The sequence below is a fragment of the Cryptomeria japonica genome, chromosome 5, assembly GCF_030272615.1.
Source record: "Cryptomeria japonica chromosome 5, Sugi_1.0, whole genome shotgun sequence".
NCBI classification, from domain to species: domain Eukaryota; kingdom Viridiplantae; phylum Streptophyta; class Pinopsida; order Cupressales; family Cupressaceae; genus Cryptomeria; species Cryptomeria japonica.
The window spans coordinates 4,681,836-4,753,924 of record NC_081409.1 but is presented as its reverse complement, the minus strand read 5'-3'; the positions used below and the strand labels follow the sequence as shown (position 1 = coordinate 4,753,924).

The window sequence follows — 72,089 nt, the reverse complement described above, 5'->3', positions numbered from 1 at the left end:
TCGCTGAGTCTCACGCAATGGATTCTCAACATCGTATTAGCCGAATCCAAACGCTAATGGGGGCACAATATGGCAAGTGTCTTGGGAGAGTTGCTATCTCTCTTTCACAAAGATTATCAACCTTTCAGAGGTGAATCGGGTAGCTTCTCATTTTAATTGGATCTAGTAAGGGTTTCGTTCGGTGCGTCGAGGTATAAACTCAATTAAGAGGTCTCCCAGCCTTGAAAACCAAGGTTTAATATACCCGAAAGTACTGAGGAGAGCTATTCCCGAGCACTGTCGTTGACTTGATTTTCATCAAATCACGTTTATTTTATAGTGGGTTGGAGTACTTGGCATTTAGTCGTTCCCACTTAGGTCATTCCCCTCACACTGGTCGTAACGGATTTAAGAGTTTTTCAACCCCTCGAGAGGGCAGGCCTGCTAAAGATGTACAAATCTCAAACAAAGAAAAAGCCTCAAGGGTCTAGATTTCTGATTGTCTTAGAAAGACGAGCATACTCTCCTACCTCTCAGAATTTTCCAAAAAAACACAAAAGACAGATTTGTTCATTACCCAGATAGCAAGTTAGGTACCTAGAAAAATTAAAGAATACACGATGTTTGATTGATTTCTCTTTTAGGCAACTTGCAAAAACAACGTATCAGTAATCATGTTGTTTTTTTTTTTCTTTGACAGGCGTATGTTTGATTGATAAATTCTTTGGCAAATGTCCTACAAGAAACTGGTTAGGCTGTGAAAATATCAGGCAGACAGAAGACAATTCAAAGTTAGCGTCAGTATCATCAAAATTTAATTCAAGAAAAACCCTGAAAAGTAATCTATTTTTTATTTTTTTAATCTATCAGAAAACAGAATCGTATGACAAACCTCATAAAATGGAACAACATAACACATTTATCGTACGGGTTAGAAATCAATACAGAACGACTAGAAAATAGCATAAGCAGTGAAAGGAAATAAAAGAGCAAGGAAAGGAAAATTAATCCAAGAAAATTTATGATGAAGTAATTGTTACCAAGAGAAAAGCAATAACCTTGGAGCATCACCCAAATGTGAAGAAGGAGGCACAAGAACTTTTGAAAGGGGAAAAGCAAAGAAAAACCCCTTGTGATATTATGAATGAGGCAATGCCTAAAATGAGAGAGAGAGAGAGAGAGCGCAAGAAGCTCTTTACAATATTGTCATTAAGAAGAAATGAGAGAGGAGACATCTCTTAAATAGAGATGAGGAGAGGAGTTACAAAGTAACTCCCAAATCTATGAATGCCACCATTCATAAAATTTGTGTGTCATGTGTCCACATCCTCTTATGGAGGAAATCTAATATTCCTTAATAAAGGAAAATAAAAGAAATGACTTGTCCTCACACATGTACTAGAGGACAAATTACATGTAGGAATTCCAAAGGAATATCCTAAACTAAATACAAATAAACCTAAGCTAAGTAAAGATTAAATATTCTAACACCCCCCCTTAAGCTTTACTTGGGGAGCTTACATCAAACCCTTCAATGGGTTGTAATCCAAGATTTTTACAATGAAATTGGAATTTTTCTTTACAAAGTGGCTTGGTCAAAATATCTGCAACTTGGTCTTCCCCCTTGCAATAGAGGAATGAAACTTGCTTGTCTTCAATTTGTTCTCTAATAAAGTGGTGTTGGAGAGCAATGTGTTTTGTCCTTGCATGGAAAACTGGATTTTTAGCCAAGGCAATGGCACTTTGGTTGTCACAATACAATGGAGTTGGTTCGTGTTGAGGTAGACCCAAATCTTCTAGTAGTCTTCTAAGCCACAAGACTTCTTTGGAAGCATTAGTGCATCCTTTGTACTCAGCTTCAGTGGATCCAAGAGAGGTAGATTGTTGCTTTTTAATATTCCAAGAAATTGCTCCTGAACCAACAAAAAAACAATAACCACAAGTAGATTTCCCATCATTGGGATCTCCACCTAGATCGGAATCAGTAAAACCTTTTAAAGTAAAATCAGAATTTGTATCATAAAACAAACCTACATTAATAGTTCCTTTAATATATCTTAAAATTCTTTTAGCAACTTTAAAGTGTGTTTGTTGAGGTTTAGACATGAATCTGGAAACTAAACCAACACTATAAGCAATATCTGGCCTAGTAAGAGTTAAATAATTTAAACTTCCAACTAATTGTCTATACAAAGTAGGATCAACAAGAGGAGTTTGCATATCAAGCATTAACTTAGTGCCTAATTCAATAGGAATTGAAACATGATGAGCATCATTCATTTTAAACTTATCTATGAGATCTTGAGCATATTTACTTTGAGATAAGAAAATTCCTTTAGAGGTTTGCCAAATTTGCATTCCTAAGAAATAATGTAGAAGACCTAAATCAGTCATTTGAAATTTTTGATTAAGTTGAAACTTAATATCAGAAATCAAAGTATTGGAACTTGAAGTAAGAATCAAATCATCCACATACAAGATAATAATTATAATACCATCTTCACTATGTTTAATATACAAGTTAGGATCATTTTTACTTCTAATAAAGCCTTGAGAAAGAAAGAATTCATTAATCTTTGAATACCACTCCCTAGGAGATTGCTTTAATCCATAAATTGATTTCTTTAATTTACAAACTAAGTGTGCATTACCTTCTTTAATAAAACCAGGAGGTTGAGACATATAAATTTCCTCATGTAAATCACCATTAAGAAAAGCACTTTTAACATCCATTTGGTGAATAGGCCAATTCATTCTAGAAGCTAAAGCAAGCACAAGTTTAATTGTAGGCATTTTAGCAACAGGAGCAAAAGTTTCAGTATAATCTAAGCCTTCAATTTGAGAAAAACCTCTAGCAACTAATCTAGCTTTAAATTTACTAACTTGATTATTAGCATTCAATTTGGTTTTATAAAGCCATTTGCAAGAAACAAGATTTTTACCATGAGGCAAGGGAACTAAATCCCAAGTTTGGTTAGAAGTTAAAGTATCATATTCTTCCTTCATTGCTTTTTGCCAATGCGGTTGATTTTTAGCTTGATCAAATGTTTTAGGATCATTAGAATTCATAATAGTAGTCATTAAAGCATAATTACAATAATTAACTCTCCTAGATTGAAGTCTATCCATTCTAGCTAAGTATTCATCACTATCTTGAATTAAAGATTTAAACCATTTAGGTCTTCTTTTAGAAGTAATGGATTCATCACTAGAAGAAGAGTCATGAGGAGTAGAGTTATTATTATCATCATCACTATCACTAGAAGGAATAGAAAGAGATGCATTAGGAGTAGGGTTAAGAGAAAGAGGTTGGTCCTCCACAAGCACAACTTTGGTTTGACCAAGTTCATCATCCTCCACTTTAGAACAATCATGAATGCCTTTTTCTGCAATACAAACATCTCTTGCAACTTTTACCTTGTTAGTAATAGGATTGTAAACTCTATAACCTTTAGTATTTTCATCATAACCAACAAAAATAAAAGGAGAAGATTTAGCATCTAATTTTTTTCTTTTCTCCTTAGGTTTGTGAACATAAGCTATGGAACCAAAAATTCTTAAATTCTGCAAATTAGGCTTTCTACCAGACCAAGCTTCTTCAGGAGTTTTATCCTTTAAGGCTTTGGTAGGTGTTCTATTAATTAAATATGTTGCACAAGCCATAGCTTCAGCCCAAAACTTGTAATCCATATTTTTAGCATGCAATAAACATCTAGCCATTTCAACAATTGTCCTATGCTTCTGTTCTGCCACACCATTTTGTTGTGGTGTATAAGGAACGGTAAGCTCATGTTTAATTCCAAAAGATTTTAAATAAGCATTAAATGCATTATTGACATATTCTCTTCCATTGTCAGTACGAAGAATCTTAATTTTAGAACCAGATTGCCTTTCTACAAACATATGAAATTCAGTAAACACATCAAGCACTTGATCCTTACTATGAAGGAAATATATCCATGTTCTCCTTGAAAAATCATCAACAAAGGTAAGTGCATACCTTGAACCTTGGATGGAGGGATTCTCCATGGGACCCAAGAGATCACTATGAACGAGATGCAATTTAGTGTATGCCCTCCAAGATTGACCATGAGGAAAGGGTTCCCTATGCATCTTACCACTCATGCAACCATTGCAAACAATTTGAGAAGGAACAATACTAGGCAATCCATCAACCATATTTGCTTTTTGCATCAATGAAATATAATCAGAATTGAGATGGCCAAGTCTTTCATGCCATATAGTAAAATCAACAGTAGTAAGCAAAGAATACTTTGGAGGAGCAAATTCATAGAACTTGAATAAGTTATCACTATCCATTTTAGCAGTAGCAATAACATGATTAGTGTTTGGATCAATGATATAACATATGCCCCTATAAAAGTTAATCTTATAATCTTGACAAAGTTTAGGAACTGAAATCAAATTTGATTTTAATTCAGGAACATAAAGAACATCATCACCAATAGCTTCAACTTTACAACTATGATTATTAACTAATTGAACAGGAATATTAGAAGTATCGGGATGCAAAGATTCAAAACATTCTTTATGAGAAGTAACATGTTGAGATGCACCAGAATCAATAATCCACTCAAGTGGTTGAGAAACATTATAAGTACATGTAAATGCATGACGAGATGAATTACCATTATTATTACCTTTCTTATAATGAGGTTTATGTTGATTATTTTGATTATTTTGATTCATGGGCTTTTTACCATTTTGTTTCTTAAAACAATTATTAGTAATATGTCCATCTTTCCCACAATATGTGCAATGGGGTCTTGTTTGAGAATTATTCCTTTGATTATTGTACGTATTATTATGATTATTATTATGAGAATTGTTATGATAGGATTTAGAATGAGATTGATAATTAGAAGATTTGTGATTATTATTATGATTATTATTATGATTATGATTATGTTTATTATTATTGGATCTAAAATTATTATTATGATTTTGATTTTTAGACATAAAAGCATGTTCACTACTTTTAAGAGTACCAAATTGAATTAATTTAGCTTCCTCTTGACGCAATAAATTACGAAAAATATCATATGTTAATTGAGTAGCTAAGCTAGGAATAGCAAGTTGAGCATGAATATTCGTAATAAATTGTTGAAATTGACGAGGAAGACATTTTTTAAGAATAAGATGAATTAAACGTAAATCAGCAAGAGTAACTCCTAAACCAGTTAATTGACTATTAACAGAATCAAACTTTAATAAGAATTCATCCATAGTTTTAAAATCCGTATACCTTAGATCTTCAAGTTGATCTTGAAGTTGAATTTTTCGGGATTCATTTGAGCTATCATAAGTTGTTTTTAAAATTTCCCAAGCTTCATGCGCTTTTGTACAATTTCCAATTAAAACATACAAATCAGGAACCATTGAAATACCAATTAAACCAAGTGCTTCCTCATTTTGAGTCTTCCATCTATCTAGGTCGGCTTGAGGAGCAGATGTAGCGGGTTCAAAAGTTTTATCAGTCGCAACATCCAAGAGGTGTTTGAAACGAAAAATAAACGAGATATGTGTTTTCCAAGAATGATAATTGGAACTATTTAATTTAATTTCTGGAATTAATGTAGACATGATAGCAAAATAATAGTTTGTAAAAAAAAAAAATTACCCCTTTGATTAAAAAATAAAAAATAAAAAATTAACCTCCTTGATTTAAAAAATAAACCAGATTTGAGTAATAATTATAGCAAAATTTATATAAAAAAAAATGTTATATTCAAATCTTAAATAACAAATTTTTAAACAAAAAAAATATTTACCAAAGAAAAAAAATTATATTCAAACTTTAATAACAAATTGAAATTGATTTTTTTTTTTTAAATTTTATTTAAACAAATTGTAAATCTTAATAACTATTTTATATTAAAAGCTTTATTAGAAAAACTTTATTCAAAGACTTTAATTTATTTGAAATTTAAAAAAACTTTATAACTAAAATTTTTTTTAACGTTATTAACTATTTAAACTTTTTTTAAAAAGTTAATAAACTTTCTAAAATTTTTGTATATATTAAATGGCGTTACTATGCAGAGAATCTACAGACGTTCTGGAAAGACTTACAGGTAAGCAACGTTACAAACATGCATGGGCAGGCTTGACAGAGGCTAGAGGCGCTCTTAACGGCTTTAGGGTTTGGCAGCCTGGGTTCGAGTCCCACCAGCTCTTTCCCACTCGGCTGAGTTCGAACTTCTACAGTGTTGAACTTCTACAGTCTTTCGCACACAGATTTTGAAATTTGCAGGATTAATGGTGCTTAAGGCAGAGAAGAGGCCTATTACAGAGAAGAAGACGGCAGCCAAGGCCGAAAAGAAGGTTCCAAAGGAGACCGGAGATTAGAAGGGCAAGAAGAACGTTGAAACAGCACAATGAACAGAAAAAATAATGTGCGGTAAACCAAAATGCAAATGAACAGAAAAAATAATGTGCGGTAAATATTGTATCGTTTGTCTTATGGTAAGAGTTGACGTTAGTATGTTATAAGTTTTTCTGCACCATATAAGCTAATACAATGAGCCCCTTCAAACTATACCATAAAAAAAATGTAAGGAATCATACGATGAGCCCCTAAAATAAAAATTGTATCGTATTAAAGTAACTAACTTAAAAAAAGGTTTCTTTCAGAATACAAAACTTTGACAAATAGAACAAGGACTGTTTTTTTTTTTATAATAACTTTGCAGACAAGCATTCGAGTTGTCACAATAAATACATGCAAAAACAGAACTTGTGCAGGGGTAAACAATTTTTGGTGTTGATTATCAATACGTTGCAAATTCTAGCAGTGAATGCAAACTTAACCCACACAAGAATGTAAGCCAAGCTTATCCAGAATTGCAGACAGGACTTATAGATGCACTCAAGAGCTACTGAAAACGAAATGGTTTCTAGATACACAAAAAATGTAAGATTTATTATGTAAAGTAAACCAGGCTGAAATAAGCACAAACAAAGATTGAAATAGATCAATAGATATTAAAAAAAGAGTTAGTATTCTGAGAATGAGGTTAGAAACTGAGAAAATTTGATAACAAAATCCTGCAAGGAAGCTGAAATTTCTTGTTTTTAATCAAAAAAGCTTGCAAGTAAACAAAATGTGAGAACCTGCAATATGAATCAGAGAAACAACTTTATAATGAAACTGTTTTGGCGGCAAGCCTTCCAAAACAAATGAATAAGAAATCTAAAGTATGCAGGAAAAGAAGTTAGCACCGGAGTTTTGGCGGCAAGCCTTCCAAAACTTTAAAAAATAATTAAATTTAAACTAGAAAGAAGGAACTTTGGCGGCAAGCCTTCCAAAGCCCTTTTTTTAATAAAAACTAACTAGAATAAAAGATTAAACCTACAGGCAAACTTGTTAACAAGTTTGAAAAAAAAAAAAAAATTAAAATCTGAAACCAAAACCTGCACAATAGAAAATATTAGAAAAGAACTTCTTCTCCTCTCAATAATGCCTCCAACAAGGTGAACTCCACTGAATGGTAACCTTCATCAATGTCAACTTAAAACAAGGATTAGAAACCTGCTCTGATACCATGAAAGGAAATAAAAGAGCAAGGAAAGGAAAATTAATCCAAGAAAGTTTATGATGAAGTAATTGTTACCAAGAGAAAAGTAATAACCTTGGAGCATCACCCAAATGTGAAGAAGGAGGCACAAGAACTTTTGAAAGGGGAAAAGCAAAGAAAAACCCCTTGTGATATTATGAATGAGGCAATGCCTAAAATGAGAGAGAGAGAGAGAGAGAGAGAGAGAGAGAGAGCAAGAAGCTCTTTACAATATTGTCATTAAGAAGAAATGAGAGAGGAGACATCTCTTAAATAGAGATGAGGAGAGGAGTTACAAAGTAACTCCCAAATCTATGAATGCCACCATTCATAAAATGTGTGTGCCATGTGTCCACATCCTCTTATGGAGGAAATCTAATATTCCTTAATAAAGGAAAATAAAAGAAATGACTTGTCCTCACACATGTACTAGAGGACAAATTACATGTAGGAATTCCAAAGGAATATCCTAAACTAAATACAAATAAACCTAAGCTAAGTAAAGATTAAATATTCTAACAAGCAGTATGTCATACGAGTCATAAATCAATATAGAACGACAGAATATAACAGAATCAGTATGTCGTACGAGTCCATATTCTGATTCGTACGACAATTTGCAGAATATAATCTTGTGTCGTATGATAAACTGCAGGCTTCAATATAATGTCGTACAATGCAGTGAAACTGCTCGTACGATATTTTGCAGAGACTATACGGACGAAACCTACAGGATAAAAAGAATGATTTTGAGGCCGAAAAAGTTGTTTTCTGCCCCACGGTGGGTGCCAGAAATGTGTGTGAAAAGTGGACCTGTATCTGTATCTGAATACACAACACTTTAATTAAGTCATTAGATGCATGGTTAGTAAATCAATAATCAATGAACAATAAAACCATAACAAAGCGACCCATTGCCTTCTGGTAGATGCGAGTTTAGATTGCTCTCAGATTGCTAAGCTATCTAGTGACTAGACAACGCCTAAACAAAGGATTTTTATCTATATGAGCATAAATATGAGCTAAATGAATGCAAGATTAATCTAACATGATTTAAGAAATATATGAGATAAATGATCTAAATATGTATACAATATTCTCAATGAACCTAGACCAAAATCAGCATAATAACAATATATTCTCTAGGATTTTTGAATGAGAGATGAGAGCCTGAATTTATAGAAAATTCAGAAAGAAACCAATGGCTGAGATCAACTAATGATGAGCGGTCAAGATTTTTCAAGAGGAAGCACAATCCAGGTGAATTTGATGTGATTGGATGCTTTTCTCAGTTTTAAAGGAAATTGAACTAAAATTAAGATTAAATCAAGAAAAAACTGATTTATTTTCTATTTCATTCAATTTTAATATTTAATTGTTTTAATTGCTTTCTTTGAGATTATCTATCAATTTTTAATTTGTTTTTTCAAGATTATCTCCAATTGATTTCTTTTTCTCAATTTTTAATTCTTTCTTGGTCAATTAATTCCTTTTTTGATTTATTTCCTTTTTTGAAGATTTGTGCTCATAATTTCCAATTCCTCTTTCTTGATTTGTTTCCTTTTTTGAAGATTTATGGCAAATCGATTTATTTAATTAAATATGCAAAAGATATTTAATTAAAATAAATAAGATAATTATTTAAAATGATTTACTTGGAATGATTTATTAATTAAATAAATATTTAATTAATATTGGCTGATTAATTTGTCATGTGACATTTGATGATTTTAGAATTAATTGTGTGCTCAAGATTTATTTTAATTGTCTTTGGTTAGGACCTTGGTGATGTTGTCAAGATTAGGGGCTCATGGTTTAGATGACCATTTTTTGGGTATTACAATACCTTCTTCTGAGCAATTTCGTGTGAAGTTGGGATATCCTTGGCTCTCTTCCATGAAGGCTATTGCTTCCCTAATCCACAAGTGTCTGAAATTTCCTTACAATGGAGAAATCATAACCATGAACCATAGCTTATATCGTCCATTCAAAAGAAGCCCCGGTGTTCCTATTGATTTCTTTTGGCCTAAACAATTTAAATCTCTTCCATCAAGGAGCGATGCTCTTTTTCAATCTTATCAAAAATGGAAGAACGGTATGATATTATCCTTAAGTCAATCTAGATCTCCAAAACTTGACGTTCCTATTATTCTTCATGATGAGGTTCTTCCCCTCTCGGATAGAACTAATCTCCCTCCTAAGGAAGATCGTCCACCTATACCTATGGATGTGACTTCACCTTCTCTTAAGGAGAACAACAATATTCTTCCTAAGGTTAGACCTATACCGCCTCCTCATGATGGACCTGGTCTTCTTCCTACACCTAATATTCCTCCTTTCTATGGTGCAGTTCCACCTCCTTCCTCTTATCAAGAGAAGAGGCTTGCTTCTCCTATTGTTCAACCAAAAAGACTTCAACCTAAACCTTCTACTATCAAGGAGAGAAATATTACTACTTTTTCAAGTGTTCCTCCTCCTTCTCAGCCTTCCACTAAGACTCGACAGAATCGTTGTGCGAGAGAATGCCAACGAAGACGTCGTGTTCGAGCTCATGAAGCTATCCCTCAAAATATTCAATCTCCTTAGACTCCGACAATTGACATGATTCCCTTTTCTCCTAAGCAAGATGTTCAACCTAAATCTCCAAATCATAAGTTGCACAAAACATGTGATGGTTTTATTCCTATTCGTGTTCTTGCTCCTCTTTCTCTAGACTTTGATAAAGAAATAGGTGAAAATGTTATTCATAATGGAAATACAACTCCTACTACTTCTGATATTGAGTATGAATATGTTGACATAGACAAGCATTTATCGAATGAGTTTTCACAAACCCTAATCCTAGCTCCTAGAATCGAACAAAGTGACTTACAACATGAACATAGTTCTTGTTTAGATCTTGTGATAGCTCCATCTATTGTGCTCGATGTCGCTCCTCTGGCATGTTTCTCGCCTTCCCGAATTAGTGATCAGCAAGATCAGGAGATGGATGTCGTGCTAGATTAGTAATATTAGCACTGCAGATCTTTCTCTCTCCTTTCTTGCTCTTTTGTGACCATTCTTCTATTTGTATCCTTGTTCTTCTATTGTTCCCTTAATGTCTACTTGGGGACGATGCAAATCATTGAGATCTTTTCTTGGTCTCTTTCATGTTGACTCAAAAGACATCCTCTCTTCCCTTTCTTCTAAGGTAATGTCCTTCTTTGGGGAATGAAGATTATTTTATGCATATACATGCATGATATACATGAGTTATCATACATCATACTGACCTCAAGGAAAGTGACACTACCTCGTGTTTTGTGATTCATTATCCTTGGGTTTATTCTTTGATTGTGGGCTAAATCCTTGTGATAACGTGCTCCATCTTTCTCTCTCTTGGGTGTATCCTACCTTAAAGCAATCACTCCCGATAAGACGTGTGCGATCGCTTTAACGTGGGGGCATACACTCCGCTCATACTTTCCTTCTTGTGATACTGAGAATTACTTAGTGAACTTTGTTTTGCTTTGTAATCTTTTGTATCCTTGCTTTCATGACTCATAGTGAAGGGAAATTTGCTACTTGCAATCGGTTCTCCTCTTCTCGATCTTCCCTTTTACTTTGTCAATCGAAGTCGTAAGATCCTAAGTCCACTAGGGGCTTGGCGCATCTTGCCTCCTTGATGTGGTTAAAATCTTTCAATCTTGTTTCCTTGTACTTTACCGGCAGTATTGGCGTACGCTTATACTCCCGCTAAAGTGGGGGCTAAATGTAGTGTCATAAAATTGTGACCCTTGCAATTTTTTATTGTATTAGGGTCCTCATGCACGCGAGTTCGAATCCTCTAGCCTAATTGGAGACCAAAGATTGCTCAGCCTTCAGAAACAACTTCTTCATTGCCCTCTGCATCACCCCGTCTACACTCTTCCCTAGAGAAAGGGGTAGGACAGGGGCATGGCACCACTTTCCCCCCTTGGACAGGGGCATGGCACCACTTTCCCCCCTTGGACAGGGGCATGGCACCCCTGTCCCTACCCTATTTTGGGGCAGTACCCTTCCTAGGGTTGCATTGTTGGTTGTGCACCGGGCAGGAAACTCCCACGATGTCGGCCCGTGACGAAAGTCAGATCCGCTAACATGTAATTAAGGGGGAATTCGTCCTTTCATTTGCATAAGTTGGATAGTGGTGCAGAGGCACCTAAGCACACAAGCATACCAGGAGGTCAAAAGTTATAATATGAGCAATGTTATTGTATTTGAGTCATTCATAATGTATTAAGGTTATTTGAATCCATTGAATCATAATATGTAAGGCTAAATGAGCCATTTTGTCCAAAGATATCATATTTGGTCCATCTTGAAGTGTTAAAAGTGTCCATGTAAGGGTTAGAGTCATTTATGTCAAAAATTCAAAAATTGTAAAAGATGCAACATTGCCAAAAAGTGCAACAAAAGTGTAAGAATGAAATTCATTAGTCATGAGGTGGTTAGAGTAGTTAGGAAGTAGTTGGAAATGGTTTATAAAACCATGTTTGGTCAAAATCAAGGGGGTAGAGCAATTTGGAGGGGATTTGACAAAGATTATCCATCAAACCCTCAAACTGTCATAAGGTTTTAAGGAATTTGTGATTGTCATAGATCCATGGAGGATCACATTTGGTGTAATTTTTATATGTAGATTTTATTGAATGATAGATTAATGAAATATGTTTCAGATGAATCCTTTCTTATTCATTTTTGTGGAGTATTTGGCAAGATATGTTTGTTTTTTCAAAAAAATTGTCAAAACCTTGCCAAGGGTTACCCGTTTTGGAAAAATCCTCATAACTTTTGATTTAACTATTGGATCTAGCTATAAATTTGAGAGAAGTTTTTTAACTCAGTAATCTAAAGTCTGACTAGAGAGATTTTTTTTACAATATATATTTAAAAAGTTATTGATGACTGTTTTCTGCAGTTCATGGTGAAAAGCATATTGGTGAAGGCAGCAATAGTCCGGTTGCAGCGTTTAGTATGGTCACATAAAGAATCATAATGAAAAAAAGATATGTGTTGGAAAGGTCTCTGAATCCTCTTTCCAGTTCTTTTTGTCTGACTTAATTTGGTTAAGAATTGAATAATTTGTGATTATCTTGGCGAAAACAGTTTTTAAAGGATGAAACCCTGAACTAGGGTATTCAATAGCAATAAAGAATTTGTTCTCTCATGTTATGATGAATGTTATGATCTGAAATATTGAATGAAGGTCTGTAGGGATGAAATATAACCTTTGAAATTAGTTTAGAGTTGATAAGAGTGGTTGATCTTTTTATATGCCTCTTGATTCAAGTTTAAGGTCTTGTATTAATTTAGGGTCAATAATACCCTTGAATGAAGGTTTTATGGTTTGTGATAGATCCTCTGCATCAAATTGGTATCAGAGCCTAGCAAAAGATATGGGTTGAGAGATATGTTTGTGTTTTGTGTTAGGGATGAGTTTTGGTTGTAGGTGCTTGTCCATCTAGCTACAAGAGGAAGTTGGTGTTGTGTGTGGACAGACAAGGAAGGTTTGTCAAGGGCCAAAGGGATGGTCCATTGATTGCCAAAGGACTAGGGAGAGAGGCAAAGAGGAGAACTCCTAGGTGAGGCACAGAGGCTGTTGGTGAGGTGATGCAGCATCGAGAGGTGGACTTATGGTTGGTAAAAGCATTTGAGTGGCAGCTACTACAAACTCCATTGGTAGGAGTCACAAAGAGATTGTTTGAGAAGGAAGCAGCAGCATAAAGAGGCATAAAGAGGTAAAGATGAAGACAAAGGTGAAAATTTCACTCAAAAATTTTTCTTATAAGTCATTGTACCCACATTTCCAAGGGACTTGGAAACTTTTCAAAGTTGGGAGTATGGTGTAGAGGCACCTAAGCACACGAGCATACCGGGACGTCAAAAGTCATAATATGAGCAATTTTATTGTATTTGAGTCATTCATAATGTATTAAAGTTATTTGAGTCAATCAAAACATAATATGTAAGACTAAATGAGCCATTTTGTCCAAAGATATCATATTTGGTCCATCTTGAAGTGTTAAAAGTGTCCATGTAAGGGTTAGAGTTATTTATGTCAAAAATGCAAAAACATAAAAATTGCAAAGTTGCAACATTGCCAAAAAGTGCAACAAAAGTGTAAGAATAAAATCCATTGGTCATGAGGTGGTTAGAGTAGTTAGCAAGGAGTTGGAAATAGTTTATAAAATTATGTTTGGTCAAAATCAAGGGGGTAGAGCAGTTTGGAAAGGATTTGACAAAGATTATCCATCAAACCCTCAAACTGTCATAAAGTTTTAAGGAATTTGTGACTGTCATAGATCCATGGATTATCATGTTTGGTGTAATTTTTATATGTAAATGTTATTGAATGATAGATTAATGAAATATATTTCAGATGAATCCTTTCTTATGCATTTTTGTGGAGTATTTGGCAAAATATGTTTTTGTTTTCAAAAAAAAGTGTCAAAACCCTGCCAAGGGTTACTTGTTTTGGAAAAATCCTCATAACTTTTGATTTAACCGTTGGATCTAGCTATAAATTTGAGATAAGTTTTGTAACTAGGTAATATAAAGTCTGACCAGAGAGACTTTCTTTTATGATCTATATTTAAAAAGTTATTGATGACTGTTTGCTACAGTTCATGGTGAAAAGCAGATTGGTGAAGGCAGCAACAGTCCGGTTGCTGCATTTGGTATGGTCACATAAGGAATCATAATGAAGAAAGGCTATATGTGTTAGAAAGGTCTCTAAATCCTCTTTCTAGTTCTTTTTGTCTGACTTAATTTGGTTAAGAATTGAATAATTTGTGATTATTTTGGTGAAAACAGATTTTAAAGGATGAAACCCTGAACTAGGGTATTCAATGGCAATAAAAAATTTGTTCTCTCATGTTATGGTGAATGTTATGATCTGAAATATTGAATGAAGATCTGTAGGGATGGAATATAACCTTTGAAATTGGTTTGGAGTTGAGAAGAGTGGTTGATCTTTTTATATGCCTCTTGATTCAAGTTTAAGGTCTTGTATTAGTTTTGGGTCAGTAATATCCTTGAATGAAAGTTTTATGGTTTGTGATAGATCCTCTGTATCAGATAGGCCGAAGTTGAATAGATTCAAGTTGCATAAGCGATAAAGCATTCTTTTCCAACATTGAACATTATCAAGTCTCCCTTCAAGGCTAAGCGTTGCATTCAAGTCAAGGTTTCAACCATTGAAGAGAAGATTGAGTTCAACATTCAATTCCACACAAGCATTTCTATCAACATTTCTATCACAAACTCCCTTGAGGTAATTTACAGTTCAGACTTTCATTTACAGCTACTTGCAAGTATTTTCTTTCATTACTTGGTTAATTCCAAAACTGGGGTTTGACCTAAAGGCAAACCCCCAATCCCAACCCATTTTCCTCTCTTTTATGTGTATAGGTTGCAGGTGCACAATTGTACTTTCGGATTTGGACTCCATTTGCAAAAACAGAAAAACCCTTTTTCGTTTAACGGATTTTTCGGAGGACTGTGTACATTCTTGCCACAGTCTGGGCAAGTTTTCCTCAAATTCACAAGACGACTTCATTTCGACATATTACTGCTAGATCTAGGTGCACAGCTTCATCCCATATTCCGATCTCAGGTTATAATCAATTCTTTGTCACTTTTGCACTACATAATTCAATCAATTTCATTTCCATTTCAAATAAGGAAGAGGGGATCAACTTAACATTCCCAATTCATTCAGAATTCAATCTACCATCTTCATGAATTATCCTATCATCTTCCTAATGTAACATGGTGAAAAGTGTTTGAAGGGTAATCAATAGTGAAACTCTCATCTCTCTTTGTGGAAAAGGGTAGCTTTCCTCTTGGTCTATCATTCACCATTTTTCCACCATTACAAGTACTTGCATGATCAGTCGCCACATACCAACATGTATTGTACAGACTGCCATGCAGGCATGGAGGTATTTTTGACATGACGGTCATACAAGTGTCAAATTTAACATATTGCATTTTTGACATCAACTCTCTTTGAAAAAACTTTGACCCCTCTCCATTCAGCTTTTTTATTTTGCAATCCAACTTTAAAGGCTCAAAACTTGGTCATTTTGAGGCTTTTTTAGTTGCAATTTTTTTTATATGGGCTAATTTTTCATGCTTTCTGTAATGGTGTAGTTAGTTTTTAATTTTGGCAGACAGGTTTTTCAAAAATCTCAGTTTTTCATAACTATACATGTCCAAACCTCGTTTCTACAACTTCTTATGTTCCATTTAAGTTCATACGACCTCCTTTGCATGTGTCATTTTTTTTTTAAGTGCTTAATTTTTTGTCTACTTTCTTGTGGTGCTATCAATTTTTCACCATTTTGAGTAGAAATATCACTTTTAGGATTTGGTCCTTTTTAGCCTATTTGGCACATGTACATGCTTGGATCTCAATTAAGGTCTTATGCATTATTGTTTTGAGTCTTCTATAGCCTATTTGATGTAGTTGTAATCTTGAAATCAAAAGTCCACTTTGCCCTTATTTGCAAGTGGCCTATTGTACTCGCACTAAGTATAAAGTGTCAAATCATCATTTTTTATTTTTTTTTTGTGGGGGTTTCTTTGATTGAGTGAATTTGGGTGGGTTTCTTGTGTGCTTGTGCCTCTCTCTATCTTGTTCTCTTTCATTTTTAATTATGGGTTCTCCTAAATTTCCACTTCTAAGTCCACATGATTATGCATTATGAAAAATTAAAGCATGGAGCAAGTTAATGGAAAAACGATTAATCCATTACAACAATGGAACATTAATAGCACTAACGGATCCTTAAGCTAATACAAATGTTCAAATGGAATGGCTCACGAAAAATTCTATGGCTCTTGGAACATTGAGAAAGTATGTAACAGATGAGTTTATCTTTCACATTAAGAAAGGCGATACAGTTAAAGAGGCTTGGGACATATTTGACAAATTGTATGGCCAAGTTGATGGGATTATGAGCTACAAGCTTGACAATGAACTCACAATGTTGGATCCTAAGGATTTTGATACAATCCAAGACTATGTAACTAAGGCAACTAAGCTCAGAGCAAAACTCAAGGATTGTGGCATTGACAAGAATGATGCACATTTGGTTTACAATTTGTTGGACAAAGTTCCATTAGAGTATGTGGCCTTTGTTTCTAGTTTCCAAACCCATCAGTTGACTTCACGTGCTTCATTTACTACATCATCATTTGATGCATTTGCAAAAATGTTGATGCTTGAGCAAGCTAAGTTGATCAACATAAGGATTCTCAAGTCTTCAAAGTCCAAGGCTTTGGTGGCTAATCAAAGGAATCAAGGAAAATGCAAGAACCAAAAGCAGTCGAAGTCAAAGCCACAACAAGATAGAGCACAATCATCCTCTCCACAACAAGGCAATACTTCATCTTCTTTCAAAAAGGGAAATACACCTAAGAAGGAGAAGTCAACTTGTTCATATTGCAAAAAAGTTGGTCATGATGAGCATCATTGCCACTCAAAACAAATTGATGTGGTGGCAAACATCACTAAGAAGAACAACATCAATTTGCCATCTGCCTACAAGAAGAAGGATTCATCTCCTTCCACTTCCTCATAGTCAAAAGAAAAAGGACAAGCATTTGTGGCAACAATAGGTTCTTCACAACAATGGATACTTGACTTGGGTGCCTCTCATCACATGGGTTCTACAAGGGAGCAGTTTACCCCATTGGAGCCATCCAAGATACCTCACATTTTCATTGGTGATGATACACAAGTGGAAGTTGAAGGGAAAGGTTTAGTTGACATGGACGATGGAACATTTGAGAATGTTCTCTATGTTCCTAACTTGAGCACCAACCTTCTTTCAATCTACCAAATCATCCACTATGGAAATGGAAAGAAAGTTGAGTTTACAATTGATTTAGTTGTGGTAAAAGAACTTGAGAATGATGCCTTAGTAGCTACAGGACAAGCCAATCACAACACACGGCTTTATTCATTCTCCTACTTTGTGCCTCGTTCTCCTTCTCTTGCCTTCCTCACTCATTCAAATTCAGAAAATAAGCTATGGCATGAGCGGTTTGGACATCTCAATTACTACTATCTTCAATAGCTAAGCTACAAGGACATGGTCACATGTTTACCTCAAATCAGCTTCTCAAATGGTGTATGTTTAGGATGTTCCATGTTCAAGCATCCCAAAGAGAAGTTTGATAAAGGGAAGTCTTGGAGAGCTTTGGAAGTTCTTCATTTGGTTCACAGTGATGTAGCAGGTCCATTTCCAGTGCCATTAGTTAGCAAGGCTTGCTATGTCATTGTGCTTTCATTGATGACCACTCTCGCTTCGCTTGGGTCTACTTTCTTGTTCACAAGAGTGAAGTGTTTGACAGATTTCTAGCCTTCAAAGCTCATGTTAAGAAGCAATCAGGGAAGCCAATCAAGATTCTCCGCACAAACAATGGAAAGGAATATGTGAACAATAGACAATGGAAAAGAAAAATTGAAGAATTTTGTATTCTTGAGGGAATTGATCTTTAGCACTCAATTGCCTACGATCCACAGCAAAATGTTGTAGAAAAAAGAAAGAATAGAACCCTTAAGGAGATGGCTAGCTGCATGATTCATGGTCATTCACTTGGTCCGGCTTTTTGGGCAGAAGCTATCATTTGTGCCTCACATCCAAAATTGGGTTCCCCACAAACCTTTGAAGGGTATCACTCCTTTTGAGGCTTGGTGTGGTAGAAAACTGATTGCTAGACACTTCAAGGTCTTTGGGTGTCAAGCATGGGTTCGCATTCCTCCATCTCACTCACCTAAAATCGTATTTCATGAACACAATGGAAGCCTTGATTGTGCAGAATTTAAACATGGATTTTCGGGTTATTGAACTTGTAAGATGAAGCTCTAATGATTTTGTCATCCTGTTTGATTGAATTACTCAAAAAGATCTCACATATTTATTTATATGCAGCTATTTATCGAGACAGTATACAACAATGGCGATCTTGATGAATCCAGAGCCTGCTGTTAAAGAGGATTTTGATTACACAAAGCAGAGGCAAGTTTTTAAGGTTATTATTATATAACTATATTTTTACACATGATTGGAAGCGTACTTTAACGGATATGTTGAGTGTCGGGAACTAGAGAGTCGTGATAATGTTAATCTTGTGACATGATTACTATGTCCAATTAATTTATACTTAATTAATCCCTGTTAATATCACAAAAAGGTTAAGAAATGATCTGGCATTTCTCTTTTAATGAATTTTTATCCATTGTGAATGCCTTCAATATTTTCAATCCCATATATTTCCCTTACGTCTATTTAGTAATTCTTTCAGCGAACCTTTACCCTCCTATGCTATTAAGCTGAAGTTTGAAAGCACAAACCTAAATAAATTCAGCTTTTCTATACAACATGATGTTTACTAAATAAATATTATTTTGTTTGCAGCTACATTTCAATTGGAACATGACATTCATGCTGATACTGAAATCAGAAATTGTCATCAAAACTATTACCTCATCCACATTGCACTTTATTGCAAAAAATAAGTTGGCAGTGCATCCTTTTTCAAACAGATATACAAAACTAATTCAATCCTATTTTAATTTAACTTAATTGAAAGTGCGAAAAAGTCCTTTCGCCAAAGGCCATGTTTGATGGCCTACAGCTTTTGTTTTAACTTCTCTTTTATATGCATCCTTTCAAGTATACTGAGAATGAGAGGAAAAACAACTCAAATAGCCCTTTACTATAAGTGCCAACTTGCACAAGTATTGCAAAAAACCTCACCTGGGTTGTGCAAACAGTTAGCCAAAAGCACTAAAAGGGAATTATAGCAGACAAACTGCTGTGGACAGCTCGCCTTTGTCTCGTAAGCATTTACATAATTGGGAATACTAAAAGCCATGCAAAGAATTGCTGATAGTCATACTGAAACTGAAACATTTCCACAATGAGCATTCAAAAGATAATAAGAAAATCTGAATTCACATAACATAGAGCTCAAAGGCAACTCACTTAATAAGCATGCACAACATATGCACCTAACATTCTCATTATGGAATTTGCCATTTGCATCTAAATACAAAGGGACAATTATGTGATATGACATTCCTGATTCCATGCAATTCCATGCCGAAAAAGTTCGAACATATTAAAACTAGGTGACTTTCAGACTCCCAATCAGGGAAGGCCAACCTTCTTGCCATGTACACAAAGGTGAGACAATAGAGCCTTTATCATTCTAATTAGGCATAATTCCAGGGTCATTATGCCAGTCCCTTGTGATTTATGTGTATCCCCTGCTGGAGAGTCTTTGCAGCCAAGATTTGAACCGGGATTCGGCCTTGCTGGTATGCATGGATTAGCATTTCTCCTAAGCCTAACCATTTTGAAATCAAAAATGTTGCTATATTACACAGTTATTATTTTGTAGCAGCTTCCATCATCCAGAAAATATTATAGTCCTTTACCTTAAAGCTGAAACCTCATTTACCGTTATACTATATTTACATCCTAATCAAATTTCTAAACACCTTCTCTTAGTTGTTTTCAAAACTTTCTGCCACAACTTGCTGCCATTATTGAGGCTGTGATTAGATTGTGGAAGATATATTGAAAACTGGACCCCAGCCTCTGCACTATTATTTACACGTGCCTACAAGCTTCACACAAATTACTTTATTTTGGTGGAATGTGTAAACACTATTCTGCTCCAACTTTAGCAGCCACAACTCCAGAAGTACCACCAATGATATTTGGGGCACATGTATGATGTTTCTGCCGTCCTTGTAGTTTGACATTGCAAACCTAGAAAAAAATTATCATAATCAAAGACTGCTCCAATTATATGCATAAATGTTTCAGACATAAATAAGTTTGTTATTTCTATGAAGCATGTTAATATCAGAGCTCCAGCAAAATATCAGTTGAAATATGAATGAAATGGAGTTTCCAATCAAGACCCCATGAACACTCTCACCCAGAATGCATAAACACCCTCACCCGGTAAATCCATTTGCTTGGAGTTAAGTATGCAGGGGAATGAATATAAGCATATCACTAACTAAAACAGTAAAAAACTAACAAATAGCAAAGCAATCAGTTTTGTTCAAAATTAAATCTTAACATAAAACAAATAAATGATTAACCCAAGGAAGGCATGAAGTAACCTCTCAGCTAATGTGAGAAGGCTAAAATAATTATGGAAAGATTGTTCCCAGTTGATTTGGCTGTGAACTCAAAAACCAGAAAAAGAAATTTATAGCAGAAAAATTACCTTACAGAGCAATCGAATGGCTGTTGCATGTTCCTTTAGTAGTGGCACCACTTCAGGCTCCTCAATGTCTTCAGTTGACAATACAATCAGATAAGCTTCGAACTCAACAGTAGGTGAGGGTAGAATGTTTCCAAGAAACTGTAAGCACAAACTCATTCCTGTGATCTCCTGTCTTGCTTTATCATCCAAGACAGCAAGTAATGCCAGTATTTGGATAGCCTGCAAGTCATAATATAAGACAAAGGCTGGGTTTTATTTTCAGATCCAAGGAATATTAAACTACAGATAGTCAGAGAAAAGTGTACAGGTCAAGACTTCCGTTAGATTGGGAAACTCAGAATACAAACTTGGAGACTTCATCAAAGAGGAGAACATAAAGTGTTGTAGGATATTGCTAAAGATGTTCTTAACTTTATACAAAACAAATTGCAATGAAACAAGCAAACTCAACCTCAGGTTAACAGAGTAAGGAATGCTGCATAATGGTTTAAGGAAAGCTAGAAGCAAATAGGCAATAAATATAGTCAGTATTAACAGGGTTTAATATCGAGCACAATTTATACAGGTAAATAAGTTTATTTTTACACCTCAACATAGCTAGCCAATTTGCTTGGCAATAAAAAAAGGGTCTCTTAATTTCAAGCTAACAAATTGTCTAGAATTTGTATAACTCTTCAGATTTAAAATTTTAAATTTCATGACAAAACTATAGGAATATAAAATAGAATATAATATTCTACTAGAATTTAACATTGTATTATAATATAACATTGTCGCAGTATAATCTTTCATTATAATATAAGATTATAATATTTGATTATATTGTTGAATTATAATAAAATTTAGTATTAAGCTAAAAGTTTATGATGCAGAAAAAAGACTCATCTAGCTCAAGTAGCTGCCACTATTGGTAAGGTGGTCAAGCACTTTGGAGACGTAGTCTTGCTTGTTCATGTGGATTTTGACAATGGCAATGTCTTTGTTTTTCAATAGTCTCTTGGATGCAGCAAGCTTCGCTTTGGTAAAGTTACACTTTGGAGTTTGGCATGTCTTAAAGAAACCACACAATATTGCCTAACCTCATTAAATATATCATTTAGTAAAGATCTCGCAACATTTTTAATTTCAACAAGGCAGGCCAACCAAGGAATAGTAGACAGGGTGGTGGTAAAGCCAAGGCCCCTTTTAATTAAGTTAGGCTAGGGTTTCAACATGGAGGTGCCAGAGGTTTAAACCAATTTGACTTCCCAGTCATGAATACATGAAAAAGACAGAATTCATTCTTAGGGTATAAATGGTCTACTAGATGACATTTTTTTACACAAGGGGAAATCAAACTAATGGAAACCAGCAGGGGGGGTGGGGGAGAGGGCTTATAGAGGTCAGGTCTGGAAATATTAATGATTTAAGGCAGATTGGGCCTAGGTTATTAGGAAAAGGGAGACTCTTGATAGAAAGGTTAAAAATTATAGTAGTAGAGGGATGACCAAAATGGAGATTGAGAGGATCATGCGAGGTGTGAGAACTAAGAGAGGATAAAAAAACCATGTCATCGCCATAGTTACCAAGTTAGCAAGTGGCAACATGAGGGAGAGACAGGCCAGTCAGAATAATAAGAGTTCAACACACCATCACCATCAATGTAGACATTAAGGATGCAACATTAAGAAGAAATGGCTCAAGGGAGATTTGTGCCAAAAGAGAGAGATTTGTATCAATGTTCTTTTGCAAATGAGTTGAGTTGCTCATGATCCAAGGTGTTGGAAAAAAGGGCAGAGCTCTACAAGGTTTGGTAGGAAACCTACTAACAAAGGAAGCTTCTACTCTTGCAACACATGTAGAAGATGCACACAAGGTTGCTATCCATGTGTGTTGAACACTTGTGATGGTTCTAGGCACAAATGGTGGCAAGGAACCCTTGACAACGAAAGAAACATGGCTCCCAAAGGAAGAAGGGCTTGTAAGAGGGAATCAATCTCAAGAGTTGATTGAAGAGAATGAACATGATTCACATTTTTGCAAAACTAAGAGGCATCAAACAAAAAAGCCTAGCACAAGAGGGAATATCATTTGATAGCATACAAGACAAAGTAGCCCACTATCGTTTGGAGACCAAAGAAGCAATTTTTTTTCTTGTCTCTCCATGTAGTTGAGTTTTAAACTCTTGGCTCTCCCATAGAAAAAAGCATCTAGAAAAATCCAAAGGTCTACATGAAGAGAAAAAGCCAACTCCAAATGCAAGAAGATCCTAGAAGAGATTTGATTAATGGCTGCTCAAGAAGCTTGGATGACAAATCTCAAAGGAGAGAGGCAAGCATCGTGAAAAATATGATCAAAGTGATGGTCCAAAGACACCGAGAAATTTGAACAATAGATGAGAATCCCAACATCTTTTCAAGAAAGCAAGAACTGCAATGTTCTTTAACAATCTAATCCTTAGCTTCTCAACAAAAAGTTTGGCTTTGTAGCATATTCCCCTCCCATGAAGGGCATCAATAAGATACCTCAAATTTCCACAATGCATAATAGTGTTAGTGAGATCTTCTAGATATAGTTATGTAGTTTTTTTAAGAATCAAGATTTCCAATCAAACTCCATGATCCATCATAAAGATGAGGAGAAACATTATTGAGAGATTGCAGCATTTGTTCCAAGTTTATTTTTTCATGACTACTTTTATTGCACCATAAATTTTTAGCTTTATTCTTTTTTCTTTCTTTTTTTCTAGCTTTATTCTTATTTTAACATATCTAACAATATAATCATATATAATGCTAAATAGAACATTAAATTCTATTATTATATTCCTGTAAATTCTAGTGTTAAGAATTTGTTGTAACTCTTTCACCATCTAGCGTTCTAATCTAATCTCATACTATACTATAATATTATATAAAGACACCATTATAATATGAAACAATGTTACCTTCTAATATTAATATTATATTTCAATATTATAATATATTATTTCCCTTCCGTTCGCCAAGTTTTGTCATCTTCCTTATGTATTTCAATCTATTTCACAATCTAATATCATATATAGCATATACAATATAGTCCTATCTTGTTTACTAATTTTTGTAGCTTCTAATTGTTAATAGGATTTCCTTTTATCAAATGTTAATTTGTTATTTTAATAACTTTCAATCCTTTATATTAATCTCAACCTAGTATTAATTTTATAATTGATACATCTCCTTTTAATTAATAAGGTCAGTCATAGATTTCTTGCATTTAATTGTTTCTTGACTTCCCTCTTTCGTTCTTGTTGTTAATTGTTAACATGTCCTAGGTTCTCTCTTTTCTTTTGTTAATAAAGTTTTGTTATTTTTCTTCTTTCATGGTTCAACCATGTTGTGGCATTTTTTTTTTTTTTTCTATTCCTTTCCTGTTTTCCACTCTATCTCACTTACCTGTTCATCTTTATATGTAACTAGGCTGCAATCTGCCAATAATGCTTCTTCTCATTTTGATGATGGATCACAGAGAGTGATCCAAAAGGTTGATTGTAAAAAAATGACATGTTTATATCTAGAAGCACTCACTAACATGAGCAAAATTATTAAAAATGAGAAAAAAAAGAAGACAATAAGTTTTTTGAAAAATAAAGTTTATTTTTATTGTCTGTGCGTTACAATTTTAATTTCAACTTTCAACTAAACACTACAATCAAACAATGTAGAATACAGAAATTGAGTACAAGACAGTTCTGCCATCCTGAACCTGGCCATTTAACACAGAAGTACTTGTTTTATTCCTAAAAGCAAGTGTACCTCACAATAATAGCATATGCTTGGTATAGAAAAATAAATTCTATTGGTAACCAAGCACGGATGTACACCATCAGAACAGTGAGTGAGATATAAACAATTTTAATAAGCTCAAATGAATACTTCCATAGTAATTAACAACCAAAAAGCTTCAAAAGACGAAATGAATTCTACCAAATCTACTAGCTTATAAAATTGTCTCATATGGGATCCTCACTTCTCCCATGATAACAGTTTTAAAAATTTAATCGTGGAAACACCTACCTTATGCTTATTTTTTACAGAAAAAATACTGTATGCCCCCTATTAACTCAATTGGATGCATCTTAGGACTATCGTGGAACAACACTTGAAAGGCAAAAGTAGATGCTCTTGTTATATTTGCTATGAAGATTACCCCTGTTGTCAAACAAATGTATAAAGAACTACAACTGAATAAAATATACTGGACAACCTGATTATCAGGTGAAGCACACTGCTTATTCAAGCATCCCATGGAAACCAGGAACCGCAAATCCAAAATAAAATAATGCAACACATAGAACTTAATAGTTTAATATTCAAATTGGTTATTAAATTTATTTTGGAGCTCGAAACATAAAAAATATTATTTTTAAAATGGCATATAAACAGTGTTCCATGGAAAGGCAACCCCCCCCCCTCTCAAGCCCACGTTTCCAAGATGGGGACGTTTCCGGGACAGGGAAATGGGGACATGGTGCCTCTCGTCGTCCCACCACCGCCACCGGTGCTCTATCGGAGACGTCTTGACGTCTCCAAGAATCCTTGGGAGACACCCAAAAGTTTCTCAGGGGGCAGGGAGACGTCCAGAAGACTCCCGTCGCCCCAGGTAAAAAGGCATTAAAAAAAATTATTTTTTAAAATAATGAGCCATTTTTGGGGGTTGGAGGGTAATCCTAATTTGATGTGGGCCCCACTCCTTCCCCCAATGCAACACAAAACCACCAAATTTAGTGATTTCATTCACATTTCTAAGTCTGATTTTTTTTTTTCCAGCAAGCTGAAGAGAAGAAAAAAACTTGAAGAAGTCTGATTGAAGGAGTGAAAAGAGTGAGTGCAAGTGTGAGAGGAGTGAGAAGGAGCAAGGAAAAGGAGGAAGAGGATTCTACAACATTTTGGAGAGATTTTTCAAGCACATGGTAGGGTTTTTCTTGTTTTTTGTTTGTTTTATTTTCTAATTTTCAATTTTTTGGTTGTTTAAACTTGTTTTTTTTTTTATTCATTTCAAAATCAGATTTGATGTTGAATCTTGAGGGCAAAATGATGAAATTTATTATTTCAATTTGTTAAACTAGGCTGAATTTATTTTTATTTTTATTTTGTGAAATGCAGTGTCACCATCACAATGACCTCCCATGACATGAGTGAGTATGACATGGAAATCCATTCTCATAGTGGAAATGATTCAGATTATGAACCTGAGGCTGAGGGGGGTGACGATGGGGCTGATCCTAGAGCCCAATCTAGTTCCATGGCGAGTGCACCAGCTAGCATAGGTTGCCCTTCAGAGTTGTTGGCATAGTATGCTAGGGGTGCTTATGATCCTAAATCTCCTCTAAGACAGTTTGCTTCAAGAATACAAGGCACATCAAGTACATGAGGAGGAACAAGAAGTGGCAGTACAACATTTGTGGGGTTGCATGGTTTGGTAGCATCACTAGAGTGAATGCACACTTCCTTTTTTGGAGAGGAAAAGGTGTGGATCCATGTAAGGTTTTGGAAGAACCTAAAAATATAGAGTACAGAATTGAGATGAACACGCTTTGGGGCATTCCAGATGATAGAGAAGTTGCAGTCCCTACTACTTTGTCTGCTAGGCAGCCCTTCAGCAAAGCTAGCAAGTGCAACATACTTCTCCTCATACATCACAAACGAGAGGAATGATGTCTAGACCTTCATCCACTTCCACTTCTAGTGCCATGCCCCAATCATGAGAGGCTAGGGGACAGGGAAACGCAAGATGCAAAGTAACCCCATAGCTGATATGTTTAATGTGCACTTGAAGGATGAAATAGATGAATCCATTGGCAAGTTCTTCTTTGCCAATGGCATCCCATTTCATGTTACACGATCTCCTTATTATAGGGAGATGATATCTATGGTAGCAGAGGGAGGACCATCATATGTGCCACCAGGTGAGACGAAATTGAAGACCACAATCTTGGATAAGAGCTATTCCAAGATCAATATTTTGATGGAGAAGATGAAGGTATGTTGGGTGGCCTCTGGGTGCAGTATAGTTATGGATTGGTGGATGGACATTAGCCATTGTCCACTCATCAACATCATGGTCACATGTGCAGAGGGCCCATATTTCCTTAAGAGCAGTTGATTGTACAGGGCATCGCAAAGATGTTGAATTTCAGTTTGAAGTCCTCAAGGAGGCTATTGAGGAGGTTGGGCCACAAAAGACACAAAATGTGGTACAAGTAGTGACAGATGCAGCCCATGTGTGTAGAGAAGCAGGGAAACTTATTGAGGCAGCCTATAGACATATTTGGTGGACCCCATGTTGCGTGTATGCCATGAACAATGCACTCAAGGACATGGGAAAGATTGACTAGATTAGAGGAGTGGTCAGCGATGTGGGAGATGTGCAGATGTTTATCTACAACCACCAAACTCCACATGCACTCTTTAGGAACTTTGTGAAGGAGTTCTTGAAACCAGTTGAGACCAGATATGCATCCTATTTCATTCTCACCAAACTTCACATGCACTCTTTAGGAACTTTGTGAAGGAGTTCTTGAAACCAGTTGAGACCAGATATGCATCCTATTTCATTCTCTTGGAGAGAATGATTGAGTTGCAAGAGGCATTGCAACTCATGGTTATGACTACAAAGTGGAATAGGTGGGCCGAGGCCAAGACAAAGCAGGTGAGAAGGGTGAAGGAGATAGTGAAGAGTGATGTGTTTTGGATTGAAGCGAAATACATTGTCTCCATCATTTCTCCAGTATTCCAAGTCATCGGATATGGGGATGGGGATGCACCTAACCTTGGAGAGGTGTATGAGTGCATCGACTCTATGCTTGACCAGATAAGGGTTGTTATGCGAGTGAAGGACCCCACTCTAGCATTCTACAATGAGCACATTCAACCAATCATTCAATGCAGATGGGACAAGTTGAACACTCCTTTGCATATGGCTACCTATCCCTTGAATCCTAAGTGGTACAAGGCTAGACCGGGTAGAGTGACACCAATTCAAGATGATGAGGTGAAGGTGGGGTTCTTTAGGTGCATAGAGAAGATGCATGATTCCAGAGATGCCGACATAATTCGCACTGAGTGGACAAAATTTGCCACTCTTAAAGGTTATTCAGACGCAGCAAAGATAGATATAGAAAGTACGACACAGGAGGACCCACTTTTGTGGACTTGTCATGGTCAGAAATCTTTGACCACACCTCTAGCTATCCGTATGCTATCCCAGGTTTCTAGTTCTTCAGCTACTAAGAGGAACTAGACTACACATAGCTTCATCCACTCTCTTAAGAGGAACAATCTCAACCTCTAATAGAGCAGAGAAGCTTGTGGCTGTACATAGTGCTTTGCGTCTCATTGACCGCAAGACACTTGTGTACAAAGAGAGTCCAGTGGCACGATGGGATGTAGAGCCAGAGCAGCCATCACAGATTGATAAGGATGATCCTACCACTTCAGATGCAAGGCTGGTTGGTGTGAGCTTGAGGGATCTTTACCGTGGGAAGTCCAACAATTCTAGTGATGGAGTTTGCAGATGATTAGAGACCTCCCTTCACTACATTTTGAGTTTTAACATTTTGGCATTTTGTCTTTTGTAATGCTATTGCTATTTGCTACTCATTGTAATGATGTATCATGTAATCATCTATATAGACTTTGTGATATCAAATATTCATATTTTCGATATAATAGAAATCTCCAATTTGACAATTTCATTTGTCAAATTTTATTTAGCAATTAGAATTCAAAAACTCTTAATATTTAGATTTAGTATTTCAAATTTTTCTATTTAGTATTTTATAATTTTACTAATTTCCTATAGTTTCATTTGAAATGTAATTCTTATACTGTTATACATCTTTTCACAACTAGTTTTTCAAGTACTATAAGTATATGTATAACTATATCACCACCACCACCCCGCCATCGTCCCCCCACTGTCCCCATACTTAGGCCCTTTGTCCCCCCGTCCCCAACAGCCGTGGAACACTGCATATAAAAGCGAACTTATAAGGAAATGTGACTTTGACAGTACATACTTTTATTAATGAAAATATAATAAAAGTCAACATGTACAATATAACAATCCATATATAAACATAATATCATAAAATAATTGTCCATCCGTATAAACATCTCATATTTCTGATTTTTTTGACACCCAATTTATCAGATTTTGGCCCCTGTTACTTGAAAGTTCACCCATAGTTCCACCCAGCCACCCTGGGTACCCCTGTGCCCAGACAGAACCTTGGGTGAACCCCAGGCCAAGCCAGCCCTAAAACAGTACCCGAATGATATTTTTGCAGTTTGACACCTGTTTTCAAAGAACCTGATAACAACTAAAAGACTCAAAATGCCTCTCACAAAGTCCCTGGTTCTTGCATGAAAATTAAAAATGGTATGATTGCTAAATAGTAATATGTGATAATATCACCCAGCTACCTACGAACAACAGATCATTGTTATTTAACAGCTGTACATTCCAGTCCCTTTGTCCTGTTCTTGGTCATCCATGGACATTAATTAATTTCTATCTAGAAAAGCCTCTTACAGAGCCTCTGATGCTTGCATGAAAATTAAAAATTGCTAAATGGTAATTTGTAATAATATCACCAAACAACCCATGAACAAAAGATCCTCACTCCAGATCCTTCTTATAGTAACAGTTTTATTTTCCACTCCCTTTGACCTATTCTCGGTCATTCATGTATATTAATCTGATTTCTTTCTTTCTTTCTAGATATTGACAGAAGCTGTGGATAAGTCACAACTGTTTCCCTTATAAGACTGCCTTTGCAAACCTACATCCAATTCAATTAACCATGGTCCATTATTATTAATTAACACTCACAATCTTATCACTGAAAGCAACCAGCAACTCAGAGATTCTGAACATGTAGTCTGTCTCTCTTGTATCTTAGTATTCTCTTATATAGAGAGTAGATGGTATCACTATTACTATATTACATTGTTTTAATAATAGTCCATTTAATAATGGCAGCTGAACTCTCTTCCCTCTTACTGATCCTTCTTCTAATACCCTTCTATGGCACCTGAGCCCTGGCTTTCTCACCCTTAGCTCACATGATTCTGTCAATGCTCTTCCATTTCTAGCCTCTGGCCTAGCCCTGTCCCTACCAGGATTGGCCATCGATTATACCTGTCCTCACCCTGTGGCATCTATCATTGGACAGACTCCCTTGTCCATCTGGCCACCCTTGGCTCGAAAAGGGAAAGCTATGACTTAATGACATCCTCCTCTAGTAAGCCAACTCTTTTGTTAAGAGTACATGGGTATGGGGCTTACGCAGCCTGGCAGCTTTCCAGCACTGTGCATGGACCAAATCATGTCCTTCTCTATTGGAAAAAATAGGACAAGAATTTGCCCCACTTCTATCTAGATTTTTTATCTGCCGATTCACAGGCCTTTGGCCAAAAGAGAAAACTTTGTGGAGATGCACATGCAGATCATCAATACCTTCCCAACCTCTTGAGATCAACTATGGACCTAATTGTTATTTCAGAATTTCTGTATCTCCTTTGAGAACAAAGAAGAATGATTAAAAGTTTCTGATGCCAGCCAATATGGTTCATTAGGAACCAGGGTCATTTTATGAAAATTTGGGATAATTTATAATAACTTCAAAGATATAAAAGGAATTCCAAAGAATGTCTCAATTTTAGTCACCCTCCCTCTTTACTTCTGAAAATATTTTTTCCTAGAAGATATTGAAAATGTGATTGTAGTTTCATCTGGTTAGTTGACATACCAAAATGCCAGCTATACATCTCTTATCAAAGGATTTATCTTCTCAAGGATTTCCGCAAGCTTCTTCCAAAGAACATCGTTCTCAAAGCCAACTTAGGTGAACCGTGTTGACGTGTTTTTTATGACAGCGTCTAACACAGAATAAAGTCACCAACGGTCACCTTATCCTCTCTTGATCAAGATTAGTCCGTATGCTAGGATTTCTTAAAGTTCAAACGGCTAATTCCAAGGTTCCTTCAGTGCGTGGACGTGACTCAGATGTTTGATGGGTTTGCTGATAACCCAAGGGGCCTTACGCGTGTTCAATTGGAGAAGACTTATGTAAGCTCAAGGATTTTTGTACGGATGATTTGCAATGAAAGTTTTGGTTTTGGATCTTTTGGGTTTTTCGAAATATGCGGAAAGTAAATAGGAATAGGGTAGAGAAAATCTATGCTAAAACTAACTTAATCCTAAGAACAGGAGACAAGATTGCTTATGCAAAATCAAACCACTCTTCGTTTCACCAGCAAAGCACTACTACACGAAGGCGATGCAATCTTCAAAGGGTGCGTGGAGGCTTTTCAGATCATCAATACAGACCATTGGACCGAACAATCTCTACTAATGACTGAAGTTAAACGCATACACATCAATAGGCTCAGGCTAACTTTGCACGGCATACAAGAATCAGCTGCACACCAAAAGTATGAGCTCGAATTCTGCAACAAGTTCTATCAAATCCAATTCTTCTAACAACTCATAAGCAAATCTAATCTAATTGAAGAGAGCAATACCATGCAGATTGCCAAAATAGAACAAGAATACACCATCAAATTGAACAATGCATTAAGTTGGCTACTTCACAATCCTGATGCAACAATCTCAAACAATAATCTCTCCCCCCTTTTACAAATGAGGGGGTCACCCCCTTATATAGGCCTCAAGCCATGATTACATGCAAAACCCTAATTAGGGTTTGCCCTAAAGATTCCCCACTCAAGGTGCAACAAGGTGAGAATCGGCAATTAATAACCCATTATGCCCATGTACAATAAATTTAAAGAGCCTAAAATAGCGCCCACTAGCACATTAAATGTGCCCCATGATGTTGATTATGCTCAGAATATAACCGACACCATCATAAATGCCCATCATTCTCCTAGTGATGGCGACATGCACGGAGAATCTGTCATAAAACCATAAGGAGAAGGCGACATGCAAGAAGATTCCTTATCTAATGGTGACATGCATTGACTGGACCCACACCTAGTCAAAATTCCTTCAGCAATAAGTGCGCCACTACTATTCAGCCAAAAGACTTTCGTCCAAAAATGGACGACCATTATCCCGTTCATTTATGGTGTAGGCAATGAATCCGCCAACGACAGCCTCCAGTTCTCCGATGGAGACACTTGGCACATTTTCAATGTTAAACTCCATCAAGGCAATTTCTTCCTCGCTCTTGGAAGAGAAGCTTTCCCACTCCGCCATGACTTCCTGCGTCTTCTTCATTATACCGGAGAATTAAGAAACATTTGCAAAATGTTCTTTAAGGAATGAACCTACGAAAAATAAATCATGCAACTGAGATTTCAGGGAGTTCACCGTTATTCCTTCATCATTGAGTTTCTTTGCAAATAATGCTTCTATCGCACTAAGGATTTCCTCCTGTACCCCTCTGATAGACTCCTTCAAGGTGACAGAGTCAACGCTGAATTTGTCAAAGGTGTTCTTTCCTGAGCAGATGGCGTAGAACCATCGGGGAAAGACATAAGCTTCATTTTCTTGGAGCACTTTCCCGTCCACCAGAGTTTGCCTTGGAGTCTTCATCAGAACCCTGAGTCGCGGAATGGTTAAGTCTTGGTAAATGTCAACATCCTCCCATAATCCTTCTGCTGTCTCCAATCTATTTAGGAGGGCCACGAGCTTCAAATGAAGTTGAGCTAGATCCTCAATGAATTTTCCTACCTCAGCATAAACGTCCTCTACCCATTCCCGGGAATTTTGCGCCATTTCTCTAATGAGCTCTGCATCAACCACTTCCTTGGGAAGGGAGGGAGGAGGAGTGAATGAAGGACCTGCCTCCCTGAGGGGTCTTTTGAAACTCTTGACGTATTCGCATAGGACTCTATTTTCTTCCCTCAGCCGCTTACATTTTGCCTTTGATTTCAGCAACTTCTCCTTCATGGCTAAGGAAGATTCTTCAAAGTCTCCCACTACTTGACCTGTGGAAGCATGGCCAAGATCAACTTGTCTGATGACGTAATCCTCCTGCCTAATCTCACTACTATCTTTATCCACTGCATGTTCAGCAATGTGCAAGGTCCAGGATCCAGATTCTTCCCTGACCACCTTGGAAAACTTCCAAGGAGCCTTTCTTTCCGTTGGCCAATCCATCCTCTTCAATAATTCTTCCAACTCCTGAGCAGGATTGGTTCCTCCTTCTGCTTCATTCCCCAGCCTGCCTATCAACCAGTCTGGAGCGGGGATGGAGTGGCTATGATCTTCTACATGCTCCTGTTCTTGAGATTCTTCCTCCATTTCACCAAGGATAGCCTCCACGAAGCTATCCTGGTGCGAGGGACTTTCTTGCCTCTGACTTCTCGGTCGACGGTGTCCTTGTGAAGCATTGATGCTAAGTATATCGGATGATGGAACGCTCCCTGGAAGTGGACCTGTGGAATGTGGCAACATCTCTACTTCCCGCACGGTTGAGGAACTAACTGGTGAATGTTCCCTTTCTGTCCTTGCTCTCTTCTGTGGAGGTTCCTCTTGCTGAGCTTCCTGTTGAACTTCCTGTGGGATTTCCTGATGGGTATTTTTCTTCTTTGTTGTCCTTGGCCTCTTTGGGGCATTTTTCCCTTTGTCTGTCCTAGCTTCCCTTCCTGCCTAAACCTGTGAAGAGCTTTCAATTGCCTCACTGTGGGAATCCAGACTTCCCATTAGCTGGTATGTTAGATGGACATTTTCTTCCACCAACTTCCTTATCTGCCTTTCAATCCAGTGCTTAGTGAATTTCAGCACTAGTCTAGCCAAGATATTCAAATCATCCATCTCGGGCTCTGACCAATCTGGCAACTGAATAGGTTGATCCTTTACTTTCTCGAATTCAAGTTGTATCAAATCTGCATCTTCCTCCACCTGATCTGGCGCCTGATAAATTTCACTTATCCTGATGGTGTCGAGGGGCAATCTGGAATGCATTCTCTTTCGGACCTCAAGGTCATCCTCGGCACTTGCCCAATAATCCTCCAAGTGAAACTTGTGTATGAATTTGACGCCAGCAACCTTCCTAACTTGGCTGTAAGGATCATATTGAGACCTGGATGTATAAAATGGCAAGCGATAGAATGTCAATTCCCCTGTTGCGCTTTCAGCAGCTTCCAAGCCTGGGCATATTTCCATGAAGTCACCCAAGACAACTGGAAATTCAATTGATTGCTTCTTCTTCTTCTGTAGCTGATCATAGGCAGTTAACTATCTCATGAGCTCCAGCAATACAAGCTTGTCTGATGGATATCTGGGCAACTTGTATGACTGAAAGGAGAATCCTTGCGTCCTCATGTAGGTGAATTTAGGGAATTGTATGAACGCAGCTCCATACCTCCGGACCAAGGCACTTGCTTGTGGTGACATCCTTATGTGCAACTTCTTCTGCATGAGCCGCGTCAAGTACATGGTGATGGTGTCATTCGCCACCCTGTAAGAATTAATATTATGGAGATGCAACTGGGGATAACATTCATGTACTTTTAACTGAGCTGGTCCACAACCCATGATTCCTCTTGCTGGCAGCCCATCGAATCCTCCTCTTCGCGCAAGCATATAGAATAGGTAGGAGCTCATAAAAAAGGACTGGGATCTCTTCTCTTTTAAGCTCTTCAACTGCTCATGCAAGTAGTGACTGATCAATCTAGCCCAGTCGATCAACATATTTGAATTCATGATCTCGCCTATGTAGAAGAACATCCAAGCCTCAAAGTTCACAGAATGTGGGCATCCCATTACTCTGCTTAGCATTTTTATCAAGTCTACATACTCCTGCTTGAACTCGAAGATTGTGAGAGTTTTGGGCATCTTGGAAACGTGCACCCTAGGCTTCAGCAACCACTGTTTATTAATCAAATCAGCACACCTGGCAAGACCTACTTCATATTGGTGCAGGAGCACCTAGTTGAGTAAAACTCTCATTTTTGAGTATTTAATGCTTTTATGTTTGTAAAGTCTTGTGTTAGGTTGATTATGTTGTTTTAGGTTGTTTTGGGTCATGTTTAGTGGTTTTGATCTCATTTTGGGCTCTAGAGATCAAGTTTTGCCTTTTAGGCCTTGAGTTGACAATTTTTGGCAAAAATGTGAAAAATTGTCAAAAAGGTCTCCTAATGTCTTCAAGAGCATTGAAACATGTTTGTTTAGTGTTTTTATGCATGTCTAAGTTGTTTAGGCAAGTTGATAAGGCTAGGTTGTCAAACATGTCTTTTTGAGCAAGAAAAGTTGTCATTTGGCTTGAAAAGTTGTCAAAATTGTCATTTTCTTGCAAAATGAAGTTTTTGAAGCCTCGTGTCCGTACTAGGGCTTGAAAACCAACTGTAGAAACTATATAAGGCCTCCCTTTGCCTTGGAAAGGGTTGGTGATTGTACTTACAAGAGAATCTTAATTGAAATCATGGTTTTTTGGTTTTTGTGACTGTTTTTCCTTCCTTTTGAATAACAGTCCGTACTGTAGCTGTACAAATCCGTACAATACCTTCTTGGAAGTTGAAATGTTGATGTAATAAAGCTTCTCATGTAATTGTTTCATTGGTTTTTCATTTGCAAGGTGTTTGTACAAAAATATTTGTAAACTGTGTACCTGCTGCCCTGCCAGAGGTTTGGAGTTGTAAAATGCATCAACTTGGTTGATCCAGGTTTGGGATCCTTCCAAGTTGATACATGTGTATATAATGTACATATCTTTCATTTTGTGCCAGAGAGGTGTTTGGAATATGCAATTGAGTGAATACTAGGCAAGTGTTTGTCATTTGGCTAGTAGCTTGAACAAAACTCAAAGTTTGCACTCAAAAGTAATTTGGGCGAGCAAATGAATGTGACAAGGGCCTGGAAATTTGGCCAAGGGCATTGAGTATCTTCTTGGATGGCTAGTTTAGCTTGTTCTTACTTAAATCTTTCTCATTTTGTAATCAAACAGTGAGTTCACTGTTTTCATGAATTGTATATGGCAAAATGTCCATGGAATGCTTGAAGAGCATAATCCAAGCCTTGAATCTTGAAGGCAATGTAATAGGAGGTGTGTTACATGTTTGAAGACCTCATTGAGGTGTTTTCCCAATTCCAAACTCTTCATTCTTGCAGGTCCCAAAGTGCAAATGTTGCTAACTGGTAAAAGGCAGAAAAAGGACAGTAACAGGGCAATTTACTGTTTTCTCACGTGCTTGCCAAGTGTTTGGCATTTTGATTGCAAGGAAGAAACAGAGGAAGGTTCCTTGTGATGTGGCAGAGGTCCTAAGCCATTGTGGAGGCTTGAAGAGTGGAGTTAGAAGGACTTTCCAAAACTACTTGCTCCAAACCCTACCAAACCCTCCAAATATGCCACAAAAGGTGGACAGTCCTAAATTTGCACAAACAGTGGGTTAAACCTTGAAAATCCTTGAGCATAGACCTCCCTAACATCATTCAAAACAAGCTCCTAGGTGGAAATGCCCATCGTTGGGCTAGGTGAGGAAAAAAGGGCCAATTAGGCCTCCACGGGCTAGTAGCCCATTGTTGCATAGCACACAAAAAAAGACTGTTTTTGTCAAATGCATGAACCCAATGGAAAAATGAAACTTGGGGCTTATGAAACATAATGAGAACAATCCAAGCAGTCCAACAAGTGTTACTTGGGACCCTTAGACAGTGTGCAGCCTCATCTAGGTGTAGGTGAGCTTTGTTAGTGAATTTGAGCAAGCCAAGGGTTAAAGACCTCAAACAAAATTGTGAGCATTCAAAGGTGAGCAATACCATACTGCCCCTGCATTTCCATGTGGAAGATCCCTAGTTCACTCTGAAACCTAAGGTTGAAGGCCCCAAGAGCCAAGCATGAGAAAGTGTAGTTGGAAGGAATAAGCATTTTGAGTAGATCTGTGGATGGGCAAGAGTCATCACCAAAAAGGGAGTTTATTAGGCAAGTAAACCATGGAGTACTTGGCATTACAACAACAAGATAGATTGAGTAGTCATACACAACAGACTCTACAAGTCTTTGGCTAATAAATTGACCCTTATTGAACAAAATTAGCCTTGTGAGCACTTTCCTAGTAAGCTCCCTATCACATGTACTGCCTGAGCTCCGCTGCTAATCCTGTACATCATGGAATAATGTGAAGGAATTCTGAAACCCTCACCAATTGACTCCGGAGTCAATGTTGCCAACAGCTTGCCATCGCGTTGAGATTGTTTTTCGCTCCAGATTGTAATGTGTTGCACATTCCAAGACTAGGTCTGGGCATTGAATAGCAGGAGGAAAACCAGCTGCCGCAACAATTCCACTTTTCACAATTCTGACAGCTGTCGGGGATGGATTGTGCCTTGCTGTTCCAAACATTCGGATCTTGAATGCAGCCAGGTTGAATGTGCCTAGATTAGTATCGCTGATTTCATCCCATCTTGAATTCAACCGAGAATGGGAGAGAAAACTTTTCATTTCCGCCTTGATCAATGCCTGCCTGGAGACAGTGGCTGCCTTGCTTGATTCCGCCATCCTGGAAGCACCTTGGGAATGATAAAAACAGAGACTAAGTATGACTATTCTTCACTTCTCCACTTCTTCTTTCCTAAATCTTGCACATGAGAAATGAAATGCCTTTCCAAACTTATATAGAATTCTTAAGAGGCATTAATTTAGCAATTGCATTCATGATGCGTCATACTTTCCCCAATCACTACACCATGCAAAGGCAAATTCCCATGTGAATGAGTTCAAATTTAGAATTTTCCTTAAATGCTCCAAGTCATGCGTCATACTTGGAAGATTCTCTTCGCCAACTCGTTGATTTTCATTCTTTCTAATTTTGGAGGGAATTCGAAGGATCCTCTCAGGATTTGTTTGATTCCATTCTAACTTGTCGTCTCTTGCTTTCAAATTAATTTCCATGTCTCTTTTCAACATCCCTATTTTTTAGTGGTCCTCCTAAAATTTAGGAGTCAGGTTCATTGGATTCCGAATTTCACCCCGATTCTGAATCTATAAAATTTTCCACACTCCGTCGAGATTCGGTGTCTAAAAACAAATTTGCCCGAGGGGAATTTTGCTTTTTATTCCTCCTTGACTCCTTGGATTCCATGCCTTAGGCAAAATTTCAACTTTTAGCTTGGTCGTTGAATTCACTGTGCCTTGGAATTTTTTCATTTTTTACACCTTCCATGGGTATACCATTTTGGCACCCAACTGCATCCTAGGGCGGAATTTTCACTATGCCATGGATTCGTGGAATTTGTCCATCTATCCTTGCCTGACCCATTTTGGCGCCCAACTGCATCCTTGGGCGGAATTTTCACTATGCCATGGATTCATGGAATTTGTCCATCTATCCTTGCCTAACCCATTTTGGCGCCCAACTGCATCCTTGGGCGGAATTTTCACTATGTCATGGATTCGTGGAATTTGTCCATCTATCCTTCCCTGACCCATTTTGGCGCCCAACTGCATCCTTGGGCGGAATTTTCACTATGCCATGGATTCATGGAATTTTTTCCGCTTTGCAATTTTGGAATGACTTCCTAAACCCTAGTGAATTTCTGAGCTTTCCATTTTAGGCATAGGCTTCCAGCACTTGATCAATTTCTGGCTTTCTCTGTTTGTTGTCTGACTTTCCGGAATTAGAAATGTCTGCGAACGTCTGATCCTTGTCACCTTATCTGACTGACCCTGCCAGTACTGACTTTCCAAAAATAGAAACCTTCAAAGTGTCAACGTTAGACCCCTAGACAGGGTGCAGGAATGACTTACTATAAATAGAAACTTACTAAAAATAGAAATTACTAAAAATAGTAAGTTTGATTTTTGGCAAAATGACGACATTCCAGGACTCGGAAAAATCCCTAAAAAATAGGGACTTTCTAAAAATAGAAAGTTGCTCCGTTTGGGCTCAAATTTTACTAGGAGGTCCCTTGAAGGGTCTCCTGATTCCAATTGTATGTTCATTTTTCCCAAAACCCTAACAGAAACCCCTAAAATCTAGGACAGAAGGCGAAAACCCTAAAAAGGGACAAAACAGGCCCTAGACTTCATAGAATTCACTCGACAGAGAAGCAGATCACCTCTAACTGACCCCCGAACATCCGCAAAGCGGAGAGATTGAAGAGATTGCCACCAACACACACTAAAAACCAAGACCAAACGACCGAAAGGGCCTAAAAGCTAGGGGGGTCCCTATCTGGGATGGGGTGATGTGTAATTAGGTCACAACAAACCATGCATCCACGAGTTGGACTGTGAATGTACTCAATTCACTGTTGCATGCATCAACTCTTGTGGGCACCTCATCAAGAACTGCCTCGAGAAACTGATCAGGGCACCTCCACTATTATCCCAGAACTCATAAGTGGACAAGTACAGGTTTCAGATGGTCAATAAGAAAAGATGCAGAAATAGAGGTAGGTCTGGAAAAACTTGGGCAGGGATGAAAACAATATTTCTGTCCCCACAACCCATGGAGATAATCCCAGATCACTAGGACACTAAATACTGATGGAAAGGACAAACAAAAGGATGAAGTTGTGTAACAGTGTTGATCAACCGAAATCCTACCTCTCAATGAAAATCCTTTAGAAGTACAGAGTTAACAGGTTACAGAAGCCATTCCTTGCATTGAAAGATCATGTAAATCCAACCTGCCAATGTTTGAGAATGAATCTATACCCTCTAAATCATCCATGGATGAATGTATGAAGACAGACAAGAAGCAAATATGGAGGTGGAATATGAAAATCCTGTCCTAATCTTGGCAGAAATGGCAACATCAATCAAGTGAACAAGATTTAAGAAAGGAACATAAACATGGGGTCAAAATAAGTGCTAAAAATCATTCACTAAACAAGAGGGAACTATTCTAACCACTCAAGGAAACCAGCAGAAATTGGCAAAGCCATTATGAAGACTCAAGCAGGCCTTAGACTAGGATCTTGATAAATTTCTGAACCTAATCTTCTTGTTGGTTGAGTGTCTGGGGCCGTAGTCAATTACATAATTATAACGGGTTTTGACGAAAAAAATTAAGAACTAGGACCAAGATGTTTTATTCTTGTAAGAAACTAAGTGTCTGGAATCAACTCTGAGGTATTGACTAAACTGTTTTTAAAACGAATCTCTCAGACTAGCTTCAAATTCTTGACAGCAAAGAAGAGTAGTCATTGTGTAGAATCCCCTCAGGGTTGAGTACACCTCAGTGAATGTAATGTCCCCACTTTGAAATAAATTTTAATAATAAATGATAATAATAAAATTAAAATATTTAAAATTAAATTAAAATATAAAATAATATAAGTAAATATGATTAATTAAAAATTAATTAAGTTAATAAAAAGTCAAAAGACATGAAAGGAAAAGTTGCGACTCCCTCAACAATGAGATATAAAAGGGAGAAGAGAACCTCATTTGAGAGGGGGAATAATTTGAAAATGAGAGGTGCAGATCTGATTTAAATAATAAGTGCAGATCTGATTATGAGAGGTTGTGTCCCTTTCAAAGGGCAGAAATAATGAAGAGTTGCACTCTTTCAAAGGGTGCTAATGGTGAAAGGGTGTGTCTCTTGCCAAAGGGTATACATGATGAAGTGGTGTGACCTCTCCCTCACATTGAGAGATATAAAGGAAAGGAATCAAAGCATCCAATAACATCACCATGGATTGATAAGATCAGAACTGTTATTATGTTACAAGCAGTAACATCTTTGTTCTTAGTGGTATGCATGGGGATGAGCTGAGTTGTTCGTTCACATTTTGGCATAAAATGGTTATATATACTTATGGATGGAAAACCGGAAGAACACCACCATCATTGCCTAGTTGGGTGGTTCTATATGCACAAAGTCAGTAAACCAGATCGCATGAATACATGGACTGGTGTCAGGGATGACAGTATATACACAGCATAGTGACAAAGAACTACAACACAAACCACGGCAGTGGCATGGTCTGTAGAAGGTCAGACACACGTATGGGTATTATGGTTTGTAATATCTGCTTGATGATAGTTTTCTCTGGTTCCGACCGGACTGGTGTACCGGCAACTAGGTGCGAAGTCCTCTGCTCTCCAGCCATCGCCCGCTCGATATCCGCCCTTGCCTCCTAGAGCCTTTCTTTTTCTGTGGGAGGGTCAGGATACATGGCTTTCTTGTTTTCCAACCTTGTGATTGCCAGTACGTCTTCTCCTGATCCTTCTACGTCCAGCATGTTCACCCCTTTTTGCTTTGGACAATCTATGTCCTCGTGATTTCTTGGACCACACCATCTACACAGCAAACTTCCTGCATCACCTCTGTTTTGGCATTCTCGGGCAAAGTGACCCCATCCGTTGCACTTCCTACATTGAATCATGGGTCGCCCCTTCCCGTCGTATTGAATTCTGCTCCTTGGTGTGTTATTATTGGATCTATTGTTACCCCGTCAATTGTACCTTCCAGGGGAGGCGTCAGAGTTTTTTGTTGGCTTCGGAGGTGTCACTAGCGGTGTGGCTTGGTCGGGTTGGGCATAGAGCACTTGTGTGCTCCGTGCTTTCAAGTTGTACGGGCATTCCTTAGTGGAATGTCCCGTTACTTGGCAGATGTCACAAAAAACTTTACGGGGACAACTTCCTTTAGTGTGTCCTTCAGTCTTGCAGTCAGTACACCATAGTTCTTTTCCTTCCCTACCACTTTCCTTGTCACCTTTTAACTCCATCATCCTCATCATATCCTTCCAAAGTGCTTGCACGGTTTTGGATCCCCCGTCGTTGTCGTCGTCCGTGCTGTCACCATCGCTGGTCCGTTGCTTCCCCCGAGATGTCTTGTTTTCACTTTCAATATCCATGGCGCAGTTGTATGCTTCATCGTACGATGGCGGAGGGACCACTTTCATCGTCCTTCTCAAGGATGGTACCAATCCTTCCACGAACCACCGCTTCTTGAGGCCATCTGTCGGTTGGTTCTCCATTTTGTTAAGTAGTTCCCTCAGCTTTCTGTTATATGCGCGCACACTTTCATTTTTTCCTTGTTTGGTGTTGTAAATTTCTGCCACAATTTCGTTGTCATCCCATAGTAGTTTGAATTCTTCCTCGAAGGCCTTCCTCAAATTGGTCCAGGAAGTTTTATGCTGGGCATCGAGGTCTGTGTACCAGTCGATAGCTATTCCTCGCAGAGTGGCCAGAAATGCCTTCACCCAATAGTCCCGGTCGTCCTAGCCATTTGCTTCCCAAATGGTGACGCATGTCTTGCAATGTCGTACCGGGTCCTCTGACCCGTCGCCCATGAATTTTGGGAGTTTTTGCTTCTCTGAGGTGTGTGCCATCGTTCTATTCTGTATGAATTTATGCAGTGCCTAGAAGTGGCTATATGTCGGAAAGGTACTATGTGTCCGGGAGGTACCATACGCTCCTGGTCTGGTCGGCCCCCTGCCAACCGAGCTTTGGTCACCTTCGCTTCTATAGTCCCTCCTTCCCGGGGTTTTCGGATCTAATCTTCCTATTTTGATGCCCTCTGACAAGGACAAATTTTTAATGCCAGACAACGTTGCTTCAAAAATAGTGGCGATTTCCTCATGCAGGTCTCGTACCGCCTCCTCTCCTTGTTCGGAAAATTCCAATTGGGTGCTTTGTGATTCGGCTCTGGAGTCTTCTTCACTTGACGTTGAGTGTGGGGCCTGGTCGGCGAGATCTTCTTCCGCTACGTCTAGAAGTGGCAGGTTCCTGGTGACCTCGGCCAACTCCTTCCACGTACACAGTTTTTGCCTCTCCCGACTACGACTCCGACTTCTGTTGTGTTTATCCGGACTCCTCGAGTCAGCAACCTCCCTTAGTCATCGTCTATTGTCGGCCTGTTCTTTTATGCGGAGAGATCTTCGTACAGTTCCCTCGTTTACTCCTTTGGTAGCAGTGGTACGTCTATCTTTGTTCGGTCGTAGGGGCATCAAGTGCCAGAGGTATGGCGCCGACTAGCCTTCCTCTCCTCTTCCTCCCTACGACTCCGTTCCTCGTACCGTCAAAGAACTTGTTGTCGCCAAAGTTCCTTTGCCGTTTCCTCCCTTTGGTCTTGGAGTGCAATCAAATTTCTGGCAAGTAACCTTGGAATACTCCCTAGTAGGTCAAGGACGGGGGTGCTGACGGTGAGTTCACCACGTACCTTACCTTCCAAGACGGCTCTCTCCTGAGCCTCTCGCCGTACGTACTGCGTGATCGACACGTCCCACAACTCCACCAAGTTTGTCATCAACTGATCCTCTCATTCCTCTCCCGCGATACTCTCTTCGTGCGTGTCGCTGTCCACGACAATTGATTGTTGGTTAAATGGTCGGCCCATTAATTGCTTCGGCCTGCCGCCATGGTTATCTCCAGGTTTGTTCAAGCAACGACGCCAAAATGTTTAGTCCTAAAGGTATAGTTGGTGAATAATCAGATAACACAGTATCTCCTGCACGTACCAAGTATTCATGGAACAGAACAATTGTAAATCATAACATAAATGACAAATGATAATAATTAGACCAGAAAGTTATATCTTTATTCCAATGTCCAGAATTGTCCATACACCATCCCCCCTGCCGAGGTTCCAACCAAACAATATAAAGACCCGACGGTTGGTCAAGTTGCCAACCGTCACCAACTCCCAACTACCCGACGGGAACCTCTCAGCGACAAACATAAACATAACACAACATAACACACTTATAAATATTATTCTTACTAACATACGTTATTTACCCCTAACACTGATCAAGATAAGATCCATTATTCGAATTAATCTCAGAATTTTATAGTAAAATATATCTAATTCTGATAAAAATGTATTTATTAATATATTACTATTCTAATTTGTGGTTAGAATGGATGTCTTAGGTTTAAATTAAGGGAAATCCCAAGTGGGGACATTACAGTGAAAGTGGATATTGGCTCAGTGCCAAGATTACCAGCAACAAGGAGGATATTCAGTTCCTAAGGATTAATTGTTAATGTCTATGCTCTTTCTTGCATTTGAGGGAAGCGGGAGGGTCAAAATGGAATAACTATTCTTATATAGATGAATCCCAATGAAAATGTCATTGGTGGAAGTGATCTGCATCAACATATGCCAAAGGTATTTGTTGTTTTTCAGACTCTATTTATGTATACTAGTTATGAGTCTCCCTAAACATACATTTCAACATTAGACTTTGGATTGCTGTTAAGAGAAAATATCTAATGCATTATTCTAGTGAGCTTGATTAAGTATATTTTTAAATTAAGTTCTTGTTCCTCATATGGGGACAGGCATGGGTTTGGGGTTTAGGTACACCAGTATGACATTATTATTTTTCTGTGTATGGATACAGGTTCGTGTGTGTGTGTAAAATTTTATATATATTTAAATTATAGAAACAATGATACTTACAATTGCCAATAAACAAAATATTTAAATACCTCATAATTTGTTAAAAAAGAAGACTCATAAATTCAATATTCATTGACTTGGCAAATGTCAATATATAATGAGAATAACATTCAACGTTCAGTAATCTTCATATTGCCCTTCATCAAGAGCACAAAAGTCAACATTTGGTTCAGTTTCATCTGAACCATAATGAGTTATGGTGCCGCTTCCACTAGCCATGTCGTGTGTGGAAGCTTCCCCATTCAAAGAGACTTTTAGCAAGTTGTGCAACACTAACATATAAGTCAACGCGCTCAAGAGTTAAATCCCAATAATTAGTGGGGGATTGGGCAACCCTATCTCATGGGGATTTGGGGGCAACGCAAGGTTAAGGGGAACCCAAATTAAGGCCTTTAAAACCACACAAACCTTCAATGCAGATACCATCTTCATAATTTTATCACTTTAGGGCAAAATTAGGTATTTGGCAGTTTTTTGTTTATAAAAACCATTTTTTTTCTGTAACAATTTTCTAATGTCTATGTGCCTAATTAAATATATTCTCATTTTCTACAAAAACTAGAATGTGATGTTTAAACCTTACATGTATGTTCCTTCTTTGTGCCTATGTTTAAACAATAGAAGTGATGGAAATGTTGTCATTGATGTCAAAGATGATTAGTTAAGGAATTGGATAGTTGTGATTTAAATAAAAGAGCTTAATACACAATCCAAATGGAAATGCTATCGTCAAAGGTACAAAGACCATATTATCATTAATGTCATGTATTCGTCATTGATATCTACTTACCATGTTAAGAGTCATATTGATAATATGCAGAAGGCATTTAATGAGATAATAATAGTAAAGCATTATAAGAGTACAGTGGTTTAATTAAAGAGAAAGGATCAGCAATGGGAGTCTAAACTATATAAAGACACACAGGATCATCTACTGAACCTTGGAAGACAGCAGTGTAGCAATCGATGGAGAAAGATAAATATCAGTGTTGTGGTGACTCTGAAAAAGACATTAAGTGTGGGCACATCGTCCCAATTCTCTTGTTTGTGGTTGAAATCACTTATGAGATGAATTTCAGCGATTAGGAGTTATAAGACAAGCTACAAGTTGTTTACAAGGAAGAAAGTATAGACCATAGTTTTAAAACTCGTGGACTCGCCACGGACTTGCCACGGACTCGCGAGTCCATGGGAGCCACGAGTCGACTCGCCAAGGACTCGCGAGGCGAGTCCTGGCGAGTCCATATGAAAGACTCGCGAGTCTTTTGCAAGGACTCGTGCGAGTCTTTTGCATGGACTCGCGAGTCTTTCAGATGGACTCGCGCGACCCAGAAAAAATGTCATGCAAGCTTTAAAATTGAGTTTAACATGTGAAAAAATTTGGTCTCTCCGTCAAGATTCATATATGGGATATAACATTTAAGTATAAGTGCTTTAAGTTATATTCCATATATACTGTCAGGATGTTTGAGAGTGGTTTCGGACCTCCAGGAGTTATAATGCAAAATCTAGTTTTTGGAGGATTCTTCAATTTTCCAAACTTAGTCAAATTTCAGGATCCTTCGGCGATGCCCCTTGACCCCAACTTGGGGGCGTTGCCCCCAAACCCCCGTCGAAAAATATAGGGGGAAATTGCGCCGATGGAAGTAGGGAAAATTTAACCTCCGAGTCTGATTAGGCTCCATATAAAAGCATAATTAGCATTGAAGAAATCTTGGTATTATACATTTTAGAGTTGAAAGTCTAAAACTATGAGTAGGTGACATGTGTAATGTTTCAATTATGGCTCTTATGTTCTCTAAATGCATTAATTTCTTTTTTTTTTTGGTAAAACTACGGTTTTTTTTTTTGCTGAGTCCTTGCCGAGTCTTTCACGAGTCTTTCACGAGTCCGAGTCCGAGTCCAAATTTTTGGTTTGCCGAGTCCGTGGCGAGTCCGAGTTTTTCAACTATGGACTATAGACAAAGGAATTACATGCAATTATAATATGAAGCATGTACAGACAAAATTTTCAATGATCTCATTAAGAGACTCTCTTTACTTAAGGCAGCACTTTCATTGGTGCACCAGCCGGGAATAGAGGTTTGTTATCTCCGGGAGAAAGTATTCTTCAGCGATTAAGCAAATGACCATGAATAGAGATTGTTAAGAGAATTGCAGACTTCAGTATACAAAACATATGATCAGGCGGTCAAAGAACATTAAGGGAGCAAAGATTATTTAAAAAAAAAAGGAGAACAGACAACATATGGAAGATCATACTTCTGATTTTATTTCCTGGCAGATTATGGTTTCATTGCAAATAACAAAGCTGAGTCAATACGAAGGTCCACAGTATTACTGTAATACGTAGCAGATCATTAGCAAACCAAACCAACAATAATGAATGATTATCGTGGGTATATGAGATTTATTAAAAACCCGATCCTTGCTTTCATTGCTGATACGAATTATAAGGCGCAGCGCTCATTATCTTTGACAGACTCAAAAAATTATAATTAATTATCGATTCACTTAGCGGTTGTTCTGATCGATTCATAATTATCGATCATTATGTGGAAGAATCGATTATAATAAAAGACTTTTGAATCAATTTGAAGACAGCGATTCATGTTATATAATGCAGTGATCAGATTAAAAACACCGGAAAGGACTACGGGAGAAGAAATCGAAGAATTGGGCAAGAAGTGATAAGTAAAAGAAAAAGGAGACGGGGATTTGTACTGTCGGCAAATATAGTGCAATGAAGATTAGATAATAGAGAGTCGGTTTACTTGTGAAATGAATATGAACTAACCATGACATTGACAAACAGAATAATAATAAGTTTATATTTGCAGTGAACAAAATTACTATAATACAATATGTATCAAGAAAATAACACAATATGATGAATACGTATTAAAGGTGGAATCGTGATTATTCATGAAGTGATTATGATAGCAGCAGAAAGTCGACTTCATTACATGCCGAATTTATTGAGAATGAAGTATGAAAGAAGATGCGACTATGTTAGAAGATAGCGCACATATTCGACTCTCCAATAATAATGAAAGTCGAAGTGTTTTAGCCATGAGAGTGATTTTAATAGTAGTTGACTATGTGGATTTCATAAGAGAAACTACGATGGGATTAGAAGTTTTGAAAATCAATATTTATTTCAGATTCCCATGTTTGACGTCCAAGATAAAATCATTAAAAAGAAAGTTCCTAATGATATTAAAAATAGTTATTATAACTAAGAGAAACAACGGAAGCTTAAAGGGTGTGATTCATTTTGAACTAATATAATTTGTTATTATAACAAAAAGACAACTCCTTTCGAAAGAGTCATTCACTCCAAGAGAAGATATTAAATAGAGAACTTACTTATGAAAGGAGTAAGTGATTGTGTATAGTGTTGGGTGCTGCGGTTATTATTCTGAAAAGAAAAATACAGGTGTGAATTATATGAATAAGAAGAAGAGTACGTAGAGTTAATAAGTCTGAATTTATTTTCAGACTATGATGTGGATGTAGAAGAAAATAAAAAGACTGCACATACATAAGAAGCAAAAAGAAGATGTGAATTATGAAAATATAATTCTAAAGTCATAATTCTGAAAAAGGGTGTGTTGTGCCTACAGTAAGATAACCGTTCAATTAGAACAGATGTAAAGTAATATAAAGCAGAGGAAACGTATCACAACAGACATGAATAAATGAGGTTATCAAGAGAGTTGTGTGTAAGCCTTGAAGATTATCATCTACACCAAGAATAAAGTGCAGATTTGTGAAGGCCTATATGAACAGATTTATGAAGATCTGCATGAACAAATTTATGAAAAGTATAAAGAAGACTATCACAGGCTTATGAAGCATTTCTAAGAAATAGTTTTCACTAGTTTGTATACAGATTTAAAGGAAATGTATATGCAGATGTGAATTGAGGAGTAGATATACGCAGATTTGTGGAAGAGAGTATATACAGTAGTGAAAAGAAATATATATATATATATGTGTGTGAAAGAAAGTATATGTGCAGATTTGGAAAGATTGTAATGTCCATCATCCGTTGTTGAAGCAACATTAAAAGATGGAAAATCAGATTTATATCCAGTGGGTTGGTGCTCACTAATTCTGGATTGGGGAGTTGGTGCTTCCAATGGGTTGGTGCTCATGAAATCAGATTTAGGAGTTGGTGCTTCCAGTGGGTTGGTGCTCACAAACAGAGTTAGGGGTTGGTGCCTCTAGTAGGTTGGTGCCTACAAATATTGTAATAGAAGAATTATATAAAAGCATTATTTTGCCGTGGTTTTCTCCCATAAGGGTTTCCACGTGTATATCTTGTATTCTATTTTGTTATATTACATGTGAATGTTGATCACCAATGAATATGTTTATAAGACAAGTTATATACATGTAATGGAAGTTGAAAAAGTTTAAGTTGGTGAAATTTGTTGTTATACTGATTCACCCCCCCCCCCCGCTCTCAGTATAACCGTGTGCTCTTCAAGAAGGATATTTTGTCATTTTCTAATTTATTTTTTAATTTGATTGAATATTAGAAAATGCTTAAATGGCTTAAAGACGTTAAATCAGAAAATGCAGAAAGACCAACACGTTGTAGCAACAAACAGAAAACACCATCAATAGAAAAGAAAAAAGCATAGATCGAGAAAAAATATTCAAGCTAACAAATTGCAAACAAGCCTAGGGTGTAAACTGAAAAAATAATCATGCCACAACTACACCTTGTGAAGTCAACAAAAATCACACTGTGAAAAAACAACACGAAAAATGCAAGTACAGACCCTACAAATAAAACTATTATGCAGTTACATGAAATTTGGCATTTTGAACTCCAAAAAATTGATGGGAATCAAGAAAAACTAATCAAAATCGGCAATCAAAGTGCTTTCATAAAAATCACATTTTTTACAAGGAAAAAGTCTAGATGATCCACTCTAATAGACTGAAATGTTGGTGATAAGTGATGTATGGGACTGCAAAGTTGGTTGTAACATTGAAAGCTTATTAAAGGAATCTACAGAGAGACAACAATAGCACATTGCTGCTAGCTATTTCTCCTTTCATTTCAGATTCCACATTGTGCAGGCACTCTTCCAAATATAGCATAGTTTGTCATCTAAAGAAGAAGACATCATATCAGAAGTCCCACTTGATCCTCACTTCAAAACAATATCCCCTTTGTTAGGAATTTTCCCTAGTGTGCAAGGATTCTTGCCTTGATCTCTAGATTGTGGCCCTATAATTATGAGGCTTGACATTGCAAAATTTTATTTTTGTGAGCTTTTTGAAAATGTAAAGAAATCAAAAGAATTTGAATAATTTCAACCTATAGAGAAAATTTATGAAAAAACATAAAGTCCCAATAACACACTCAATATTGACCACAAAAAGCTGAAATTTGGATTGTAGCTTTCTTGAATGACTATCCAATTTCAAGTGAAAAAAAAAGGCTGAAATTTTCAAAACGGTATGCAATATAGAGGCAATTCTTCAAAACTATCGTTATGTCCAAATTGAAGCTCTAATACATTACTAACAAAATTACTTGCATATGAGATGAATGTAATAGGAAATAAGATGCAACTACTTGATAACAATAAGCCACTTAAGAGTGAGCAACCTCAAAAAGTCTTCAATGAGATCAAAATTTGCAATATGACAATCAAATACTAACCATTACTTCCCCATATATATCCTCCACATGCCATGAAAACTACCTAGGTTGAACTATTACCAACATGAAGCTATAAAAATGATATGATGACTTAATTTAAAGGTTATGCAAGTCATAAGTGGCTACATTTTTTTTTTGGAAGTTTCGGATTTTGGCTCTGCTAGGGTTTGAGGTTGCATGTTCCATTCTATGTGTTTCAAACCGCATTTACTGGCTGGAGTTGCTGCAACGAAACCACATGGCACCACCAAGCAAATGCCCCAGCAAGTTTGTCCCGAAAGTGTTTCACGAGGTATGTCCTCGCCCGATGTTGTACTTCCTGTTCAGGACTTTGACAATGCCTGTGACTGGCTTGAAAAATGTACTTTGATAGGATATTTTGTGGGTAGGATCCCTCCTAAAAGCATGCTTCGTGACTGGGTTGCCAAAGCCTGGTCTCCTCATGGAATTAGGCTTGATGGTGTCCAAAGTCTCACGAAAAGTTTTTTTTGTTTCGCTTTTCAAACCCTTCCCATGTCGAGGCTATTCTCTCTCATGGTCTATGGACTGTTAGGTCGTCCCTTCTGGTCTTGCAGCGCTGGTCTTGCGATTTTTCTGTTTCAGATGACAAAAAATTGCGAGTTCCAATCTGGGTTGAGTTCCCTGGTCTTCCTTTGCCTTGTTGGCCCTTCATGCAAACCATTGCTCAATCTGTTGGCAAAGTTGTCTGCCTCAAGCCAGACCGTTTTTTAATGCTTGGCCTCAAAAGAGGGTATGTGTTGAGGTCGACCTTTCTCGCGACCTAAAAGAAACTATTGATATTCAAGTGGGCAATAACACCTTCACCCAGAAGGTGCTTTATCTGAACCTACCCAACACTTGTTATCGATGCCAATCGGCGGATCACAAGATCAGGGATTGTCCCTTGGCAACTCCGAAATTAAAACCCCTTGTTAAGGAATCTGGCTCTCGACCAGTGGAGGGAGCCAAGAAGGATGAATGGACCACTGTGGTTTGTAAAGGAAAAACCCCTGCGGTTTCGGCCCAAAAGACTCTCGTTGGTTCTAGTTCTCAATCGACAACAAATCCTCCTGTGCAGTCTCCGTCCTCCCAGGCAGCCCCCACTCCGGTTTCAAACCCTGCTCAACAGGGGAATGCTTCTTCTGAGGGTGTTGCTCGCCCTCCTTGGGTGCACACTCCTCAGGCTGTGTCTGCGATTTCTGCTCCACACTCTCTACGTCGTTCTCGCAGCCCTTCAGGGCGTGCTGAGACTGTAGATGGTGGTTCAGAAAAACGGCAAGTCATCTCCAGTGGGGAACAGGATTTTTTACGCAATAGCTTCTCCTCTCTTGGGGACGAAAATGATATGTTGGTTTTGTCATGAATTACATCTCATGGAATGTTCGAGGTCTCACAGACCTCGCCAGAAAGTATTATGTTCAAGATGTTCGTCAATATATTGTAGGCTTGGATTTTCTTTGCCTCTAGGAAGTTAAAATTGCAGGTTTCATGCTTAATGCTACATGTCGTGTTATTTGGCCAGATAGCCTTGTTTTTTCGTCCCAGCATGAAGCTGGTCGAGGGGGAGTCGTCACTCTCCTTTCACCTCGGTGGTGCTCTGCAGTTATTTCTCATGGGGTTGATCCCATGCAACACGTCGTCTGGGTTTTGCTTTCTATTGATAATCATTCTGTTGGGATCGTTAATGTTTATGCTCCGAATGATTCGGTTGAAAGATCGTACCTCTGGCAATGGATCGCGGATAATCTTCCACCTGCCACTTGGGTCATGTGTGGGGACTTCAATATGGTTGAGGTGGCTTCTGATAAGGACGGTTTTTGCCTTTTTGCTAGACAGCTGGAGAGCGGGAAGCCTGGTACTATATGCGCAATAAATTGGGTCTTTTCGACCCCAACACCAACCGCCGCCGTCCTGGTGGGGTCTGGCACACTTGGTCTAATTTCAGAGCTAGCTCTGACAGAATTCTTAAAAGGCTTGATCGTGCTATGATATCTGCGCAATCTTTTTTCTCTTTTTCTGAAGATCTTGATCTGCCCGTCACTCCTCTTGTTGATGTGACGCTGTCAGACCACTTCCCCATAAAGTTTAGCATTGAATGGCAGACAGCTAGGCAGCGTCCTTCCAAAACGCAATTCTACCTCAACACGTCTCTTTTGCACCATCAGTCCACAATGGCCCACATTCAAAGAGTGTGAAATCTTGAGCCAAGGCCCTGTCATCACACTGGTTGGATTGAGTGGTGGCATGATGCCATTTCCCACTCTGCGAGGTTTCTGCGCATTTATGGTAGGCAACTTGCCATCTACCGCAGGCGGTCGTATGATGTGACCACCAAAGCTCTACGTGCCGCCATAGAAGCTTTGGCTTTGAATCCCTTTGATTCTACCCTGCAACTCCGTTTAACCCAGCTCCGACATCAGAAGCAAGTTGCTGATAGTCACTCTGCCAGAGGAGCTCAAATCAAAGCAATGTCCCGTCATCACACTGGTTGGATTGAGTGGTGGCATGACGCCATTTCCCGCTCTGCGAGGTTTCTGCGCATTTATGGTAGGCAACTTGCCATCTACCACAGGTGGTCGTATGATGTGACCACCAAAGCTCTATGTGCCGCCACAGAAGCTTTGGCTTTGAATCCCTTTGATTCTACCCTGCAACTCCGTTTAGCCTAGCTCCGACATCAGAAGCAAGTTGTTGATAGTCACTCTACCAGAGGAGCTCAAATCAAAGCCAGATTACACTGGCTAAAGGTAGGCGATAGGGCTTCTAAGGAATTCTTCCTGGCTCTACGTGCCTGTCAGACCTCTGTTGGGATTAAGAAAATAAAAGAGGGATAGGCTCTTCTCACCGAGTTGCATGACATATTGCAAGCCTTTGTCCGTCATTATGAGAAGGTGTTCACAGCGCAGGGAGATTCTCCAACCAAAACCCAAGCCTTACAAGATTGCTTAGCTGTTGTTCCCAAACGGCTCTCTGACTCGCAACAGGCCTTTTGTGATCTCTTACTAACCATTGATGATCTCAAAGAAGCCGCTTTTTCTATGGCAGATGACAAAGCCCCGAGTTGTGATGGCTTCCCCTGTGAATTCTACAAAGCTCTTTGGCCTTGTGTTGGTCCTGACCTTCATAAGGTCTATCTGGAAGCTTTTCATTCCCACTCCTTGGGAAAAATGATTAATCAAGGTAACATCAAGTTTATCCCTAAGGCTGGGGACCCAAAGGACATTTGCAATTGGCGGCCTATCACCTTGCTTAATGTCTCTTATAAGATCATTGCCAAAGCTTTGGCCCTTAAGATTCGGCATCTCCTACCGCTTATTGTCCGCCCGGAACAGACTAGATTTATTAAATCCAAGTTTATTCTGGACAATATTATTGTTGTTTGGGAAGGTATGGATTGGGCCAGACGCTCTCAACAAGGGGCAATCTTTCTTAAGATTGACTTTGCTAAAGCGTATGATCGCATTGAATGGCCTTTTATCTTGGCTATGCTCAAAGCCCTAGGCTTTGGTCCCCGGTTCATCTAGTCTATGCAGATGCTATTCGGGGATGCCTCGGCTTGCATTACCATTAATGGCCGGCAGTCTGAGGCTTTTGGCCTTTTTAGATCCATTCGCCAGGGGTGCCCTCTGGCTCCTTCTTTATATGTTCTTGCAGCAAAAGGGTTTGGTTACTTGCTAATGCTATCGTTGTTGGGCGTGTCCGTGGTATCTCCCTGCCTGAGTCACCTTCCTAGCTTGTCAATGGCCACTTTGCCGATGATTCCTTTCTCACTCTCATTGAGGATGAAGATAACGTGCAATCCGCTCTTCAGTGTCTTAACACTTTTTGCTTGGCTTCTAGTTCGGCCATTCAGTGGCACAAGACGCAATGTTACAGACAGTCCTTTCTTCCTGCTCTGCCTTGGATCCTTCAGTATGACTGGAAATGGCTTCAGCATGGCGAAATATTTCTCTTTCTGGGCATTCCTTTTGCCTTCCAAGCTTCGCCTTCGGATCTCTGGCAGGCAGTCTTAGACAGAATCGAGAAAAAGCTTGCCTACTGGATCACCAAGCCCCTCTCTTTGGCTGGTAAATTCCAAGTTTGTTCCAAAGTGTTGGCCGCCACCCATGTTTACTATTCTTCATGTTGGGCTCCTTCAAAGGCCTCTTACATGAAGTTGGAAAGACTTCTGCGAGCCTTTCTTTGGGCCTCTGAGTCTAACCATCATGGTTTTCACAGGGTTGCTTGGGAGTACTGATGTCTCCCCAAGGAATCCGGAGGACTTGGCCTTATTTCCACCCAGAACTAAGGGCTGGACTTATGTGCTAAATGGGTTATTAGAGCCTTATCTGGAGACGAGGCCTGGAAAATTCTTCTCCGACATTGCATTTCTTCAAGCTTTCCTTCTAAAAGGCCAGCCTGGAAGGGGATAGGCTTGCAAACCTTGCTCACCATGACAGACCCTATTCAGATACAAGGCACTTTTGTGGTCAAAAGTATCTGGCGTGCTTGGGAAGCTATCAAGCCTTGGCTGCGGTGGGCCGGCAATGGCTTTCAGGACGGCTTATCCATGAATCAACACAACCTCTAGTGGTCCCCTCTTTTTTAGGTGCAAGGGTTACCTTTGGCCAAAATTCAAGGTGTCAGTGCTCTGCACTTTCACAAGTGCGGCATTCGTACCCCTAAGGATCTTTTTTCCAGATCTACTATGAGCCTTCAGTCTTGGGAGGACCTCCAGGTCCAGTTTCGCCTATCTCAGCGAAATCGGCAGACTTATGACCTTCTGGTTTCGGCCCTTCCCTCAAATTTGCTTCATAAGCTCGATATTTGGTCTGTTAGACCTTGGTGGAAAGACTGGAAGTGGTATCCCTGGACTCCTTTTACCAACTACAAACCCAAAATGGGTTATCTCTGGTTGGTTCCTCACTTGCCTATGGCTCATACTCTCAACCAACGGTGGCACTTGCAGTCTTCCCAGACTGCCTGGAGATTCAGGTTTTTGGCTGTCTGGTCCGCCATCACCGAGCCTAAGATTGCTCACTTTGCTTGGTGTGTTCTCTTTCAAGGTCTGCCTTTGGGTTCCAGACTCAAGCATTTGGGAGTGCCTGACCCTTGATGCCCTTTTTGTGGTCACCCAGAAACTTTTATGCACATCGTTTGGTTCTGTAGAAGAGCTCAACAATATTGGAGTTCGATTCATGACTTTTTTCGGCCTTTTCGGCCTGAGCCATTTTCCTGGCACATGGCTCTTCTGGGTGAGTTGCCTAGAATCCCCTATAAGTTCTCCCAGATATGGCATGCTTTCAGAATGGAGATCCTTTTCACTCTTTGGAAGGATAGAAATGTTGTTATTTTTCTCACAGCTGCTTGGATATTAATGTTTCGCTTTATGCTAATGCTTGCCTTTGTAACAATGTATTAATGCAAATTCAGGTTCAAGCTGACAAGGTGGCCCTTGAGGGGGCCCACCTTCAGGAGCTCCTTCAACACTGGGGTAATGCCCCTTGTGCAATTGCCTAAGTACCGTCGAACTCTGTCTCTCTCGAATGTACTCCGCCCCGTGGCCGCCGACGCGGTCACAGCTCCTCTGCCCGCCGCTCTCAGACCCCGTGGTCCTAGCCTCCCCACCGCCCATCGGGCGGGAGAGATGTTGCTTGACGTCGCCGGTCGGCTTCCCCGCTGCGGCATGGCTCTAGCTCAGGGTGGCCCTCTGATGCTCCTGTGGCCTTTGCTCCTCCTGCTGTTGATTCTGGGTGGCCCTCTGCCACCACCTCCAAGTTTCCTCGCCTGGATTTGGCGATCTCGCCTCCCAAGCAAGAGGAAGGAGAAATTGAAAGAGATCCTAAAGATGGGTGGTCTGTGCCAGACCCAACTCCTAGCCTCGCTGATGTATGGGGCAAAAAAAGATGACCCTGATCCTGCTTTGGCTGCCTGAGGAAGTTTTTTGATGAATAGATTGTTGTTGTTTTTTGTTTCCGGCCACTGGCCGAGTGACTCTCGCGGGGTGATCTTGTATCCCCCGGCCTTTTTTTGTGAATATGTACTCTAATATTTCTTATTAATAGAGAAGGCCTATTCATCAAAAATAAGTTGGCTACAAATATCCTAATGCATACTATAGGTGAAGTGTATGGCATCTACTACCATTTGCAAATTATGTATTCTACTGATCTTATCACCCATCTATAAAATTCTTAGAAGGGATTACCACAAAGATACAAACCAACACTTTTTTTTGGATTTGTCTTGACTCTATTTGGTGCATAAGTTATCTTCTCAATTTACATGGGCCAAGATCTAGATGGGAAACTTGTAGTTCTATTCTAATTGGACTCGGCATGCTGCTACCCCTCTCCCACCCCTTTGAATTCCCCTGTAACTACTACAACAAAAAATGACAGAAACCCCAGCTCTAAGTTTTTGTTCATAACATATGGTGTATTTACAGCAACGTAATGCAAACAATAATGTTGTTAATTTAAAATTGAAACTGTATCATTAGCAATTCTCCCCTTAACAAGGTTGTGGTTAATGGGAGAAGTTGCACGCTCGACTGCCACTAGTCTCAACAAAGAAAGAAGAAAGGCGTCTAGTTATATCACTTTCCTGTGAGGGAAGTGATATTGCTACTGATAATGACACTTTAAAGAAAATGTGCGATTTGTCGTGACTCCCAACCTACATGGATTAAGATGTCTTGAAAAAGTTACATTGTAGAATCCTAAGACCTATGGCATGGTGTGGATAAAGTCTAAATTTGTATTGCCTGCTACAATTGTTTAAGAAAGCTAAGATTGTTTAAAGCACATAGAATGCATCCACCTGAACAAGCAAAACGACATTCTTGGACTCTATAATTTGCATCAGTGTCTTCACTCCTCCATCACATATAAAATCATTTCTTTGCATTCCACCATCCTCCTTGCAGCAAGCACTTTCCAGAGCCATAAGCGCAACCTGGTAGACAGGTAAAATTGTCTCAGATACAGATAAGGTTGTCAAATGTTTCCACAAAATAGAAAAATATTGAGTACACAAAACAAGAGGGAGAACCAATAGGAAGATCTTCACCAGACGAAGTTTGTTGCATGGACTGGTTCTTATAACAGAGAGTAAAGGTTGAACAACATGAAGTTGAAGCAATCTATTACGAGATTCTGCAGTCTTATCTAGTAAAACATTAATGGACTCAATAACCTGTAGAAAATAACAATTTAGAGCTGTAGAGGCCTTTGTATCATCAAAAGTAATAATTTGTATCAAATATGTGACTATATGAAAACATACAAGTTCTAAATAGCTTGACTTTATTTTGCTGAACATCTTAGCAAGTATCAACAAAAAATTATGAACAGGAAAAACAGTAATCAAGCTCACTTAAAGTATTTGCTGAAATTTGCACCTGTTTTATTAAGCTAAAGGAAAGGCCTACTTAACTGCACCAATATTCAATATTTTCAAAGCTTGCCTTTTTGCAGATCCTCTTGCTGGTTGTACAATGTACCCAGACAAGCGCTTGATTAATTAATCCATTGTGATGCAATTCATGAAACATTCCTGCTCCATGCAAGTGAAAATAAAATTCAAAGCCTATCCAAATAAATGTAAACAAAAATTATTGCAGATAATAAGAGGCGCTTTAAAAAATGCTTACCAGGTAAATCAGAGTCACAAAGACAGAGAAAAGTGTCCATGCACAGATTCTGCTGAGGTTCTTCTCGCTGAAAGACCATAACACTCAAAATTAGAAGTTATAGAACATCATGATTTCTTTCTGTATGAATAATGAATAGCATTGGATTTACTGACTGCTTCGTGGAAGATTAATGCCAACTTTCTCAGAGCCCCAAGTCGCAATGCTTCAGAATGTGTAGTTGGGCAATGGCGAAGTAAATTTCCCAAAGCCAACAATGCATTAAAGCGTACAGAAGAACTTTCATGAGAAAGAAGGGCAACTAATTTGTGAATTCCCCGAACATCTATGAGCTGCAACACAAATATTTCATCTTAATGTAAATATGTCTTTATTCAATAGAATCACCGCCAACATTAGAGCAACTCTTAACATATTCGTTAAAATAGCTATGCTTATGCTTATATTCAAACCTTGCCTTTAGCAAAGATTCTTTTGTTGGAAAAATTATTTGAATTGAGAATTATTGTGCATACCTTGTCTCTAAATTCTTCAGCATGTTTTGATCCCCCTGCAGTAGAAAGAGCAAGGAAATATGAAGCTCCAGCCAAAGCTCGACTACTGACTTCTTTTGATGTCAGGATATGAAGAACCCATGTGCAGATCCATTCATCATAAAGTGCTGAAAGCTCATTTTCACTGTTACAAGCTCCTGACTTGCCCTGTTAAAATTTTGTTTCCCCAACAAAATGTGAGAAAATAGAAGATCAATTGACTCTTCAACACTTTGTATTTTCGAAGTGGTAGATCTTTCATATCAAATATTTTTTTGAGATTATTTTTAAAAAATAAAGATTATGGAAGGAAGAGTAATACTAAATCTTCCAAATTAGTCAAAAAGCTATATGCTACAATTAACTTTTGAGTGTTCAGCGTGCCTGAAGGTAATCCTGACATCTTGATCATTCACAAATAAATAGATATGAATAAAATACATTTGCACTGTTGCTGTTCAAAAAAAAAATCCATAATTTATAAATAACAAATAACCGAGTTTGAGGATAGGGAAAAATTAAAGGTTTAATATTTTTAACAATGTTTAAAAAGATTAGTTTAAAAATTAAAAAAAAATCAAGCTAAAGTAATGATTAGTTTTGGTCACTTAATAAGAACTATCACTCACATGCCTCAAAAATCTAATAAAAAACTAAGCATGTCACTGGTCCACGAGATTTGAGATTAGAACAGCTTAAGGATTGTATGATATTTTCATACATTGATGCAGTACAAAAAATTTCAAGGTTAGAAGCGATAATATTAATTTACAAACAGATTTCAATCTCAAGCAATACTTACTTTCATCATTAAGGAAAGTTTATCATAACTCAGAAGATAGCAGTAAAATTAAAAGACGGCACATTTTAGTGGTGGGCAAGATTGAATGTAATGAACAACTGAGGCTTCTCTGACATACCAACTGGCAAGATAATTCAAGCTAAATTAAAAATTAGAATATGGCATTTAAGGAAAAAGATCAGAACCTATAGGATTCAAATTCTCAATAAAAAGTAGATTATTTTTAATTTTATAGGTGAAGTTAGATGGTAAAGGCTTCTGCAAAATTTTTGCCACCGATACAAAAATAGTATTTTACAAGTATCATTAATTAAAGCTAGAGTAATGAATGATTGTGTACTTTACATGCCTATGAAAGTGAAGATTGCTAACAACAGAAGGATTATGTAATGTTTAATTTAAAAGAACATTTCAAGGCCAGACATGGTGCAGCAGTAAAGTGCTGCCCCGATAAAAGTGAGGCCTCGGGTTTGTGTGAGCCAGCAGAGGAAGTGGAAGGAGTTCGAAACATAATGTAGAAGCAGGATCATAGCACCGGAGGAAAAAAGAGAAGGTTGTCTAATATCAAAAATACAATAATTTAAAAGAACATTTCAACCAAAGTAATACTTGATTTTCACTGTTTAACAAAAAATATGATAACTTACAGGATTATAAATTTACAAACCAGGTACTTTACCACTCTATGACGTGGAGAATCTGAAAAATCAAGGGATTTGTGATATTCTCAAGCAATATTACAACAAAATAAATTATTCCCCAAATTTTTTTCATTCAAAATAAAATTTTAAGCTAAAATAGTATTTAAATGACATTCAAGCTTCAAAAGTTCATAATTTTTTGGATATAAAACTTCCGCTGAAAACAGTGTGTAAAAAGAAAATCAAAATTTCCAATTTCCCATCCATCATCAGGATGACAATAATCATTCGTGACTACTGTCACTAATTCATCCTTTACAAAAATAACTTTCAGAGACATGATGTTTTATTTACCTGCAAGGCAAGAAGCGATCTCCTTACAAGTTCTGATAGCAAACTTGCTAGTGAAAGGGACTGGAACTCTATGGGCTTTTTCTTGAGAATATCCACAATTTCAGTTGTAGACATCTGTGGAAGCTCATTTTCCATCCGACAAACCGAACTCAAACCCTGATCCACCAGCTTTAAAGTTTTAAGTTTAAAAAACACTCCTCCCGTATCTTAACAACAAAATATGATATATCCCAAATTCAAAACACAGAAACCGCTAAAACAAATTGCTGCTCTACAAACTCACTTATATTCAAGAAACTTCTAAAACAACTGCCGATCAAAACACAAATTGTTCATGTCTTCCTCTATAAACTTACTTGAATTCAACAAATATGTAAAAGGTATTCAGTAAAATGCAAATTCATGCTCTTCTGCTTTATAAATTCGCTTCAAATCAAGAAATTCATAGAACTGTTGATCAACATGCAAACTTTTGCCGCCCTCCTCTATGTGTCCTCTTAAATTCAGGAAACGTATAAAACATGCTGATCAATATGTAAAGTTCTGATGTGCACTCTATAAACTTTCTTAATTAAACAATTTCTAATAACACGGTAATTAATGTGCAACTGTTTTTGCCCCGCTCCAGCGACACGCTTAACTTCAAGAAATTTGAGAAACTTACCGAACAGCATGCAAACTTCTGCTGTCCTGCTTTATGAACTCCTCATATATTCAAAATTTCACCTTGTAGTCCAAAATTTTCAGTATAAAGCCATTCATACTTGTGTGAGAAAAGAATTCTAGTATCGAAGTTTGAAAAATATATTTCACCGTCTTCTGCATAATCCTTGACAAAATGGAGCAGAAAAACTAAGATATTTGCTCGGTGTCAGACGTAACTTTATTGGATTATAAAATCATCTTGACAATTTGATCCATTTCAGAGCTAACTTTTAGCAATAAAAACCGTTATGATAAACTAGTTGATCTGTTTCGCGGCTAAATTTCTGAAAACAAAATAACCTAAACTATTTGATCATTTCCAGAGCTAAATTTCTGAAAACAAAATAACCTAAACTATTTGATCATTTCCAGAGCTAAATTTCTGGAAAACAAGTACCTAAACCACGTGATCCGATGCAAGCTAAATTACTGAAAAGTTCAAAAAAAGAAAAAAAAAACCTAAACTATCTGTTCCATTTTAGAGCTAAATTTCTGAAGAACAATTAACCTAACAATTTGATCCGTTTGCAAGCTACATTTCCGAAAAATGATCAACCTAATCTATTTGATTCCTTGAGACAGTAAAATTTGTTTCAAAAAACAACCTAATCTTGGTTATCCATTTCGAAGCTATTTTTTGCCAAATTATTCACGTAAACTATCTGATCCATCTCAAGGCTGTTTTTTTCAAGAATATTTAAAAATATCATTCAATCCGTTTCAGAACTACTGTTTTTCAAAAACATTAACTCAATTTTTTCATCCGTTCCAAAAAGAATTTTAGCAAAGCAGAAATATCGACCTGAACTACTTAATGAATTTCGGAGCTATTTTACCATTAACAATAGACTAAACTATTCGATCCATTTCAAAGACCTTTCTTCGCCAAAACATCAAACCGGAGCATTCGACCCATTTCAGAAAGATTTATTTGCAAAGAATATCAACCCAAGGTACTTGATCCCTTTTACAAGATTCTTTTTTTGAATTAAAGACATACTAAAACACATAAGTCATTCGATCTATTTCAAAGCGATTTTCTTCCAAAAAAAAATACTAATTTCAGAGCGATCTTTTTGCAAAATTATGAACTTAAACCATCGGATCCATTTCAGAGGTTTTTCCTTTTGAAGCATCGTACTATTTGGGATCCATTTTACATAAATTTCATTGCTTTTTCACAAGCTTTCAGCAGCATACAAATTTTATTTAATAAAATACTTTTCACAGAGAATTTTCCACACCTTTTGACAGATCCTTCGTCGAAAATATCGGGAATTTCAAAGAGATAAATGGGCATTAATAGGCACCGGAAAGCTTAACAAGCCATTATCGAGCTTTGTATATTAGGTTTTTTAATATATATTTATCGTGGTGCGGTTTCTCGGGCCGAAATATTCTCTGTATTTTTTAATCTCTCTATCTTATCTCTTCGTTTGTTGAAAGTGGTTTTTTTTTAATCATTTTGGTTGTGAAATTTGTTGAATTTTTATTCGTTCAGTTGGGGAGGTGAAGTCCAGAATGTTTTGCTTTTGTTTGCAAATTGTCTATAATGGTATTATCCATTGAATTTATGAATTTCCGTTATAAAATTTGTATTTTTTATTTATTCCTCTACACTTCTATGCAATTTTGCATCTGTTTTTTATTATAAGTGTTTTATTAAAGATATCAGATTTTTATGATTCATAATATTTATTGTATGTTATTAGTACTTGCAGTTAATTAATTAGTTATTAAAAAATTTAATTGAATCATAAACAAATTTTAATTTATTTTTTTTTTAATCTTTTTATTTTTGATAAGAAATGGAAAAATAACATCATTTTCTAAATAAGACTAAATTGGGGGGCGAAAGTGCGAATTTTGGCAGATCTGATATAGCGAAAGTGCAAATTTTGGTGACTCCCGACATAATTAGTATGTCAGGTCACGATCCGCCAGGGGATACCGCTGGCGTCACAGGATGCGTGGGATATTCCGATACTGGCGAGGTGGCAGGAAATAAGGATGATGACTCAACGACCGGACAAGTTACCAGGTGTGATCCGCCCTTAATCTCTAGCCCTAAATTTAATATACCGTTTAAATTTTCGGCTGCTTCAGTACCCCGTAGTATTAATTCATCTGCTGCGAAATCAATCCAAAACGCTGCCAACAATGTGTCAAAACCGAGCCCAAACCCTGGCAATAAGTCGAGATCTTTTCTGGAGGCAGTTGCTAAATCTTCTCCTGCAATCGCTTCTGGTGCTCGATTCGCCAAACCTGCGCAAAATGAAGTCACAACAAACGATAAGCATCCTGGGGACCCTTCTGCATTTCATGTTACTCCCAATCCTGAAATGTTGAATGAGATTATTAAGGAAAAAGAAAGGTTGAGTAACATAGCCATTTTCTTCTTTGCGGTTGAAATTGATAAAGTGCCTGCCAGAAAATTTTTAGACAACTGGTTTTATAATTATTGGAACTTAAAGCTTGGTTATCAAATCTCGTTTTGTAGGCAGATTCAGAAAGGATTATTTGTTATATTTTTTGTCAATAACGATTCTCAATAGGCTGTGCTAAAAAAAGAGTACTGGACGGTTGGCAACACCACGTTTAGGGCTCTAGCTTGGAATGCAGAGGCTAACCTTGATGAGGTGGTTGCTCTTTCGGCTCCAAGATGGGTCCTCATAAAACAAATTCCTCCTTTCTTATGGCGTTTTATACCTCAGCCGGTTGAACCTCTAGGGAAATTCCTAAGAATGGATGATTTTGCTCGGTTAGTCCCGCATTTAGATGCAAGGGTTCTTATTGCTCTGAAACCTGGTCAGGATCTACCCAAAGAAATTAACATATCCATTGTTAATGAGCAAATTTCCTGCCCTATTGAAACCCTAGGTGGTTTGAATGCGTGTTTTTTATGTAGGAAAGAAGGGCATCTTAGGAAAGATTGCCCGATTATCAGAAATAAAAATCAAAAAGTTATTAACCCTTTTAACCTCCCCATTTCTAACCAGCCGATTCCACCTTCCTCTACTAAAACTAATCCTATGCCTTCCCTAAATGCTCCCTCTCAATCTTTCCCCTCTCCGATACAAACAACGGTCTCTCAAAATGTGTCATTTACCAGCATTGTGGATACAGATGGTTTTCAAACTGTTACAAAAAAAAGGAAGAATCGGTCAAGCAAAAAGGACTCGACCCCTAATATGCTTCTTATATCCCCTCCTTCAGCAACTAATATGATTACTAATGATGTTGCCAAACCCTCTACCTCCCCTCTGACTGTTCCTAAAGCTCCCACCAAACACACTTCCTCAAAACAGAACCCCCTTGTGAAAGATTTTAAAGAGATTACGGATGATTTCATAGTTGAAGTCATTCCGGCAACCCCTGTCGCTAATAATCAGTTTTCGGAGTTGGAGGCTTCCTCCCCTGTTCTGTCAGATGATGAGGACATCCTCACCGCTAGAAGGAAAGGAAGACCTCCAGGATCCAAGAATAAAAACAAGAACAGTAAAAAGCAAAATCAAACAGACTCTAAAGATGTTTCTCCTATGGAGGACATTGTGGGTGCTGAGGCGTCTAATGCTCTAATCATGTCACAATGAATTGTGTTTCTTGGAACATTAGAGGGCTGGAATGTCCTGATAGAAAGTTTATTATCAAGGATTTTATCAAGTCTCAAACTAATATTGATATGATTATGCTGCAAGAAATTAAATCTACTGGATTCAATCTTGAATCCAATCTTAATTTTATTTGGAGAGATGCTATCAAATTCTCCACTAATCACCCTCAGGGTAGGGGTGGTGTGGCGATTCTTCTCAGCCCCAAATGGGGACCTAAGATTAAAAGTTTTGGCTTTTCTCCTTGTAATAGAGCTATTTGGTTAATCTTTAATCATAATGATATGGAATTTGGTGTTTGTTTTGTTTATGCTGCCAATGATTATATGGAAAGAAGCTCGTTTTGGACTTGGCTCGCCTCGCTTCCTGACATTCCCTGGATGTTTTGAGGTGACTTCAATATGGTTGAGAATCAGGAAGATAAAATGGGAGGTCTGCCTTTTTCTTGGAAAGATCAGGAAAGACTTACCTGGAACAACTTTAAAAAAGCTAAATCCCTTTTTGATCCTTTAAGGGGAAACAAGAATAATAACCCTGGCCTCTGGTTTACTTGGTGTAATTTTCAAAAAGGTCAACACAGAATCTACTCTAGGCTTGATAGATTCTATCTTAATAGCAATTTCTTTTATGTGATACCTGATAAAAATAATAACTTGGTGCTTGTCTCCCCTACCACCCTTTCGGATCACCACCCTATCTCTATATCTGTTAATCTTGGTTGCTCACCTAATTCTAGTAATCATTCTGACCATAAATTCATTCTTAACACTAGCCTTCTTGAGGATAATGGCATTCTTGCTGCCATCTCCATTATTAGACTCATCAATGAGTCCCATTTTCCCTCTCTATCCTATATCCATAGGTGGAATCTTGATGTCTCTGCTTGGCAGAATTTTTTAAAAACTATTGGCCAAAAGAAGGCCAAAGATTATAGGTTTAAGGAATCTTGGCTTAATAATAATCTTTATAATGCTGAGAATGATATCCAAAATAATCTGGATGATCCTTATCTCTGTCACCAGCTTGCCCATGCTAAAAATGCTCTCAGAAATCATCAACATTATAAAGCTCTTGGTGCGAAAATTCGTTCAAGAGCCCATTGGCTTCAATGTGGAGATAGAGGAAGTAAATTTTTCTTTAATCTTATTAAACATAAGTAAGCTAAAGAGTCTATAGATAAACTGCTTATTAACAATCACTTGACTACGGACATAGAGATTATAAAGAATGAATTTGTTGAATTTTATAAAAATCTTTTTACTTCAGAGGATACTCAGGAGGCTAGGGCCCTTAGAGACCAATGTAAGAATCTCATTCCTAATAAGATCTTGGCTGAGGATGCTTCTAATCTTGAGCAGCCCTTGTCTCTAGAGGAAATTGAGAAATCCATCAATTCCCTTAATAATGATAGAGCTCCCGGACTTGACGAGCTGCCTGCTAAATTCTACAAGGCCAACATCAAATGGATTAGCAAAGTCTTAATTAATATTTATAATGAAGCCATTGATACCGGAACCCTGGGTAGGGACATTAATTTTGGTATCATTAAGCTTATCCCTAAGGAGGGTGATAAATCCCTTATTAAAAACTGGAGGCCTATAACTCTCTTAAATGTTTCTTATAAAATTTTGGCCAAGATTATGTCAAACAAGCTCGAGGCCATTCTCCCCAAATTTGTTTGTCCTACCCAAACTGGATTTGTGAAGGGTAGATATATTTTAGAGAATCTTGTTACCAGCTGGGAAGCTCTTAACTGGGCTAAGCATTCTAATCAAAAGGTTGCTATGTTCTTGCTGGATTTTGAAAAGGCTTATGACAGAATTGAATGGAGCTTTATTAATACGATGCTCCAGGCCTTTGGTTTCCCGTCCTTCTTTTGTGGCATTGTGAATATGTTTCTCAAGGATGCTCATGCTCAAATTGATGTTAATGGTTCCCTGTCTACTTCTTTCCCTTTGGGAAGATCGATTAGACAAGGGTGTCCTCTTGCTCCCGCCCTTTTTGTTATTGCTTCTGAAGCTCTTTTTTATATTCTTAGAGACAACACTTTACCCCCAGTTGTTAAAGGTGTCATTCTTCCTAATAATAAAGAGATTATTAACTGTCAGTTTGTCGATGATACTTCTCTGTTTCATGAAACCTCTGAAGACAATTTTGTTGCTATGATTAATAAACTTAATTTCTTCTGTAAAATTTTAGGAGCTAGATTGTCTCATGCCAAATCTATTTGTCTTGGTTGGGATGATCAACCTCCTAATTGGTTTAATAAATTTGATTTCCAATGGGGTGGCCCCTCTAAAATTGTCAGATATTTGGGTATCCCCTTTTCTGTTGACCCCTCTTTGAAAGAGATGTGGGCTTGGGTTAAGGATAAGATCCACAATAAACTAAACAAGTGGCACAATAGGTCTCTATCTTTTGTTGGAAGGATCCAAGTCTGCCAAAAAATTCTGTCCTCTTACAACATTTATTATGCCTCTGCTTGGATGTTTAATGACTATCAAGTTATGGAAATCTAGAAGGCTATAAGAAATTATCTTTGGTCTGATGGGAAGGGAAATAAAAAGATGCATTAAGTCAATTGGAAGTGGTGTCATGTTGATAAGCTCCTTGGGGGCCTGGGGTTGAAAGACCTGAGACTTAGCGGTCTTGCTTTGGCCTCCAAATGGATCTTTCATGCCTTGGAGGGAGACGAGCCTTGGAAAGTTTTGATTCATAACAATATTGAGAGGGGATATCCTAAAAGTGCCAAATTCTGGAAAAATCTTCCTCTCACTAATCTCATTTGTGGTGAATTTCCTATTACTGTTCAAGGCTCAACGGTCTTTAAATCCATCTGGAAAGCCTAGAACCATGTTAGGCAATTCATCACTAACAAAGATTTTTTTGATAATAAAACCCTCCACGCTGAAAGGTCCATTTGGTGGAACCTTAAGCTTGGTGATAAACCTCTTGCTCTTACCCAAGGGTGCTCGGCTAAGTATTGGGCTAACCTTGGAATCAAGCAATTCATTGATATCTTTGAAATGGACAGACTTATCCTTTGGGATGATCTTAAGAATAAGTTTAAACTTCCTGATTCTCATAAAAAGACTTATAGTATGATTGTTAAAGCTAGTAAAAACATTCCTTTTCTATGTCATGTGGACTCTAATAGTTATTTAAAGATAAAATGGCCTGATGGTATTATCATTTCTAAGCTTAAGGCTAAGAATATTTATTCTGTTTTAAATTATAATGTTGATGTTATCAATCATGTTAACAATATTTGGAATACTGATTTGGATATTTCTTCTTGGAAAAAGTATTTTGATTATCTTTGGAAAAGCTCCATTGATCCTAAAATTAAATGTTTTAAATGGTTACTTATTCTTAATAAGCTTCCTGTTAGGAGCTCTTTCTCTGATGTTAACTATTGCACCATTTGCAGAACCTCGGAAATGGGAAATCATATTTTCTTTGAGTGCAGTTTTGCTAAAGAGGTTTGGTTAATGTTCGGTATTTCTATCCCTTCTAATTTCAATTTCTTTGAAGTTATTACTAGGTTTATCTCTAATGCTAAAAAAGATGTTAACATGTTTTGGGATATTACCTCATCTAGCATTTTATGGCAAATTTGGAAGTGCAGAAATGAAGAAAGGTTTCAAAATATCCCCAGAATGCTTACTGAGTCTTTTCGAAGTCTCACATATTTTAAAAAAATTTCGCAGATTCAGATCACCATGAAAATCAACAAGGCTAAATTCAAAAGGCTGCTCAAGGACGGTCATGCTACCTTTTTTGCCAATGACGTTAAGAATGGATATTTCTGGAGGTTGCATTTGGATAATATACATGATTTCAATCAAACTTTCAGCAGAATTAGAAAGGAGATTAAAAGAAGACCTCACAATGCTACTAATGAGTCGGTTTACATGCTGAAACAAATTCAAGATCAGAAAAGCATGGTGTGGATGGATGGCGCTATGGGTTGGTTGGTTTGGGTGGACACCTGGGATGATGTGCTTTACTAGTTGTCGTAATTGAAGTTATATATGCTGCTGGTTCATTGTAAATACTCTTTTTAGATGGTGTGAGGCTTAGCCTCTGTTCTCTGATACTCTGCGATCTCTTGTATTTTTGATCTCCTTATTCTTAATATAAAAAAAAATCTTTTTATTTACCAAAGTGTAATTGTACAATTTTTAACATTATAAATTATGAAAATTATTTTTCTATACACTTATTGGCTAAATACAATTTAGCTCTTATAAGCCGATTTTTAGGAAAATCCAAAATAAATAGTTTTAGTGGCAACTATATAGCCAGAAATATAGACTTCTGACCAAATTTAATGGACATTCTTTATTCACTTTAACAAATGACATTTACTTTTCACTCCAATTAATGAGGAAAATAAATATAGAATTTTAAAATGTTATATTATTTTAATAACATATTATTAGTTCCTGCCAATATGCAGGAATACTAATGCATTCATATGGTGCATTTTATTTTTTAAGGTAGCCAATCATTGGAGACTATTTTTTAAAGTTTGTTCATATTTCTATAGTTCCATTTTTTGCATATTTCCTTAGAATTCAAATAATACTATTTATCTCCTTTCTTATTGGTGTATTCTGCAAACAGTCATTGCAAAAAATGTATTTTCCTAAATTTTTAATCAAAAAATTTAACAACCATCCAAAATGTCAATAAATTTTTTGGTCTCCTTCATAATGATAAATGGTCCTTCAAATCCACAAAAATCTGCCAAAATCTTATCTCATTTAGTGAAACACAACAAAATCAGAATAAAATATTGTTTGGTAGCATGTATTTTTATGACAAATGTCATCTCATTTAATGTATATTTATTATACTTTTTGACAATTATTTGTATATTGAATACAAAGAACTATTTGTATTGTACATTTTACTGTATGTAGACTTGTCACATTTAATTTTGTCTAGAAACATCCTCTCTTGATAAGTTTGATTTTTTTTGGTTGAAAACTACGCATTAATTTTGATTGACTGGTGCACACAAAAATTTAGGAGTGGTCATCTATTTTCTTCTCATTTTACATTGTCCATGAACAAAAGAATTTGTATTACTTGCTTTGAAATTTCAGATCTCTTCATTTCTCTTCTTCCAGGTAAATGTGCAGATTTTTGTTTGCATACATGAGAACTGTTTGTGTGTGGTATGAAATCCATTCCTTTTTCTATTGTTAAAATATTTATATTGCTGGAATTCAATGAAATTAAGATGTTTTTAGTAGACTTCTTTATATTAAATCAAATCCATGGCTAATGGTAATCGTCAAACACTTATACCCATGACACAATTGGAGCAGCTTCTTGTGGAAGAAAAGGGTCCAAGATTTTTTCAAAATATCATCGCTGCATAATTATCCTTAAGCGTAAGTTTCCCCAAAAAACATGTGGTATGGTACTCCTATGTTGTCTAAATTTTGCAGAAGTCTCTAAATATCTATTTAATTTAGTTCATTGGAGCTTAAATACAATCTATTATTTGCTTGCTTATGGAAATATATCATTTATTGTGCATGATAAATTTGCACCTGAGTGGTTGTATTACAAAAACTCGTGGTGATTAGCTTGTTTCTTAAAATTTTGTATATCTCATAGTTAAATGTCCTTGTTAGCTACTTGCGTAGAAATTTTGAACTATCTGTTCATTTTTGCTTATTCGTAATGAAAATCGTGTAAAGTAATTTTCTAGTTAACCTTTCTGGATGAGCATTGTTAGAGAAATTTGATTTAAATTTCTGTTGGTTTGACTTATGTTTTGTTATCGTGTTCACTAATAGTATGAAATCAAAAAAAAATTCAACTGATCTTTGTGTTGCATGTGAAGCACAATTCAATTTTAAATTGGAATATTTTGGCTTGGTAGCATATAGTAACCTTTGTGTGGATTTGTATACAACTAATTATTTATGAATGATAGCCTTGCTTATAAATTGAGAATGCACAATATTGTGATCAAGGTAATGTCAACCATACTGTTTTTCTTATGTTTTGTGAACTACAAACAATGTAATAAGAGATTATATGTATTTTTCAGGATTAGACTAAAATGAAAGTTTGAGTTAGTAACTATATGGTTGAGAACACCATCAATGTGTTCATCTTTTTTCAGCTATAGTGTAAGTAGTTTTAATTTTTAATATAGCATTTGATATGTGGTATTTGTTAGATTTGTGACTTAGCTTATATGTTGAAGCCACTACTAAAAGTCACGGTGATTTCCCTAAATGACCAGAAGAAGTTTATAGTTTTTTGCTTTGGTAGTTATGTTAGGAACAATTGGATTGTGAATCTTTTATTTCAATAGTGTTGTGGTAATGTGATAAATGTAAGATAAGCCTATGTTTAGGATATGTCTTATGTTTAATGTGAAAGGAAATGGTAAGTACAAGTTGAGGCAAACTATGAAGGCTACGGTGACCAATTATCACTGCTTCCTAAATTGGTAGTGAGGATTATGCATATCCTGAGCAAGTAGAAATCCAACTAAAGCTTCTTATTACCCCTGATGGGAAATATTAGTATCAAGTCAAAATGATTTCAGTTTCGGACTGCCAAAATATGCATGGGTACAGGGGGTGAGCAATTTGATCCAATCTGCAGAATTTGCTTGGAATCAACTCCAATTTTTTTGTTGGGTGAAGCTGGTTTATTGGCAAAGGAGCGTTTGATATCACCTTGTGCTTGCACGGGTGTGTTTCTGATCATATTCGAGTTGTAATTTTTTTCTTAATGCTGGGCTTATTGGATTATTGTTATACAACAACAAGGTTTGTGTAAGATTATTGTTCTTCCTTAATTGTAAGTTTGAGATCCTTGAGATGTCAGCACTGTCTACTGCTCATGATCTTCTAGGCTCTTAGAATCTGTAATTATTTTTTATTTCAATAGAAAAAATAATTACTAATTCTTAGTTATATAACCCTCATAACAAAATAGATGGTAAGCATTCAACTGTCTTGACACCAATTTTTGAGCAGAAATAGCAGCCTTTTCATGGACAAATTCTTCAACCAGCTTTCTTCTTAACTTTGATATTGCCAAAAAAAAAAGCCACCTACAACTTTTTGCTTTAATTGTCTGGATTGCAAGAAAGGTAAGTTTTTTCCTTTTAACCCTCATACTTAATTTGTCGACTTTATCTATGTATTTGTCTAATTGTTTGTCTTTTGTTATAAAGATTTACAGAAACACAACATAATTCTTTGCAGCCAACTGAAGTCAATTAACCAGTAATTCATTACAGAGCTCTGGTACATAACATTTGATAAAGTGTATGTAGGTACTAAATAAAAATAAAAAAAAGATGAGAAAGTTTCACAAGCTATGATTTTATTTTGTAGACTGTCATTTGCGTTTCCTCGTTGACAATGGTGTAGTAGAATTTAGGTTCTATTTTTAATCTTCTAATTTTCATTTTTATTCTAAAAAGTTTGTATTTTTTACAAGTGCAAGAAGATCTACATCTTAAGCATATTTCAAGGTTTTTCATCAAACCGTTATAATGTTTTGTATTGTAATCTTCAAAAGGTTGAAATTTCACAACACTTAAAATGCGATGATTATCTTATTACTGAATAATTCAATGTATTCATCATGCTTGTAGTGTTTTTCTTACCTTCTTAGTTTTATAGTAGATGCTAATAAAAGTTCCCACAATTCTGTATAGGAAAAAGCATCAAACATGCATAAAAAATATTTATCAATTAATTCTATAAAACAAATAAATAATTTCATATTTTACTATTTCAATTATGGGAAGATGAGGTGATAGCCACCTATAACCTTTCACTGAGTGTAACTATAGAAGGGAGTATTGAAATTCCATTTTGAATCCTTCTATCATGGCTTGAGAGAGCTAATAGACATTTTGTGCATATGTTGATAGGGGCTATTCTCACTC

At 37.3% G+C, this 72,089-nt stretch overlaps 1 protein-coding gene across 1 annotated transcript; it reads right to left on the bottom strand.

Moving 5' to 3' along the window:
- Nucleotides 1-19,576: 19,576 nt before the first annotated feature.
- Nucleotides 19,577-61,393, bottom strand: LOC131077958 (uncharacterized). Its single transcript, XM_058015556.1, has 10 exons — nucleotides 61,376-61,393; nucleotides 59,835-60,002; nucleotides 58,020-58,205; nucleotides 57,660-57,836; nucleotides 57,505-57,571; nucleotides 57,319-57,407; nucleotides 56,922-57,047; nucleotides 56,673-56,807; nucleotides 20,838-21,056; nucleotides 19,577-20,368 (listed from the first exon to the last, which is right to left on the bottom strand). Exons 1-10 carry the CDS (start codon nucleotides 61,376-61,378, stop codon nucleotides 20,264-20,266), a joined length of 1,275 nt encoding a protein of 424 aa, XP_057871539.1. The 5' UTR covers nucleotides 61,379-61,393; the 3' UTR covers nucleotides 19,577-20,263.
- Nucleotides 61,394-72,089: the final 10,696 nt, after the last annotated feature.

Excerpts from the sequence above, each read along its gene's own strand:
- LOC131077958 (XM_058015556.1), bottom strand. Across the intron at positions 57,048-57,318 it reads GCAAGAGGATCTGCAAAAAG|GTTATTGAGTCCATTAATGT; the intron begins GCAAGCTTTGAA and ends TATTTTCTACAG. Across the intron at positions 21,057-56,672 it reads ATGTCGTTTTGCTTGTTCAG|GCTATCCAAATACTGGCATT; the intron begins GTGGATGCATTC and ends TATGACTTGCAG.